Here is a 71,835-nt window from a genome sequence, read left to right on the forward strand (position 1 = left end):
ATGTCATACCATCTCAAGAAGAGTTCAAACGTCGAGCATATTGTAAATGGCATGATTCTCATTCTCATTCTACTAATGATTGCAATGTGTTTCGACGACAGGTTCAATCGGCCATAGATGAAGGACGATTGAAGTTCACCGATGGCTCCAAGATGAAGCTTGATCATGATCCTTTTCCGGTGAATACAATTAATTTCAATAATAAAAAAGTGTTGATTCGGTCGGAGCAAGCCGAATCTACTAAGGGAAAAGGAGTGGTCATTGGCAAACCAAGGCCTAAGATGATAGTGCCAAAGAAGCCGGAGGTTGGCATTTGGAAGGAGAATAAGAGTGGAGCTTCAACTTCTAAAGCCCCTAGGAAGACCAAAGTGACTTTTGACATGCTTTTGAAAAAAGTATGAGAAGGAAGGTGGTTTGAGAGCTCGCAATAAAGGAAAAAGACCAAGATTACCTCCTAGGGAGCGATTTGGTCATTCACCAAGACAGTCGCATTCACCTCCATATCATCATCCACAAGATATGTCATGGGGTTCTTATCCAATGCCGCCGCCGGGTTATCCTTATCCTTATTACATGCCATGGGGGGCAACGCCGCCAATGTTCAATCATATGCCTCCAATGCAATTCAACCAAGGGTGGGAAGGACTAAGGAGGCCAATTCATGAGCGTTTGTCTTCACCAAACAACGGCCGGTTTTATGGTAAAAATCGGGCTGATGAAGAAAGAAGGAAAGGAAAGCACATCAAGGTGGAGGCAAGGACTTCGGAAGTAATTACCATCAAAGTGGGGTCTCATGATGTGCCAATACCTTCTGGAGATGGAGTTGGAGTGTCCTCAAATAGAAAATCTGAAGCCGATACCAGCTCATCGCAGTCGGCTAGTCTGACCGGGCCCTCTGGCCGGTCTGACCGCAGCCATGTGGCTGGTCCAACCGCCGGCCCGACAGCGGTCCGACCGACGCCTCAGGCTGGTCTGACCGTGCGCCAAGTGTCGGTCTGACCGGCGCATCTGGCCGGTCTGATCGATGGTCTACGGCCGGTCTGACCGGGCTCCAGTGCCGGTTTGACAGGAGAATTGCAAAGGGCGATGTGAGGGCTTCATCGTCTTCAAACAAAATTAATAGGGGGCATTATTTACCTCCTGGAACAGAGCCGAATCCTAGATGGATGCCTAAGGATTTGATGGCTACTCGAAAGAGAAGGTTGCAACGTCTTGGAGCTCATGAAATAAGAGAGAAAAAGGCCGAAGAACAAAGAGATAAAAGATTCAATGAGTTTCGACCACCACCGGTATGGAGGCGTAAATCCATAGAGAAGGAAAAGCCGGTTGATGTAGAAGAGAAGGAGGAGCAATTGGTTGATAAAGGTGAATCATCTCCAAAAGAAGACATGGATATCAACATGGTATGTATGTTGTCTATGGAGTTTTGTGCTATGGATGAAGCCGAGGTTGCTCAATTCTCATTAGGTCCTAAAGACGCGGTTTTTGAGAAGCCCGATGAGTCAAACCATCACATGAAGCCTCTCTATCTCAAAGGCCATGTTGATGGGAAACTGGTCTCTAGGATGCTAGTGGATGGAGGTGCCGCCATGAACTTGATGCCGTACTCATTATTCAAGAAGTTGGGGCGTGAGGATGATGAGTTGAAGAAGACCAACATGATTCTCAATGGCTTCAATGGTGAACCAAAGGAGGCGAAGGGTATCTTTTCGGCGGAGCTCACCGTGGGAAACAAGACGCTACCAACCGTTTTCTTCATCGTCGATGTGCAAGGTAACTACAATGTTATTTTGGGTCGTTGTTGGATTCATGCCAATTGTTGTGTGCCTTCTACCTTGCATCAATGTTTAATTCAATGGGACGGCGATGATGTTGAAATTGTTCAAGCGGATACATCGGCCGAGGTTGCAATGGCCGATGCTACTTTTGAGTGGCGTCATGGGAATATCCAATGCTTATCGGGGAGGGATCTTTCTAGCTATGATTTTATTAGTATCTCCGATGGCAAATTTGTACCTATCTCTGTAAAGCCGGCTAGTGTAGCACGGCTAAGCCATATAAGTTTGTATAATGAGTAAAGAGGCTAATTTAGAGTGGTTACAAAAGAGGGTGCAAGAATATTGGTCTACAAAGAACGATATTGGTGAAGCCGTTGAAAATTTTGATGAAGTGGAGAAGCTTGGACAAGGGTTTACATCGGCCGATCCATTGGAGGAAGTAGACATAGGTGATGGAACCAAACCAAGGCCGACTTTTGTAAACAAAAATATGAGAGCCGATTATAAGGTTGAGATAATCGAGCTACTTAAAGAATATGTTGATTGCTTTGCATGGGAATATCATGAGATGCCGGGTCTTAGCCGTGAGCTTGTTGAGCATCAGCTTCCAATTAAACCGGGTTTTTGGCCTTATAAACAAACACCTCGTCGTTTTAATCCTTTGCTATATGACCGAGTCAAATAGGAGATTGATCGGTTGTTGAAGACGGGGTTTATTAGGCCATGTCGTTATGCGGAGTGTGTTTCTAGCATAGTCCCGGTGGAGAAGAAGGGGAGTGGTAAGAATAGAGTTTGCATAGATTTTAGAGATTTAAATAAAGCCACTCCCAAAAATGAGTATCCTATGCCTATAGCCGACGTGATGATTAATGATACCTCGGGTCATAAGGTGATTAGCTTTCTAGATGGTAATGCCGGCTACAATCAAATCTTTATGGCGGAAGAGGATATGTACAAGACGGCTTTTAGGTGCCCAGGATTTGTTGGTTTGTTTGAGTGGGTTGTCATGACTTTTGGGTTGAAGAATACCGGTGCAACATATCAAAGGGCAATGAATTTGATCTTTCATGATTTGTTAGGTATTATCCTAGAGATCTACATTGATGATATTGTTGTCAAATCGGATGGTATGGAAGGACACATAGCCGATTTGAGGTTAGCTTTTGAGAGGATGCGCCGGTATGGTTTGAAGATGAACCCACTTAAATGTGCTTTTGGTGTGTCGGCGAGGAAGTTCTTAGGATTCATGGTGCATGAGAGAGGAGTTGAGATTGATCCTAAGAAGATAGAGAAGATTCGTGATTTCAAAGCGCCGACATGCAAGAAGGAAGTACAAAAGTTGCTAGGTAAGGTGAATTATTTGAGAAGGTTTATTTCTAACCTAGCGGGTAAAATCGATGCTTTTGTTCCTGTACTTCGCTTGAAAAAAAAAGCCGATTTTACTTGGAGGGCAAAACAACAAGAGGCGTTTGAAGAGTTGAAGAGGTATTTGTCTACCCCACCCGTTGTGTGAGCGCCTAAAGCCGGAAAGCCTTTTCGGTTATATATTGCCTCCGAGGACAAAGTCATTGGTGCCGTTTTGACGCAAGAGGAAGATGGCAAGGAATATATCATTACATATTTGAGCTGCCGTCTTTTGGATGCCGAAACGAGGTATGTCTTTATAGAGAGACTTTGTTTATGCTTATACTATGCTTGTACCAAATTGAGGCATTACTTGTTATCTAGTACATGCATAGTTGCTTGTCAAGCCGATGTTATTAAACACATGTTTCAAAGGCCAATTCTAAGTGGGAGAATTGGCAAGTGGGCATATGCTTTGATAGAATATGATTTGGCTTATGAACCATTGAAATCTATGAAAGGCCAAATTGTATGTGATTTTATAGTGGACCATCATGTAGATATTGCTTATGAGGAAAAGGTCTGCTTAGTTGAAGTTATATCTTGGAAGATTTATTTTGATGGTTCTTCTTGCAAGGAAGGTCAAGGCATAGGGGTAGTTTTGTTTTCACCTAATGGCATGTGTTATGAAGCATCGGTTCGTTTGGAGTATTATTGTACAAATAATCAAGCCGAATACAATGCTTTATTATTCGGCTTACAAGTTATGGAGATGGTTGGAGCTAAATACGTGGAGGCTTTTGGTGATTCGGAATTGGTGGTACAACAAGTCGCCGGAGTCTACAAATGCTTGGACGGATCACTAAATAGGTACCTCGATTCATGTTTAGATATTATTGCCAATTTTGAAAATTTTGCTATTAGATATATTTCTAGGCATGATAATTCTAGAGCAAATGACTTGGCACAACAAGCATCTGGCTATAATGTGAAAAAGGGATTATTTCTGGTATTAGAAGAACCGGTGCTTGATTTTAAATCTTTGTGCGAAATTGGCAAAACTGGAGACCAGGGGCAGTCTGACCGGCATTGCATGGCCGGTCTGACCAGTGACCAGGGGCGGTCTGACCGGCCTCATGCCGTTGGTCTAACCGGCAACCCCGAGCGGTCTGACCGGCCCTGTGTGGCCGGTCTGACCGGTTCTGGGCAGAGCGCTGGGGGGCACGTTTCAATCAATTTAGAGGCCGAATTAATTGTGAATTCGGACGTTTGTGCCCAGGAAACAGAAGAAGATTGGAGAATTCCTTTGATTCAATATTTGAAAGATCCTACACTTAAGGTTGATCAGAAAATTCGGTGGCAAGCATTCAAATATACATTGCTTGATGGAGATTTGTATCGCCGAAATATAGATGGTGTCTTGTTGAAGTACTTAGATGAAGATCAATCTAAAGTGGCTATGGGAGAGGTACATGAAGGAATTTGTGGAACTCATCAATCGGCCCACAAGATGAATTGGTTACTTAGGAGAGCGGGGTTCTATTGGCCGAAGATGATTGATGATTGCTTCAAATATTATAGAGGATGCGAGGCTTGTCAACGGTTCGGCAATGTTCAATTGGCGCCCGCCGCCGTGTTGAATCCCATAATCAAACCATGGCCGTTCCGATGATGGGCTTTGGATTTCATTGGTCAAATTTATCCTTCGTCATCATAGGGGCATAGGTTCGTGCTAGTTGCTACGAATTACTTCACCAAGTGGGCCGAAGCCATGCCTTTGAAGAATATGACTCATACGGAGGTAATTGATTTTATTTTGAAGCATATTATCCATAGATTCGGTATTCCACAAACATTAACTACGAACCAAGGTGCTTCTTTTATGTCTAAGGAAGTGAAGAGTTTTACCGAATCTTATGGTATTAAATTGTTGAGTTCTTCTCCTTACTACGCTCAGGCTAATGGACAAGCCGAGTCGAGTAATAAGACATTGTTGAAGTTAGTGAAGAAGAAGATTGAGGAACACCCAAAGAGGTGGCATGAGGTGCTTTCCGAAGAATTGTGGGCGCATAGGATATCTAAACATGGTGCTACTAAAGTCACTCCTTTTGAGTTGGTTTATGGTCAAGAAGCCGTTTTACCGGTGGAGGTAAATCTTGGTTCTCTTCGTTATATCAAGCAAGATGATTTGTCAAGTGAAGATTACAAGACATTGATGGGAGACAACCTTGATGAAGTCATCGACAAGCGCTTGAAGGCATTGGAAGAGATAGAGAAAGAGAAGAAGAGGGTGGCCAAGGCGTACAACAAGAGGGTGAAAGCAAAGTTGTTTCAAGTTGGAGACTTGGTTTGGAAGACAATTTTGCCTTTGGGTACTCGATCCAAGGAGTTCGGTAAGTGGTCTCCTAGTTGGGAGGGTCCTTATCGAGTGTGCGGATTTGTTCGAGGAAACGCATACTTTTTGGAGACACTTCAAGGGGAGCGTTTTCAGTGAGCAATCAACGGCAAATACTTGAAGAAATACTTCCCGAGCGTTTGGCAAGACGCTTAGGAGGTACTATGGCCGGTAATTGGGTTATCGTCCTAAGATCAAAAACATGTTCTATGCTTTTAGATTCACGTTGTTCATCAAAAAGGCAGGGGGGCATGTGTTTACACCCAAATTTGGCACTTAGGATTAAGATAGGAAAGATTGCCAAAATTTGGAAGTCTACCGGTTTCCTCCGAGTGGGCCGGTCTGACCGCCGTGTGTTGGGCGGTTAGACCGCCGGTTGAGGGCCGGTCAGACCGGCGGTGTGTGGCCGGTCTAACCAGCAGGTCCAAGTCCGACTGTGTTTCGTCGGGTCTCGAAGTTTCCTTGCTCAGGAAGGCATGTTTTGGATTTCCTTTGGTTTCTACCCCAACTTGGACATGGAGAAGGGACTGTAGAGGGCAAGACCAACTCCTATATAAGGGACATGGCCGGTTCATTGTAAAAAAAAAATCTACAATCAATCAATCGAATCGTTTTTCATATTGCTTTTAGTTTTCTCTTAGTTTGTCCATCTTTGTCGGTTTGCGCCGTAAACCGTCCGCCGCCGCTGCGAGAGTGCGACATCTCTTTGTAGGTTTGTCTTGAAAACCTTCCGTTTTGCCCACGAGACGGGTAGTTATCTAGAAATCGGCTCCGCTAGTCGGTTTAGTTATCAAAACCCATCTAGGTTTAGCTCTTCACTAGATCGAGGTGGTTGGCGACTCTAGGATCACCGCAAGGCTTAAGGTGCTGCGATCGTGCTTGTCAACTTGTCAAAAAAGTTGCCAACACCTCCACCACCCCATGCGCCACCTCCTGGCCTTGCCGGCTGACCAGAAGGTGGCAATGGCGCTGGCGAGCCCTCCCTATCCCCGTGCAGATGGCAGGTCCCCCACCCAATCATCTTTCTCACCTTTGATAGCTCCTTCGCCACCGCCAACATAGGTACACTGCCGGCTGCCGAACCCCGTCTTCCGTGATGTTGCTACCACCTTGTCGCATGTCTGCTCCACCGCCCACAGTCGGGATGCTAACTCCCATGGCTATTCGTCTAAGCCTGGAGAACTTGCCCTCTCTTCCCTCTCCCCAACCCCACTCCCAAAACCTTGACCCTAACTCCATTGTTATTTGTCGAGGTCACCTAATCTAGAGGAGATGGGGTCAACAGAGTTGGAGGGGAAGCAGTGGATTTGTGAGTATGGTGCATGAAAAGTGGTGTGTAATCATGTAACTGAAAAGATTGTCTAGGTCGTAATGCTTAGTGACTAAAGAGTTGTCGTCGCACGCGGTGATTCACCTTGTGAGGATTTTCTCCACCGGCCACTCGGGTCCCCCCCCCCTCTCCTCCTTTCCCCACATTGTGTTGGATGCATTGGGGAAAATAATCCATCTCTCATCTGGTTCTTGTAAGATTTAAGGTTTATTTTGAATAAAATCTTTAGAGGTAAGGTCTATAAACTTGTATAGGGTTTATCTTCCACAATATTTCTGGACGTAGATTGTTCAGGATCTTTTTCTATCTCTTTTTTTATGTCTATGTTGTTTGCCAGAAATTAACCCAATGTGACCTAGGAGATTGATTTTTCGAGTTGCTACAATCCAATTGATAGTGTCAGCATTAGGGTCGGGTTGCTGATTTGTTTGGTGGTGTTAGTTTTGTTTCGTTGATCTATCAGAAGAGCAAAGATGGTGGCTGACACTCGTTCAAAAACTAGCTTTTGTACGTGTCGGAGTTAGTCAATGTAGTGGTTGCGCTCAATCGTTTGCTTATCTTTTAATGTCTTTCAAGATGTGGTGCCTTACTTTCTACGTTGGTCAAAAATTAAGCTGTCTTTTGTAGAATATAACAATTAACAAGCCCATGTGAGCATATGCAATGATAGTTATCTAGATATACTAGAAAAGATGCCCGTGCATTGCAATGGATAGAGCTCATTTAATTTGTACATATGTGTGGGTGGATAAATAATCACAGCCCATTATTTCGTATGAAAATCCGAATCACTTATTACTAAATAAAAGATTATGTGTGAGCAAATCTTTTATATACATGTTTTTTAGTAACTCAAAAGCAAATGTCGTAAAATAGTACGATAAAAAACCTAAAAGTCAAATTCAAAATTAAATTCTAAATAGGATAAAATTCAGAATTATTGTGAATCCATTCCAATTTAAAATTTGAATTATAGGAAGAAGCATAAGCCAAACAGTGAGGCATTCAAATACAAGCTCGATTTGCGTCCAATTTTATCTCAATTTGGGCAGGAATTAATGGCGGATAGAATCAGCAACTTCGATCATCTTTATTCCGGTTGGCATGTCCTTTTCAAAAGTAAAATTGATCCTTATAGATTACTGTAACGGTATCCCTGGTAGTGCGTATGAGCATGTACAGAGACTGACTTGAAATCATGCTAACATGTCCAAGGAATCGTGTTGTGTAATACGAATAAAATCGGATGATCTGAGCAATGACGTATGTGATATCCACGCGGACTCTGCGAGTTTCATTCGCTTGGTATCCACATCACATGAACTTTTTTCTGCAGTTTGCTCGCGAGTCGTGACTTTTCAATGAATGTTACGTGTGAACAGAATCGGATACGGATGACGTATCATAGCTTTGACAAAAAAGCATCTCCAATTTTTAAATCGCGAGCGAGGACGACGCGGTCCCAATCGAACATGCAGCAAGGGCAAATCAAGTACACGACGGCATCGTGGGCCCAATCGTGCATGCGGAAAATCACGCACGCGAGGTCGTTATGGGCCCAATCACAGTGGCACATAAAGGCGCGTGTGGAAAACTCACTCAGGCACGAGCCCAATTGCTACGTGTGGCAAGGGGCACGTGAAAAGGTACGGGCCCAAATTAATTCGCATGTGTCTCGGATAAGATGGACACTTTGGCGTAAGTAAAGAAAGGAAGGATTCGACCGAACAATAAAATTAAAACCGATTCAAACACGGATGACGTACCAAAATTCTAGCGGAGCGGAAGTATTTTTAATTTTTATAATAGTAGAGTAGAGATAGAGATGTATGCAGCGCGGAGATAGTTTATATGGTACGTAGTAATGGTTGTCAAAGATACTATTCACGCTCTTAAGAAAGATTTTGTAGACGTTGCAATTGCCAATAGCACATGCCAATATTGCTCCTTCTTTACCAAAATAAATCTCGTAGTTCTTTGTGTGCTTCCTTACGTGAACCTTCTTCTGTATATCGTCTGGAACCCCGATACATTTGACCAAATCTAAGTCCAGTTGAACTCTGAACAGATGGATCGCAATATAATCCATCGGGATTTCCCAGTTTGCACGCTACTGCTTCTGCATACACGCCGTGCCACCGAATCGCCGCCTCCACCTTTGCCGACCACCCCTCCTCCTCCGCCACCGCCACCGCCGCCGCCGCTCTTTCTCCACCAATGGCGAGCAGCAGCTCGCCGTGTAAGCTCGTCTCTTGCGGCGACAACCGCCACTTCATGTTCCGGGTTGACGGGGCGGCGATACGCCGGCCCGTCGGGCGCATAGTCAAGGAGACCTGCGAAATCGGCAATGGCTACACATGCGAAGCATCTCTTTTCGTGCCGTCATTACTGGGTGAGAGAAAGGTGATGATGATTCTGGCCGTGACGGTAAACAGCGACCGAGCTCAGTCGTTGGCGAGAGCGCACAAGGTGTTCATTGACATGGCACTCTTGGACGATACCAAGTCGCCTGTTCTTCCGCCGTTCGCCAGATCGGTGATGTCGCCGTCCGCCGCTGCAGGTAGCAGTCCTAAGCTGCCGCCGCCCGTCGCCGGGAGCAACCTAGCTGCTAGCTGCAAACTGGTAGCCTCGAGGGATCACCTCTTGGCCAACTGTGTAAAAGGCGGCATCCTGGCGGCGTTGTGCTGGGTTGTCTTTGTTCCCTCGTCGCCGCGGTCGCCGTACTCGTTGTTAGCCCACTGCCTTGCCACCATGTCAAACGGTCGAGACCTCACCGACGTCTGCTTCGACGTCGACGGCAAGAGTTTCCACGCGCACCGCCTCATAATGGCGCGTCAGTCGGAGGTGTTTAGGGCAGAGCTACTTGGCTCCATGGCCGAGAGCAAGATGGAGTGCATCACCATCTCCGACATGAGCGCCTCCACCTTCAAGCACATGCTCCACTACATCTACTGCAACGACCTGCCCACCTGTGTAAAAGACACAGACGATCAGTCCTCCTGGATCTTCGAATTGCAGCACCTGCTCGTCACCGCCGATCGATACGGAGTGGATACGTTGAAGGATTTGTGCGAGGACACGCTCTGCGCTGACATCACCACGGACACGGTGACATCAACACTGGAGCTGGCGGAGACGAGATCATATCCGAAGCTAAGAACGTCCTGTCTTGTATTCCTATCGAATACACAAAATTTCGCCGAGGTGGCAACGACTAAGGAGTACTATAATCTGATACAGAGCTACCCGAGTGTGCTGTCCGAGATAAGGAACAGGTTTAAGAGACCACGGCCGTCTCTGATGCTAGCTCCGTCAACCGTCACCGAAAATCAAAACAAGAGACCACGGCTGTCTCCTAAGCTAACTCCATCAGCCGACACCAAAGATGAAAACAACCCTTAGTGTTCCTATTTTTTTTATTTTGGGAACAGAACTTGAAGAGTGACACCGTAAAGTAATTTAGTGTTTTTGTTGGTATATTCACAGGATGCATGATGTTCAGCATTTGGATGTAATCTTTTTTCTGTGTGTATACCAATATGTTTAATTAGGTTTTAAGCCTTTTTTCGATTGTTAGGAAGGTATATAAATCCCAAAAGGTTAAACAAAGTTCATTTTCGATGAGAATTTATTAATGAGGCCAGGGATTTGTACCTGGTTTGTGTAATAAGAGATGCCACTTAGAGGTGTATGAGCATGGTGTGCATGTTGTTTTGTGTTCAACATATAATTGAAAAAAAAATGTCAATGACATAATGCTTCTTGACTTAGGCTGTGTTCGAAGCCAGCTTTCCCAACCGGGAACTGTGCGCACGGAATACGGAGCGGTCCATTAGCGTGTGATTAATTAAGTATTAGCTATTTTTTTCAAAAATAGATAAACATGATTTTTTAAACAACTTTCGTATAGAAACTTTTTTTTAAAAAACACACCGTTTAGTAGTTTGAAAATTATGCACGCGAAAAACGAGAGAGGAAAGTTGAGAAGAGGCTCTCCCGAACACAACCTTAAAAGTCTCGGCATCTTTGCATGAAATTCCCCTCGTGAGGTCTCTCCATTGGCCTGCTCGAGTCCCCCTCCTTCTTTGCCTTCGGTGCATTGGCTATATGCATGGGGTAAGAGACTTGTCTCTCATTTCATTCTAGTTTATATGTTTTATGTCTTATCTCGAATAAAGTTATAAGTTGTCTAGATTCAATTTCCATGATATTCATTGCGGTAGGTGGGAATAAATGGCTAGGTGGGACCCACTAGGTGAAGCATTTGATATTTCGCGTGCATTAGACACGTGATGCTAAGTGTTTTCGATTTTTCTCATGTTTCGTAATCGTCGATGGGGACTGTAGAGTAGAGCCCCTAGGACTAGGGATTGAGGGGTGATTTGGATACCTCTCAAATTTTAATAGTGTTTTTTATTTATGAGAAATATGATTTAAGAAATAGTCCGCCGGTTTTCTCCATAGGTTTCACCACACATACATCATTGCTTTTGTTCCAAAAAATAATATATAAATGCTTATACTGCTCCTCAGTCCCAAAATAAGTGTAACACTCACATCTCGAGAAAACTTTAGTGAAGAGTACGAAAGATCAAAATGTCCCACATTAATTCAAAATAGTATTGGTGGGGAAGGTAAGGAGTATTGAAGTGATAAAACTTCTCGATTCGATCAAGATTAGGTAACATGGTAGAAATCAATTTATTTTAAGACAAAGTATGAACTTTGAAAACCAAGTTATTTTGACACTGCCCTCTGTCATTTGTCCCTGGGAGCTCACCTTCTCCCTCCTCACGGCATGCCACGTTTGGTCTTCCTCTGGCTCATGAGCTAAACGAGCTAACGAACTAGTCGAGCCAGCCTTTTGGTTCATTATGATAATGAGCCGAGTCGAGCTAGCTTGTTATCCCAACGAGCGAGCCTGATGTCCACCCCTAGGTATGAAGGGAGTACTTCCACTATTCACACATATACTCCTTTTGTCGCAAAAAGAATCAAACTGGTTTGATTCTCCCTAGGAGGGAGTAAGTATTTGGAGGGTTTAAAATTTGTATATAATATACGGTAGCGCTATTCCACGAATAATAATTCGAGCGCCGTACAACGCCTTCTCCTTGCTGTTTTTCCATTTTTTATCACCCCACCTTTCCTCCGCATCCCACCTTTTCTCGGTTCGGTTTTTTTCGTTTTTTACCACCCCACCTTCCGTGTTTCTTTTTTCTCTTTTCCATCTTATATATGCTTTATCAATGGGCCTGGTAAAATATTAACCATCCAGATTTTTCTCTTATTCATTCCTTCTCTATAGTTTTTCTCTTTTCGCGTTTTAGTAAAATATTTGTTAGTATCTCCGCACGTCTCAAAAGTAACGAATTTACTCCGTGGAGTTTTCATTTACTCCTAGCCTCCCACATCTGCTCATTCTAAAGTAACAAATTTACTCGCATGAATGCCTCCACATCGTATGATGCTATATTTAGATGGTCATAAAAGAATTACTACCAGCTTACAACGCTAGTAATTCTTTTACCAATATTATTTAGATTTCATGGTCTGTGAGTAAAACAATTACTATCTTCCTCTCGATATAGTCCATGATGTCATAGCCGCCGTGTAGTAATATGTTTACTGATGTGTTCAATACACATTATAAGAGTAAAAACTGATATTTTGTGGTCTGCGAGTAAAACAATTACCACCTTCCTCTTGATATAGCCATGATCTTGTCGCCACCGTGTAGTAATATGTTTACTGATGTGTTCAATATACATTATAAGAGTAAAAACTGGTACTAAGAGTATTCACTAGTGGAGAAACCATCGTTCGTCGGTCGGCCGAATTCCACAATAGTCCCGGTTGCAATAAAAACCAGGGCTAAAGATGATCTTTAGTCCCGGTTAAAAAGGGTAACGGGCATATTTGATTTTTAGTCCCGGTTGGTAACACCAACCGGGACTTAATATCATCTTTAGTCCCGATTCAAATGCTGTCAGGGCTTGTCAGGCCCCCCGGGATCTTTAGTCCCGGTTGGTAACACCAACCGGGACTAAAGATGGTAACTTTAGTCCCGGTTGGTGTTATGAACCGGGACTAAAAATCCCGGGGATCTTTAGCCCCGGTTCATAACACCAACCGGGACTAAAGTCCCACCCCTATATATATGTCTTCTTCCTCCTCCAGCTGCCCGAGCAAGCTTCAAAATTTCTTCAAAAAAGAGGGGAGGTCATGCCAAAATTTCTAGTGAATTTATTTTGGTGATTATATACAAATCGGAGGTGCCTAAAAGGTTAGCAACTTCATCCTCCAATGTTTTTTTTGTCATATTACATTTGGAGCTATGTTTTGCACACTTTTTTGTCTCCAAAATTTAGTTGTAAGTTGATGAGAGAGAAAATTTGTGTGGGGAAGAAAGAATATATAGAAATTTTGTTTATTTGCTAAAGAAGGTTTTATAAAATAGTTGAGAAGGAAAATATAGTGAAAGTTAATCTTAAATAATAGAAAACAAACTAAAATGAAAATTAAAAGAAGTACAACACATTAATATTAGTTAAAACTTTAGAAATAGTAAATAAGAATTATTTGGTGTAATATTTTATAATTTTTGTATGAATAATGATATGTCATTATTGTATGACTGTTGAAAGAGTTTGTAATTATTTTATAATTATTGTATGACTGTCATTATTGTACGAATAATTATTTGTGTACGATTTTTTTTCATATCATGTAGATGGATCGGCAATGGATGTACGCTGACCGGTGGTCCAAAGAGTTTATTGACGGCGTGCATTATTTTTTGAGAGTGGCCGAAGCTAACAGGCATAAGAGTTTTATTTGTTGTCCATGCAATAAGTGTAAGAATCAGAAGGAGTATTCTGCATCCATGACTATTCATTTCCACTTGTTTGAGTCGGGGTTCATGCCAAGCTATAACTGTTGGACATCCCATGGAGAGCAAGGGGTTGAAATGGAAGAAGATGAACTGGAAGACGACAATATTCCGGACTTTGCTCAGTACGCTGGATTTGAAGAAAATTAAACGGGCGAGGAGGAAAGGGATGCTGATGGTAACGACGTTGCGGGTGACCATGGTCAGATGTTGCAGGACGCCAAGGAGGACTGCGAAAGTTAAAAGGGGGCCCATAAATTGGACAAGATGTTAGAGGACCACAGAACGTCGTTGTACCCAGGTTGCGAGCAGGGGCACAAAAAGTTGGATACCATTCTGGAGTTCTTGCAATAGAAGGCAAAAAATGGTGTTAGTGACAAGGCATTTGGCGATTTATTGAAACTCGTCAAGAACATTCTTCCGGAGGGAAACAAATTGCCCGAGACAACGTACGAGGCTAAGAAGATAGTCTGCCCTCTATGACTAGAAGTTCAGAAGATTCACGCATGTCCGAATGATTGTATCCTATATCGCGGTGAGGAGTACGAGAACCTAGAAGCATGCCCTATTTGCAAAGCACTACGATACAAGATTAGACGAGACGATCCAGGAGAAGTTGACGGGCAGCTAACAAAGAAGAGAATTCCTGCTAAGGTGATGTGGTATTTCCCTATAATACCACGACTAAGGTGTTTGTTCAGGAACAAGGGAAATGCTAGAATGATGCGATGGCACGCTGAAGAGCGTCAACAGGACGGGATGCTGAGACACCCCGCCGATGGTTCGCAGTGGTGAAACATCGACAGAAAATTTAAAGACTTTGGAAAGGACGCACGAAACATACGGTTTGGTTTAAGTACGGATGGCATGAATCCTTTTGGAGAGATGAGCAGCGGCTATAGCACTTGGCCCGTTACGATGTGTATCTACAACCTCCCCCCTTGGCTATGCATGAAGAGGAAGTACATAATGATGCCGATTATTATTCAAGGCCCCAAGCAACCTGGTAACGACATCGATGTGTTCCTAAGACCACTGGTCAAAGATCTTAAACTGTTGTGGAAAAAGGAAGGTGTCCCCGTGTGGGACGAGGACAAACAGGAGAAGTTTAACCTATGAGCGCTGCTGTTCGTAACCATCAACGATTGGCCTGCACTTAGCAACCTATCCGGGCAGTCCAACAAGGGTTACAAGGCTTGCACTCACTGTATGGATGAAATAGAAAGTATGTATCTTAAGCACTGTAGGAAGGTTGTGTCCATGGGTCATCGTCGATTTCTTGCTGCAAACCACCTAGTACGGAAGAAAGGCAAGCACTTTGAATATAAGGCAGACCACCGTACGAAGCCTAAACATTGCAGCGGGAAAACGGTGTTTGCTATGGTGAAAGATCTTAAAGTAGTGTTTGGAAAGGGGCCTGGCAGCCAGCCTATAGAGAGCGAAGATGGTCACGCGGCGATGTGGAAAAAAACTCCATATTTTGGGAGTTACCCTATTGGGAATTCTTGGACGTTCGCCACGCAATCGACGTGATGCACCTCACTAAGAAACTTTGCATAAACCTTCTTGGTTTCCTAGGTGTATATGGAAAGTCGAAAGATACACTGGAAGCACGTAATGATCTGAGGCATATGGAACAACGCGGCGACCTTCACCCGGAACCAAAGGAGAAAGGCAACCATTACTTGAGTCCAGCCAGCTACACTCTTAGCAAGGCAGAGAAGGAAAGTATGTTTGAATGCTTGGAGAGCATCAAGGTACCGTCTGGATACTCCACGAATATAAAGCGAATAATAAGCACGAAGGAGAAGAAGTTCACAAACCTAAAGTCTCATGACTGTCACGTGTTGATGACACAACTGCTACCAGTTATAATAAGGGGTATCCTCCCAGACAATGTCCGGGCAACAATAACAAAGCTATGTTCTTTCATGAACGCAATTCCGCAGAAGGTCATCGATCCGGATAGATTAGAAGCCCTTCAGAATGATGTGGTGCAATGTCTTGTCAGCTTTGAGTTGATATTTCCACCTTCATTTTTCAATATAATGACGAATCTGCTTTGTCACCTTGTCAAAGAGATCGGTATTCTCGGGCCTGTGTACCTACACAACATGTTTCCTTTCGAGAGGTACATGGGCGTTCTGAAGAAGTATGTTTGTAACCGTGCTCGTCCAGAGGCAAGCATCGCCAAGGGGTATGGAACAGAGGAGGTCATTGAATTCTACATAGAATTTATTGAAGACCTTCGCCCAATCGGTGTACCTGAATCACGCCATGAAGGGAGACTACGGGGAAAGACTACGGGGAAAGGGGACTCTCGGAAGGAAAGCAATAATGACGGTGGACAACAATTTATTCCTAAAGCCCATTTCACGGTTCTGCAACAATCTTCATTGGTGGCTTCTTACATCGAGGAGCACTTGGCTCTAGTCCGCGCCACAAACATCGATAAGTCCGATGCATGGATTACATGGCATCACATTGATACTTTTCCCGCGTGGCTGCGACAACATCTCATGGGTAACGAGGCGATTAACCAGCAACTGGCCTTCCTGGCGAGGGGTCCATCTGGCTTGATTGTGACATTCCAGGGATATGAGATCAATGGGTACACATTCTACACGAGAGCCCAAGACATGAAGAGCACGAACCAGAACAGTGTTATTTGTATCGATGCCATGGGACACGATGGTACAACTGGCACGTATTACGGTGCCATCGAGGAGATATGGGAACTTGACTATGGACCTCTCAAGGTCCCTCTATTCCGGTGCCAATGGGTTAGGTTGACTGGTAGAGGCGTAACGATTGATGACAGTGGGATGACAACGGTTGACCTTAACAAGGTTGGATACTCGGACGAATCTTTTATCCTTGCCAATGATGTAACGCAAGTTTTTTACGTGAAGGACATGTCTAGCAAAGGAAAGAAGGGCAAAGGGCCTAACGAGCCGAAGCGCCACGTGGTTCTCCCAGGCAAAAGAAAAATCGTCGGAGTAGAGGACAAGACTGACGAGGATTACGATCAGTTTGATGGGCAACCCACTTTCACGGTGACGATTGACCCTAGCATCCTCCTATCAAATGAAGACACCCCTTACTCACGTAGCGATCACAAGGAAGGAACAGTAGTGAGGAGAAAGTACGTGCGGACAACCGTCACCGCCGATGTATTGCCGTAATTGTTGTGTACACGATGTAAACTATTTTGTATGTATTGAATATGATAGTTATATATGATTATTAACAAATTTAAATCATGCATATGCTAGGTATATATGATTATTAGAATTTTTAAAAGTTTTAAATCATGCCTGTCATATTTACATATGTTAATTAGAATTTTTAACAATTTAATATCATGCATATGCTAATTATATATGATTATTAGAATTTTTATTAATTTAAAAACATGCATGTGGTATTTACATATGTTAATTAGAATTTTTAACAATTTAATATCATTCATATGCTAATTATATATGATTATTAAAATTTTTAACAATTTTAAATCATTCACGTGCTTATTATATATTATCCACTTAATATACTACAGATAACAATAATTTTTAAAAGGTTTTGTCATTAATTTTTTGACTTTAAATAATTTTAATGTATTATTTACTATTTTAGAAACACATATGCAATGAAATTCAATATTCAGTGCTATTATCTTTAGTCCCGGTTCTTAACCCTAACCGGGGTTAAAAAGAATTTGAAAATAGCGGGAAAATATATTTAGTCCCGGTTGGTGATAACAACCGGGAGTAAAGATATCTTTACTCCCGGTTGTTCTCACCAACCAGGACTAAAGATCTAGGGGTATATATATTCCCGATGCGCCCTCGTCTTCTCCACCAACACTTAGAAGTTTTTCCTCCGATCGATCTCGGCTTCTCCTTCGCCGCCACTGCCTAGGGCATCCCCGCGCTGACGCCGCCGTCGTCTCTCGCCGTCGCCTCGCGGTCCTCGCTGCCGCCGCATCTCTGGGGTGAGAACCGCCGCTGCCTCTCTCTCTCTCTCCAAACCGCCGCCGCCTAGCTCGTTGCCGACGCCGCCGCCGATATAGACGCGCGCGGCCGACCCCTCCTCTGCCTCCCGCCGATGCCGACCTCGACTTCGACGCGGCCGCCACTGCCGACGCCACCGCGTCCACGCGGCCGCCACGGCGACGACGCCTACGCCACTGCCACGCAGCTGCCCCCGCCTCAAGCTCGCCATGCCGCCGCCGCGCCGCCACGCCGCGCACGCCACCGGACTGCGCCACGCCGCCGCGACACCCCGCCGCCGCCGCGACACGCTGCAGCCACGCCGCCGCGCTGCCACGCCGCCGGACCGCGCGCGCCACGCCACCACGATGCCCCGCCGCCGCCGCCGCGACACGCTGCCGCCACGCCGCCGCTCCGCTGCCGCCACGGCCGCCCCGTCATTGCCGAACGTGAACGAACATGAACGAACGTAATTGAAACGTGAGCGAAACGTGAACGAACGCGAACGAACATGAACAAAACGTGAACGAACGGGAACGAACGCGAACGAACGTGATTGAAACGTGAACGAACGTGAACGAATGCGAACGAACGCGAACGAACGTGAACGAACGTGAACGAACGCGAACGAACGAGAACGAACGCGAACGAACGTGATTGAAACGTGAACGAACGCGAACGAACGTAAATGAAACGCGAACGAACGTGAACGAAACGCCGACGACCGTGAATGCACTTGAATTAAAAGTGTGAGAACGAACACGAGCGAAACGTGTATGAACGAGATAATTAAAAGATTCTTGAACTTAGAATATATATATATATATATGATTATATATACTTGAAAACGTGAAATACAATATATGTTCCTTTGCGTTTAGACTAATACATTTTTTTGCATGTTGTAGAGAAGACGTCGTCGTCGTCGTCCCTCAAGCCGAAGTGGTAGCTAGCCCTCGAAAGAATTCGCGCAGGCAAGTGATGTAAAGATGTGATTGTTAGAGATTTAATATAAGATTATTAGATTTCTAATATAAGATTATTAGAGTTAGCATATGTGAGTGTTAGAGATTATTAGATTATTAGACTTAGCATATTTGAGTGTTAGAGATTGTTAGAGATATAGTATAAGATTATTAGAGGTTTAATATGGTTTAATATATGAAACTTAATTAATTAGACTTAGCATATGTGAGTGTTAGAGATTGTTAGAGATTTAATATAAGATTATTAGAGGTTTAATATACGAAATTTAATTAGACTTAGCATATGTGAGTGTTAGAGATTGTTAGAGATTTAATATAAGATTATTAGAGGTTTAATATACGAAACTTAATTAGACTTAGCATATATGATTATCTAGGGTTCTAATATACGACACTTAGACTTAGCATATATGATTATTTGAGTTTTAATATTACGGTTAGCAAATATGACCTATGAACTTAGCAAATATTTCTTCTATGAACAGATGGCTGATCGCGATGAGGAACAGATATTGTACGATACAATCGCAGAGGGAAGCAGCCAGTACTGGAACGAAGAAGAGGGGAACGAGGATCCAAACCAATACTTGAACGAGGAGGGGAACGTGGAGAGGGATGCGGAGGGGAACGAGGAGGGGAACGTGGAGAGGCATGTGGAGGGGAATGAGGAGGAGGCTAGTGGAAGTCATCCCTCCGCTGGACAGAAGAGGGCACGCGGACAACGAGGTGTCGCGAAGAAGATAGAGGGTCGGCACATCATTACTGAGGTGGACGAAGACGGCCGACCTAGTGCCCCGGCGGAAGCAGCCAAGAATTATGTACGCCACAGCGGTTGGGTTGTAAGGGATAACGTGCCTGTCAGCAAGGTGTACTGGCGCAGAACAAGGGCACGCGGGGATAATGACAGCTTTGTCCCGGAATCAGAGAAAGAGATGCTGTGGACCACAATGCTCGAGAAGTTCACGCTCCCTGCGGGTACGGAGAACATAGTGAAACAGTGGACTCTAAAGAAAATGGCAGAACAGTTCCAGAGCTTCAAGGGAGATCTCTACAAGAAATACATCCTGAAGGGACTAACACCGAACTTCAACGTATTCCCAAAGCTAAGGGATCATTGGGACGAGTTCGTTGCTTACAAGGCAGGCCAACAAGGGCAAGCGATGATGGTCAAAAACAAGGAAAACGCCGCCAAGAAGAAGTACCATCACCACTTGGGGTCAGGCGGCTATAGCGTCGCAATGCTGAAGTGGGAGGAGATGGAGGCAAGATTGATTGAGAGGGGTATCGAACCGGCCACCGCTAAATGGCCGGATCGATCGAAGTTCTGGTACTATGCTCACGGTGGAACGCTTAACCCAGTTGATGGCTCCCTTGTCTTCAGCAATCAGATACGCGAGGCTGCCAGTCGACTAACGGATGCAGTGGAAGCCTCTTCTCAGGGCACGTTCCGACCCGACAGAGAGAAGGACGAGCTGTCACTTGCCCTACAGACTCCCGAGCATCCAGGACGAACACGAGGGAAAGGCGTGATTCCCTGGAAGATTGGATTCAAGGAGGACATCCACACGTACAGGAGTCGGATGAGGAGCAAGAGAGATACCGAGGCGAAGATTGCAGATCTTGAGTACAGGGTATCGAGCTACGAGCTCAACATGCAAGAGGAGGTGGCAAGGAAGGTGGATGAACGCATGGCAGCATATCGGTCCTAGGATCCCTAGCCGTACATACCTCCTCCAATGGTCAGCCCATCAGGCAATCGTAGTAGCTGCGCCTCAACGGGGCAGGTAGGATCACAGAGCATGGACGCCATGCAAACCCAGGACGAAACCACCTGCCCCGTTGATGGGATCACGCAGCGGACACCATGTGAGCTGCATATTCCCTTCAAGAACTTATTAATCAAGGTATGCTCGTAGTTTTGTGATTTTTGACTTGTACATTCCGCAAGTTGCTGCTTAGGTTGATTACTAATAGATAACCTCTCATCACGTGAAGGTGGCGTCTGGAATGGCCATCCCAATGGACATTTCAGGGACTTACCACTGCAGGCCGATTCCAGCAGGATACTCGAGGGTCGAAGTTGAGCTGGTGGAAGCCGCATACGAGGACCCTGAGTTGGACTACCCAGGAGGAGACGGTGAGACGTATCTACGAGACACAAGCCACGCCATTATACTATGGCGCAAGCGGTACATCATCCTCCCTGGGCGACAAGCGGCGTCTCGTGCACCATCTCCTCGGCTCCACCGTCTCCTCCTGCACCATCTCCTCCGGTTCCTCCGCCATGTCCTCCTACACCATCTCCTCCGGCTCCTCCGACTCCTCCGCCTCCTCCACCTCCACCTCCACCGTGTCCGCCTGCACCTCCCAAGACAAGGTCTCGCCAAGCTCCACCTCTTGCCCGCACAAGGGCAACGAAGAAGGCGAAAGTTGACGCCACCAAAAACAAGGAGCCGCCGTACGATTGCAGTCAAGAGGAGCTTGATGCTTATGTGGCAGGAGAAGTGAAGAGGCAACTCAAGCCTTGGAGTCCTAAAAAGAAGATACCTATTGACCCGAGCGTGAAGAAGTTCTTCAAGGGAATGTCCACCACAAACAAGGAGGTCTTAAAGCTATCGGACTATGACCGAACACTTAGGAAAGCCTATTACAAGAAGTCCAAACCAGTTCCTCAGCTTGGAGAACAGCCAAACCAAGAGGTCGAGCCGTTGGTGACTGGCGAAGACTTTGGCATAACGGATTTCATTTCGGACACCAGTCTAACTGTGGATCAGTTGGTTGGAAGCGCACCAATCCCGAAGGCGGAAGTGGCATATAAGTTTGAACTCGGTAAACCGCTTGTCAGGCCTGAGCAGCTGCAGTCCCCACTGACACAAATGTACAAATTCCATGAACGGTACATGGAAATGAGCGCCAAGGGTAGAGAGATGTTCGGAGCGAGGATTAGAAACCCCGACTTTCTGCAAGGAGAAGATGTTCTATGGATCCATTTCAAGGATGTCTTCGATCTGTACCATCTGGACGCCCTCGACGTCTCTCTTCTGAGCGCATAGATTTTGTAAGTATCTTTGAGTTCGATTTGTTTCGTTCAATAATTAGCTCCTGGCATATATGAAAGCAATAATAATTTCCTTTCATCGTTGTAGAATGGAGATTCAAAGGGCCCGACGGCGGGGAGTTTACGATACTAGGTTCATCGACCCTCGGAAAATCAACACTGAAATGATCGACAAGTACGAGAAAGACACAGAGGACAATCTCGTCTATCTCCTAACGCAGCAGCATTTCAAGACGTTCATACTACTATCGTACAACACAGAGTGAGTTTTTATTGTCGTTCGAACAAATTTCATTCCCATCCATATAACATGTACATTCTGATATTTATCTCATCTCACGCATATTCCAAATTCCACTGGTAGGGGTGGGCGTTCGGTCAGACCGAAAAATTCGGTCTCGGTCTTCGGTCTTTCGGTCATTTCAGTCTTTGAAAACTCAGGACCGAATTTCATCCCAAAAAACTCAGGACCGGCAAATTCGGTCTCGGTCTTTTCGGTTTCGGTCTCGGTCTCAGTCTGACCAAATTATTTCAGCCCAGCCCACCCCTCGCCACCTCCCTCTCCTCCAGCCCCACGAGCGCCACCGTCGCCATGGCCCTCCCCAGCATGCCGCCGCCGCCGCCGTCGCCGTAGCCGACGAGGAGAGGCACAGCAGCGGGTAGACGAGCAGCAGGAGGCCCCGGAGGAACCCGCCGGCCTCGACGGCGATGACCGGCTGCCGCAGCAGCAGCCACGCCCCACAGCAGCAGGAGACCCCGCAGCAGCCGTAGCTTGAGCGGCGGCGGCGGTGGCGACGGAGGAGGAGGGAGGGACGACGTGGCTGCTTGCCGGCGGCGCGTTCCGGCCGCGGTGGTAGCGGAAGGCGGCGGTGGAGGCGGAGGGTGGGCGGAGGCGGCGGAGGGCGGCGGCAGAGGCGGTGGGCGGGCGGAGGGCGGGCGGAGGCGGCCGGCGCGGTGCTGGAGGCGGCGCCGGCGCGGTGGTTGTGGAGGCAGGAGGTGGAGAGCACGATGGGAGTGCGGCGCTGTGCGTGCTGAGGGAGTGCGGTGCGGCTGTGAGGAGTGGCTGAGTGGGAGTTGGGTGTCCATCCTAGGGTTTGGTTTAGTGGGCCTATTGGGCCTCCTAGCCTATTGGGCTAAAATTCGGTTTTTTCGGTTAGTTCGGTTAACTGAGACCAATGACCAAATTACCCGAATAAATTTCGGTCTTTAACATGCTGAGACCGAATTACTAACCGAATTTCTCGGTCTTGGTCTTTTCGGTCTCGGTCTCGGTCTTTTCGGTTCGGTTCTTCGGTTCGGTCTTCTTCTGCCCACCCCTATCCACTGGGTCCTGTTATTTTTCGACTTGGACGCATGCAGAGTCACTATGTATGACTCAATGAATAAAGAGGAGAAGGTTTTTGACAAGGTCTTCTAACTGATAGACAGGTAATATAATGCCATCTATTCCAAAGTCGCGGGACTCTGTTGCTATTATGTTGATCTCGGGTAATAATTAATTAATCATAGCTTGCAACTGCACATGTAGGGCTTGGGATCGGTTCCGTCAATTGGTCCGCGGGACTTGGAAAGAAAAACTTGGACGGAGGTTTCATTTTCCAGTGAGTACATGCATGATCCAAAATTATATTGAATTGAATCTCTAATTACAGTTAATATAAAGAGTATATTAAATCTCTCATGATTTCTCATGTAGTGTGCAAAGCAGGACCAGGGAACTAACTTATGCGGCTACTACGTATGCGAGTATGCCCACTGCCTATCAAACCAAATATACACCACACGAGAGCTCGATGTACGTATACATAAACCATTCAAAATTTCATTGCGTATCGATTTGTTAAGTTGTTTATTAATTTCATATATTGATATGTCATTATTTTTCGAATGATAGCGTATTCACATGAGGGAAAATCTCCCACACAAGGATTTTATCACGGCTGTTCAAGAACAACAGATGGGGTTCATCAACGAAGAAGTCCTTAATCCCGATGGTGAATTCTACTACGACGGATCGACAATTCATAACATCGGTCCTTCCTCTTCTGACATAACGCCGGCGTCGAAGTCGTAGCTATAGCTAGCGAGCAAATGAATTATACTATACATGCATGTATATATATATATTTATATATGTATGTACATTTTCTTTAGTGTTAATATATATTTTGGTAACATATATGCACATAAAATGTTAAGTGGTTTAAATTATAAATATGTGTGTAATATATGTATTTATACATATACACATATGCACATACATACATATATATATATATATATATATATATATATATATATGTATATATATATATATATATATATATATATGTATGTATGTATGTATGTATGTATGTATGTATGTATGTATATATGTATGTATGTATGTATGTATGTATGTATGTATATGTATTCTATATATGCGCATAATATATATATTACAATGCATATATATGTATTGTAATATATATGTATTGTAATATACATACATACATACATATATATATTACAATGCATATATATGTATTGTAATATATATATATATATATATATATATATATATATATATATATATATATATATATATATATATATATATATATATATATATATATATATATATAATCAACCATGCAGCAAACAAGGCCATGCAAATAAAAAAAATAGTACACCGATCTTTAGTCCCGGTTCGTGTTACCAACCGGGACTAAAGATCAATCTTTAGTGCCGGTTATTTCACCCGGGACTAAAGATCGCTATCTTTAGTCCTGGATTCGTAGTCCCGGTTGGACAACTGGAACTAAAGGGGGTTATGAACCGGGACTACAAACGGTTTCTCCACCAGTGATTGTTGATCTGTATCACAAAATAGTCGTATGAATGAAAAAGTTACGGGCTCAATCACACACAAGCGATAAAATTACTCACAGGTGAATCAAACTAGAAAAAAAATGATTCAGCCAAAAATCCATTATGGAAACATGGAAGGATGTAGCGGTGTGGTAAGAGATGAGCTCGATGTTGCGCAATCGCAGCCATCCATCATCTAGCAAGCACAAAAAAAATGCAAAAACATTCTCGTTCATGTCAATACAGATGACGAGCAAAAGAAAACTAGCAAACAATCTCCATCACCGGTCCCTATCCTCTACGGCCAGCCACATGGAGCACGATGTGCAAATGTAGAACCTGTGCAGCCCATCAATTGAGATCAGGTAATATTGGAGATTACATGTTAATTTGATTTGCAAAAAAAAATTAGGGCTTCATGTGTGAAGTTGAAGGAGAGTATGCAGATGCAAATCAAAGTGTCATTTCCTTACTTGCTTGTTCTATCAATGTCGCCGACGTGGAGCAACCGCTGATTGTTGCTATTGGCCCAGGTGAACACCTCCTTGCTGGTTAAGGTGTTGTCTTGCGTCCGGCAGCGAGGCCCGAAGTAGTGCCTTCGCCTCAACCGCCGCTGGCCATCGCTCACCGGACACCACCATCAACCGCCACGGTGTAGTCGTCCTCCTCCATGGTGTGTCACCGATCTGTGGACTGGGATGATGAATCGATTCAGATCCGAAAAAAAGGAAAAAACGGAGTGGGGGCGAGAGTGGTTGGTTGGGTACGGGAAAAATAGAATATATACCGCCAGCAGAGAAGTTGTTTTCATCGAAGTAAACCATTTACTCCGATAATGGTGGGTGCACGATGCAGGACGTGGGGTGGGATCGGAAGCGGGGGAGTTGTTTTTATTATCGAAGTAAATCATTTACTCGAATAAAGGTGGGTGGTTGAGGTGCGCGATAGGAGTAAATCGTTTACTCCAACAACGGTAGGAGTGGGATGACGGGACGTGGGGTGGGGTGGACCTGGGCCGATGCATGTTTGGTGCTTGGAATGCTCCTAATAGTAGTTCTATATAATATAAATATAAATATAAATATTTGGAGTATTTGGGGGGTTTAAAATTTGCACATAAATATAACATTCTATTTAAATTTCCCTCCCTATCTTACCTCCAACCATCTTTTATTTAATGACATATATTAAAGTTTTTTCCTTCAATGGTAATCTATATCAAATAACCAAGAAAATACTTCATATACGTTGACAGAGGGAGTATTTTGGTATGGAGGGAGAACATATAAGGGTGTGTTCGGGAGAGAAGTTTGGGAAATTTCCCTTCCGCGCATGTAAAATGGAATAGTTCATTAATATAAATTTCAAAGTTGAATATTTTTGTAAAGAGTATAGGTAGCGTCACATATGTCACTAAACTCTCAAAATGTTAATTAAGGTCCTATAACTTATCAAAATATGTCATCTAGGTATTAAATCGCTACAGCCCCTCTAGGATCCTACATAGCGCTAAAGTGACATGCCACACGGACATGGCGTGGTATAATCTTGACTGACGAATAGGATCCACTTAAAAAATTTCCTTTTCCTTTTTTTCTTCTTTCCTTCCCTTTTTCTTTTTCTTCTCCCTCTTCTCTTTTTTTTTGCTTTCTTCTCTTTCCTCTCACTGCAGCTACAGGCCACCGCCACACGGGGTGCTCAGGTCACAAAGAAAGGAGAAGAAAAGAAAAAAAAAAGAGAAGGAGAAGAAGAAAAAAGGAAAAATAAAATTTTTAAGTGGATCATATTTGTCAGTTAAGATAATGCCAGGTCACATCCGTATGGCATGCCACATTAGCGCCACGTAGGATTTTAGAGGGGTTGTGGTGACTTAGGATCTTGATGACACACTTTTACAAGTTATATAACTTGTATCTGTATTTTGAGAGTTTAGGGACCCAGATAACACACCTCTACAATTTTAAGTACCGCCTATGCACTTCTACGAACATCCCGTTTTAAGTACAGTAGTTCGAAGAGAGTAAAAGTTGTGATTGGGAATAAACGAACACAGCCACAGCCAGACAGCCTAAGTTGTCAGTTCGTTGCATTTTCGTTTGGTTATTCATCAAATTTTAAAGAAGACACCGACAAACTCCTTTTTTGGCTGCCACCTCCATAGCAATTGGAAACGGTGCGAAGACAAGCTTCTGGAATTCGGCCTGGTGGGACGGAAGGAGAATGAAAAATGTAGCTCCTCTAGTCTATGCAGCATCCAAGAAAAAGAACAGGACGATCCAACAGGCCTTGCAATCTGACCAATGGCTTCATGATTTGGACCTGCCGTCAAATGCAGGATGGACGATAGACTTAACTGATCAACTTGTCACAATCTGGACCGTCACTTAGACGCTACAACTAGAAGAGCAAGAGGTCGACAAAATAACATGGAAGCTTACCAGCCATGGCGAATACACAGCAACATTAGCCTACAATACGCAACTCCTCAGCACCACTGCCACCAACTTTAATAACCTAATTTGGAAGACCTGGGCGCCGAAAAAATTCAAAACCTTCGCATGGCTAATCATCCAAAACAGAGTATAGACCTCCGATAGACTAGCAACTAGAGGATGGCCAAACGGTTCCATATGTCCCTTATGTCGTCGATCTCAAGAAACTGCCCTTCAACTCTTTGTGTGATGTAGATACACAAATAAAATTTGGGAGGCAATTGCGGAATGGACGGCGTGTGAGGGATCGAAACCATGTCGGTGGCAGCAAACCTCCACGGTGTTAAAATGGTGGGAGGCTACCTCAAACATCCAAGAGGTACCAAGAAGGCTCTTCGCACACTGACGCTGTTGGTCGCATGGGAGATCTGGAATGAGAGAAACCGCAAAACCTTTCAGCAAAAGGAGCTATTGACCACCTCCCTTCTGGCCAAAATCAAGGAAGAGGCCATGTCACATCCTGATTTTCGTCTTAGGATTTATAAATTAGTTAATAAATTATTATTAGAATTTATATTAAATGTTCATTAATTTACAAGAGAAGTTAAATGTGGGAAATAAAATTTCCTAAATATAAAGCATGGATGGATTTAATTTTTATTAAATTATCCATGGTTAATTATACTCTCTGGAATTTTCTTGGATTTTTCGGAGCTCAATTCCTAATTTTAATCATACAAACAACATTTCAGTAATTATCCACATATTAAATTAATCATTAAATGGTCTAGTTTTAATATTTTTAAATACTTTGAGTGTCCAAGTATTTTCAGGATTTTTCTTGAAATTATTTGAGCAATAGAAGTATTTTTAACAATTCAAGGATCATTTCAGTGATTAATTTAATTAGAAAAGTAATTAAAGTCCCCTTTTTCCTTTTCGGGCCGAATTAGGAAAAGTCCTCTCACTTGCTGGGCCCAATCTCTCTCTCAGCCTGCAGTCTTTTCCCTCTCTTTCCCGAAGTCTGCTTGGTGTCCCTCCCTTAATTAGCCCTTGGTAGCAGAAGCCCAGCCGAAAGTCTAGTACGCCTCCCTGCTACAGTGTCGTCTTCAAGCTTGGACAGAGCCCGAGCCAGCCGTCCTGTACCTGTGCAGCCGCCGTTTTCCCCTCCAAATCCGGTCTTTTATCTCGTGTATTTACCAAAATTAGTTGAGGGGGAATATTCCTCTTATCCTCCTCTATCTCTTCCCCCAAAAATCCGACTTTATCCCTTTGAATTCGACGCGAAATTGGATTCGTTTTCGAGTTTATCTCTCCAAACTAACCCTAGGATTTTCCGGTTCAAATCCTCTCGTTTGGAGTCCGATCTCTCTAGTCCAAGCCTATATAAAGCATCCCCTTGATGTCCTCTTCCGTTTGCCCCAAGTCCCAAGTAGAGCCGTCGCCCGTAGAGCCGCCGCCGCCTTGCTCTAGCCGCCGCCGTCGCCGGCGATCCTCCGGTCGCGTCGCGCCGCCGCTAGCATCGTCGCCGCTGCCGTCCGTCGCCGCCGTCGGGTGCGCACGGAGGAGAAGAACCTCGGCCGCCCCTTCGCAGCCGCCGAAGACCACCGGAGCGCCATCGCCGCCGTCAACCCGAACCGTGCCGCCTTGGAACCTCGCCGCCGGCCGTCGTCCGTCGTCGTCCGTCGTGTTTTCTTGTACCGGTGAGTTCGCGTCGTCGTCCTCTACGCGTAGGTGCCCTTAGATAGCCCAACCGAGCCCTCTTTTGCCGGTGGTCGCGTGAAGTCGTGCCATGGCCGGCGATGATGTTAGCGATGACGTCATTAATCCCTTTTTCTTAGTTTTCTCTATTAGATGAAAATCGATTAAAATTCGGAAATTCATAACTAAATCATCATAACTCGGATTCGAGTGGTTCAAGTTGCTAAATTCATCTAAAATCGAGATCTACATGTTAAAAATATCCACATGTACTATTTATGCTTGTTTTTGTACTGTTTTGTTGATTTTGTTCATTTGCTTTAGTTTCCGACGTTCCGGAGGAGAACGTTTTCGTTGAGGAAGGTTTGGAAGCGTTTGTGGAAGCTCAAGGCAAGTCACACAGATTCCAAACAACCCTTTGAGCATGTTGAACCCGTTTAAAGATAATGTTTTATTTCAACTTATGCATTATTTTCGAATGTCATCGGGTGGTGAGCCTTTCCCAATTAATTAATGGCCGAAGATGACTTTATTTTCCTATGGGTTATAATTTGCTTAGCTGGAACCTTATATATTGGTTTGGTTCAGCTAAATGCTATATATATATATATATATATAATTGCTTAGCCATGCTTAGAAACATTAGCTCACTAATGGGATGAATCATACTACATTATTATTTATGGTTATATTTAATGGTAGCTCACGATGGTTAATTGTGTTATGATAATTAATTGACAATTAAAACTTGACAATGGCGGGTTGTGAGCACATGGTTTTGAAGGTCATGCTCATGATAATTAAGGACCGGTTCGCGAGCTACTGTTGTGAAACAATTACCATGCCAACCACAAGCCAGCGTGGGCAACGGCTTTACCTTTTGTATAGCATGATTCATTGCGGGGTGCCAGACTAAGAAGCGGCGAGAAGTCCGTGGGGTCGCTGGGGAGTCCATGCCTCTGGTTTTTGAGGGGGTGATTATGATCCAGGAATGGTGCACTGTGGTGAGTTGTGTTGTGCGAAGGGTATTGTCACAATTTCCCCCTTTGTAGTGCCGTGGTGGTACTTCGGGGCATGGCAACATGTGTGGAATTGTGTCTTGTGGGTACAGTGGTACATCTCTGGCCAGAGTAAAACTATTCGAATGGCCGTGCCCGCGGTCATGGGCGGGTTGAGAAATGTTTTTCGTGATTAGTCTCACACCTCTCACAAATAATTATTGATGCAATAACTGGTAATAATTTGTTTAGTTCCTGGTTTGGAGTTAGATCTGTACAGCCGGGTATGGTTGTTCAGGATGGTTGGGCCTGAGCAGCACGGGTGTGCTGTTCAGTGTTAATTAAAATTTCTAATTAATTACTCTACTGTTTTACTCTTAAATCTTTGCTAAATGCTGCTTTTGCAAATGAGCCTATATTATGCCATCCTTTGGTATCCTTGTGCACTTGCATATTTGCTGTGTGGCTTGTTGAGTATGTCATATGCTCATCTTGCAATAATCATCAAACCTCAGTTGAAGAAAAAGGATCCAGAAAGAGAAGACGTTTGGCTTATACCCCAGTTGAGCTGCCTGTGGGAGTGGAGCTGAAGCCATCGCTAGACCGTTAATTCCACTGCTGTTTTTTTTTCTTCTGTAAGTATGTAACGTTATTATTATGATGGATTTGTATATTAAATTGTCAGTTTGTGTACCTCGGCTGATTCCTAGATGAGGGTTTTATGCATAAATAAGTTCGGAAATTACTAGTGAATTTCCGGACGTGACAGGCCAAAAATTGGGCATTAGCGGGCGTGAAAAATCTTCATAATTGGCTTTCTTTTAGTTAGCTCGGATCAAAGGTCTTGAGCTCGTTTTCGTCTTTGTACAGTTCACTCCCGAAATGCTTGAGGAGATCAGATGTCCAACGAAAAAAAAGATCGGATGAACAAACTACTAATAGTACCCCATGTCTCCACACATTCATATGATGGTCTTCAAAATGTTTTATCTTTTAAACTATTTATCCAATTTATGATATGATCACATCATTATATTTGTTACAATTAAATCTTTACAACAAGATATCACATCATTGCATTCCGATGAAAGAAAAATATATGTTTCAATCCGTTAAATTTAATGTTTCAGACACAGTAGCAATATGTTTCAACGTGTGTTTTTGTTATGTTTCATAAAAAAAATTAAATGTTTCAATAACTAATTTTTTTGTTTCACTATGTGCAACTCAATGTTTCACCAATGACCGAAAAAATATGAGACGCTATTGCCCCTAGTCTCTCTCATGCTATTCTATTAGCTTTCTCCCACACACCACGCATGATGCAAGTATTTAGTGATCTTAAAAATTATTTTTTCTTTTAAACTACTTATTCGTTGAACGATTTGATCGCACCGTTAAATTCGTTATAATTAAATCTTTACAACAAGATATTGCATGATTATATTTTGATGAAAGAAAAACATATATTTCAGACAATAAAAATTTCATATGTGATAGAAATATGTTTCACCATGTGTTCTTATTATGTTTCACAAAAAGTTCTATATGTTTCATAGGCTGACTTTTTTGTTTTGTTTCACTATGTATAACTTAATGTTGCACCAACAGTCAACCGAAATATTTGACTGTCCAATTTTTATTACAACGTCGGACGTCCGATTTGTAGCTCTCTCCGTTTACTCCTTCTCTATTTAATAAAAATTGGCAGGTTGCCTTTTCTTAAAAAAGCAAAATTTAAAGAAGAGAAATAAATTTTGGATTGGCTATGTTAATATGATATGACCTTATGACTCACCAGTAGTCCACGGCCCAACAACAAACAACGGGCCGAACCGGTGTGTCGCCTCGACCGCGACCGCGACGGGCTCAGAGTCAGACGCGTCGCCTTGCGTGGCCCAGTTGCCAACCTCACCGCCACGGCGGTGCCTATCCTCTCCTCAACCCATCTCCTCCCTATCTCTCCTTTTTTTTTTCTCCCCAAATCACCCCTCCGCCGAAACGGGAGCTCGATCTCCGCCGCCACCGCCAATCCCCGAACCCTACCTCTCCCCCCCTCCACCCATGGCGCTCTCCCGCCGCCTCCTCCCGCTCCTCCTCCGCCGCGGGTCCACCCCCTCCCTCTCCCCCGCCCGCGCGCTCTCCACGGCCGCCGTGACGGCCGATGCTCCCGCCGCGGCGGCGGCGGCGGCGGAGGAGGAGGCGATGACCATCAAGGGCGTGCGCATCTCGGGGCGGCCGCTGTACATGGACATGCAGGCGACCACCCCCGTCGACCCGCGGGTGCTCGACGCCATGCTCCCCTTCTACCTCTCCCGCTACGGGAACCCCCACTCCCGCACCCACCTCTACGGCTGGGAGTCCGACGCCGCCGTCGAGGAGGCCCGCGCCCGCGTCGCCTCCCTCGTCGGCGCCGACCCCAGGGAGATCTTCTTCACCTCCGGCGCCACCGAGTGCAACAACATCGCCGTCAAGGGCGTCATGCGCTTCTACCGCGACCGCCGCCGCCACGTCGTCACCACGCAGACCGAGCACAAGTGCGTCCTCGACTCCTGCAGGTACCTCCAGCAGGAAGGCTTCGAGGTCACCTACCTCCCCGTGCGCCCCGACGGCCTCGTCGACGTCGCGCAGCTCGCCGACGCCATCCGCCCCGACACCGGCCTCGTCTCCGTCATGGCCGTCAACAACGAGATCGGCGTCGTGCAGCCACTCGAGGAGATTGGTCGAATCTGCAAGGAGAAGGGCGTGCCCTTCCATACTGATGCTGCCCAGGCGCTCGGGAAGATCCCGATTGATGTCAACCAAATGGGGATTGGGCTCATGTCTTTGTCTGCGCACAAGATTTATGGGCCAAAGGGCGTGGGTGCTCTCTATCTGCGTCGTCGACCCCGCATTCGTGTGGAGCCGCAGATGAGTGGCGGTGGCCAGGAACGCGGAATTCGCAGTGGAACAGTGCCAACGCCTCTTGTTGTTGGATTTGGTGCTGCCTGCGAAATTGCGGCTAAAGAGATGGACTATGATCACAGGAGAGCCTCGGTTCTGCAGCAGCGCCTTCTTGATGGCATCCGTGGACAGGTTGATGATATTGTTATCAATGGAAGCATGGAGCATCGGTACCCTGGTAACCTGAATTTGTCATTTGCATATGTTGAGGGGGAGAGCTTGCTGATGGGCCTGAAGGAGGTGGCTGTGTCGAGTGGCAGTGCCTGCACTAGTGCCAGCTTGGAGCCCTCTTATGTGCTGCGGGCACTTGGTGTAGAAGAGGACATGGCGCACACCTCCATTCGCTTTGGCATTGGCCGCTTTACCACTGAGGAAGAGGTTGACAGAGCAATTGAGCTCACCGTGCATCAGGTGAAGAAGCTTCGTGACATGAGTCCACTGTATGAGATGGCCAAGGCAGGCATTGACCTCAAGAGTATCCAGTGGGCGCAGCACTGAGACAGCTTTCACTTAGAGCTAATCCCTGGCTGCTTTTGAAGTGCACGGAAGGACACATAGATAGGTACATGGCTCTGCTGCTTTGTGATATATCCTGTTTTATTTCATAATTATTTCATAAGGGAGATGTGGAATTGCTATGGCTGCTATTAAGTTGCTTGAGTAACCTTGCACCCATGAATCTTCACATTGTGAATTTGATAGGTTACCTGTGGCACGTTTTGAGCATATAACAATCCACGCAATGTTTTCCCAGTGATTAGTTCTGAGTGTACATTCATTTACTTTGGAGATCTTCTCACTATGCCAAAAGGAAAGGTAAAATTCAGAACAAAGTAACACCACTGTGCAGAGATAAATCATTTTTATCAATGTATCAGCTGTTAAAAAAATGGAAAAATGTCTTGCTTCCAAGGGATCAATACAAGAAAGTCGCCAAGTTTACCTTTGTTAGCAGGATTTCATCTTATTGTTGTTTCACGTCTTTTTGTTTGACAATTGTTCCAGATGAATTGCTGGAATTTCAGAGCATGCTTTTCATCCTTTGACATGCCAAAGTTTCGTGGATTGTATTACCAATAATTGTCACATGGTTAAACTTGGCTACATGACAATAAGTCAATATGACTGTTGGGTGTTTGGGTTGTCATTGATGTTTCTAGTCACCTATCAAATCTCAGGCTATCAGTTCTTACTTGCACAAGCTAATCAATGAGGGTCCGCTACTATATCTCATTTCTTAAAATGAAAAACAAACTGCAGCACAAGACAAAGTTAGCGTCCCAATGTTATGCAGCAATGCGTTTAGAGCAGTGGTTATAAGCTCTGTCTTCCATAAATTTGTTGAGTTTTGTTGGCTTTGCAGTTCGCTCTTCTTTTCTTTTCTTTTTTTAGGTGTGCATAAATCTACAAGACTACAACTATAGAGTTAGTTCTGGCTCTAGGACACATGTTCCACCTAGCTGGACTGTAGGTTCCAGCTCAATATTGAATATTGGTCACAGGATTTCATTTTTCTTAAGTACTACTGAGATTTTTTGTTTGTCAATAGTTTGTCATCACTTGCTGAAAATTTGAGAGCATGCTTTATTTGCTTAGACTGAATTTAAACCTTACCAAAAGATAATATCTCTAATAGTTTGTCATCAATTGCTGAAATTTGAGAGCGTGCTTTATTTGCTTGGACTGCATGTAAACCTTACCAAAAGACAATATCTCGCTGTTGATTGGTGCTGATTGATACTGCATGGTGAACTGATAATAAATTAATAATATGGAGGGGCTCAAGCTCTCGGTTCCCTACTGACTTAATACTTTGCAAATTTTACCATTTCTATGTTGGAGTAAGCAAAGTCACTTTGTCCTCCATCTACTACTCCCTGTTGTGTCTCCTGTTTGAAATTTTTTAACTTCATTCTCTTGCTCTGTGGTTTTGCTTCCGAACATCTATGACTGTATTCTCTACCAAGACTTTCTGTGTTCCATGGCAACATTTAGTTTCTATTTTCTAGTGCTATTGCGTTGCATAATAGTAGTTACATAGAACTTCCTAATCTTGTTTGAAACACTTCTCAAACAGAGCAGACAGGCAAATTTTGTTCATAATATTGCCTTTGGTTTTACAGTGGCAAATTTTGAATTATGTGGTTGCTTGTCTTACTACATCATGTTTTGAATTCTTCTCCCAATCAGTCCTTTTCTTGAAACCTGTCTGTTTGTTAGGCCTTCCTCTTCTGTGTGGCTATTTTTAAATGTCATTCTCCATCAGTGTTGTTCATATTATGTATCTACCTGTCAACTGATTTTTCACTGGGTTTGTTGAAGTCATTCGATTTTTTTTGCAGTTTAATTCATGATCTTTTAAAGGCCCAGATAAATATTTAAGAGCAAAGTGCACGGGCAGTTCATAAACTTGTGCGGGTGTGTCACCTAGGTCCATGAACTCTCAAAATGCATTTTTGGGTCCCTCAACTTGTCTCGGGTGTCATATAGATCCAAACAGGTTCCAACCCTTTGTGTGTGTTGATGTGGCATGCCATGGTGGCGCCTACGTGTCAGTACAACCCATATATCATATAAAAAATATTAAGAACATATTTTTTCTCCTCTCTTTTTTCATTTATTTTCAAAATTAAAAACTTCCTTTTCTCCTCTCTCTCTCTCTCCTCTCTTTTTAAATTTTATTTTTTTTCTATGTGACTGACATGTGTATCTCACTGACACGTAAGCGTCACCGTGGCATGCTACATCATCCCACGAAACAGGTTAGAGCTCGTTTGGACCTATATGACACCCGAGACAAGTTGAGGGACCCAAAAATACATTTTGAGAATTTAGGGACCTAAGTGACACACCTGCACAAGTTTAGGGACCGCCGGTGCAGTTCACTCAATATTTAATTCTTATTTCCTGACACGTTCCTTACATAGGATGCTCCAGAAATCCTATTTTTGTTGTTCAATTCTCTTAAATGCTACAGATCATATTATATATAGTACAAAGATAATTTAGTTAACCAATCAAAATTTACTGTAAACAAATTTACACTAGAAAAAACAGCGAATGGCATATATGATATCTAATTTGGTGTGCGATTGAATTTTTTCAGGCCTGTCTGGTGTTGGTGAAGACATTTCTATGAACCATGTGATAGTTCTGTCAAGACAATCAGCTAGTATTGTACATCTGTTCACTTGCCAAGTTGCCAGCTCTCAGGCTGGCAACTAATGTTTTCTGCTAGGTTAGCACCTTGTTCTCTAGCTAGAATACCCCAACACGAAATAAGAATGCTTGAGTGGTTACTGTGTTGCCTGAAACCCTTTAAGATACTAATTGGAGTTACTGGCATAATGCTGTTACTATATATTTTGGTGCTCACATTATAATTTCAACACACCAGGTTATCTGTTATTTTGGTTTTCTAGCAATGTTGACATTATGTTGCTCTCTTTGGTTGGTTTTGGTTTGCTCTCATGCCGAAACCTAGTCATGTTTTGGTATTGCGAACCTTTTGGCAACTTATATGTGATGTTGGCATGTTTTGGTACAAACCAAACACTAGTTAAGTGTTATTTAAAGTGGCAACTATATTTTGGTAGCATAATTGACTTCAAATCAAAATGGCCCTCAAACTCGTGAGATCCATATATAAGTGCATTAGGCCATTCAGTGTACGATGCTTTTGTGTACCCTGACCCACGATAGAGGCGTACTTTTTTTGGTTTGGGAAAAGTCCATTTTACGCTCTTGAACTCGTAGTCTAAGTACACCCTCAAACTACAAAACCGGATATAATAAACTCTCGAACTATCAATACTGAACACTTAACACCCCCCCTCACCCGGCTGTTATTATCGTGATTTTTGACACGTCGGATGCCACGTCAATCCACAAGATTATATGAGCCTGTTAGTGCTTCTCTCCCACACGAGCGTTGGCGGCGGCAGCAGCTTTGAGGGTTTACAAGCTGAAATTTCCTTCCCTCCTCTAATTCAATAGCTCTAGCTTTAAGTTTACAAGCTGAATCATCTTTCTCCTTTAGTTTTCTTGTCCAATCAGCCACATCTCCATTGCACGCAGCCGTTAGCTCATCGATTTGTGCTCTCGCACTCACAATATATGCTCTCATCCCTGACTTCTCTTTCATTGTGCAAATTATTTAACACCTGCCTTAAATAAGGTGTTGTTTCCAGCTCATACCAACTCCAGAAAGAGCCGTCACCATCCTGCTCAATACATAAGAAACTTTTGCACAATATTACTTCTATTTAAACAACAAATGTATTACACTAATATTTTACCAACTCACCCGAGCTCTCACTTATGTCAGATGCTTCCGAGATGGATTATCCACATTCCAAGAAATTCATCTTGCTGCCTTCCTACGACACTCGCATAGAGTAGCTGGAGAATAATCAAATGGACCCTCTCTGTATTGAATCGGAAGTGGATTGCTTCTGTCTAGATTGGATCTGGCGCCATTTCTAGAGCTGCTCGTGCTCCTCCATCTGCTTGTTCTGTCGGCTGAACACTCCACAAGCTCAAGCTCGTCGTTGCTCCCCCCCCCCCCCCGCATCAAGCTGTTTCTTCCCTGTTGAGCCATCTCTACAGGCGCGTGCGGCGACGACACCTAGAGCTTCCGCCGGCGACCGCGCGCAACCTGTCAGAGATGCTTCTTTCCCACACCGTTGTCCATAGCAAGCCTCCGCAACCCTGGCAACATCGCTGCCCTCGCAACTTCACGTCACCGCCGCCGCCAATGCTCGTGAGGGTGATAAGCATGAACAGGGCATGGAGAGAGAAAAAGGGCTTGGCCCATATATTCTTATGGGTTGACGTGGCATCCAACGTGTCAAAAAAACCACCGTAAAAACACCTGTGGGGGTTGGGGGGGATTAAGTGTCCGGTATCGACAGTTCGAGGGTGTATTATACCCGGTTTTGTGGTTCGATGGTGTATTAGACAAGCATAAGAGGTCGAGGGTGTAAAATAGACCTTTTCCCCTTTTTTCAGTCCCTAATTATTTCTATATCAGCCCCTATAATAATTTCTATTATTAAACTAATTAAAACTTTTATAGTTTACAGCATACAACAATAAAAAGGATATAAAATATCCTTAACTCTTCTACCGAATCTACATATCAACTTCTCTCCTATCTTTTTTCTCCTTCCCTTCCCTATCCTCGATTATTTTCCTCTCGTCGCTCTGGATGCCTTTCTCGCCATGTTTGCACCAATAGATATAATGGCATTGAGGTGATGAGCGTCAAATCGAGATTGAGCTCGATGGTGATGGGCAGTGATGGTGGACTTGGTGGCTTGTTGACAAGCTCAGTGAGCTGGATTAAGGGGGCAACGAGAAGGAGAGCTCCTAGGGGCTTTAGATGTGGAGTGGTCGAGGTCATCGTCGATGTCTTCTCTGTCTACCCTAACGGTGATGTCGACGTTGGAAAGGTAGGTCGCTCTTCTTTCCTCTCTGCTCTTGTTCTCTGGCCATCAGAGTTTGAGGAGACACTAGGGTGTGGGTGTGGGCATGGGGTATGGGGACCACACCACGTCGCAGGGGCACGACCTCCTCATCGCAGCTTTGACCCATTGTTCCACGCGTGTGTGACGTGACCCCACCCTAACAAAGCCTAATGGGAGTCATGCATCTTCATAGGATGGGATAGGTTGGAGAGTGGACATAAGGAGTTCCATGCATGGGAGCATGAATGTCGCTCGTGTGGAGGGGATTCTCCTCGCTGGCTGGTTAGGGTTACACCACATTGACGCATTGTGAATACCCTTACTCCCTCTATCCCATAATATAAGGCGCGGTCAAAGTTGGCACGGTCTTCAAAACTAATCTTTAGCTTATATTTTCTCATATACTATAAATTTTATAGCATCAAAATTATAATCATATGAAAATAAATTTAAATCTCAATCTAATGATATATTTTTTAACAAATAAAATTTATTTCATATTATACTAAGGTTGGTCAAATGTTTTAAATGTTGAATCTTCGAATGTGTGCACGTTTTATATTATAGGATGGAGGGAGTACATGTTTTAGAGTTATCTGCCACCTAGGTAGCGTGTTCCCCTAAAATAACATCACTAGTTCACGGCAGTTTCTACTCCACTGGTTGCATTGCAAATCTCTTGCACGTTCTGCACACAGTTTCCCCTTGACAAAGCCGCAGTACGAATGTATGGGCATGCACCACGTACGCGTCGACGCAAGTGACGACGTTTCTGCGGGCAAACGTGCCAATTGTGATTTTGCGAACCACATGAGAAGCCATCTACAGGCACGGCCTCACTGAACGATCGCTGTGTTTTGCTGATAAGTGATGGGCATCACGTGTACAACTGTGGACCATGCGTATGCATGTGTATCGCGAGGGGAGAGAGAGAGAGTTAGGAAGAAGAGATGATGAAAGGCATCACGCTGGGTTTGCCCAAAAGAGATGCCGTTAAGATGCTGGTTACACGTCAGCATCGTCATTTTCCCTCTGAATTTAAGGCAGAAAAGTAAGTTAGAAGGATGATTCTGTTTTTTAGGATTACATAGTAAAACACAGACACTCACTCCTATGAATTGAAGATGATATTGTACTATGCAAGTTTAATAGTATAGCCAACTTCTGCAGCCAATCTAATAGCTTATTCATACAATAGTTACTTATAATCATATACTACACCGTTAATATATAGTCTCACATCTCATACACACATAACGTATTGGAGCCTGTGTTATAGCTGACTACAAATCTGTAGTCCGCTCTCCTCTCTCTTCTCTAATCTCCTCCACGTGTCGTACAGCTGACTTGTAACTTGTTATTGTACTCGCTCTAACACAACGAGCTGAATTGGTTGTAGTAAACTCAAAATAGGTTAACATGCACATTTGAGCAAAACTGACTTTCAATGTACCTCTTTTTTAGGAGGGCTCGTTTGAATTATAGGATAAAAATTTCATTGAAAATCCTCTAAAAGAGAAGGAAATTAAGCCTTTATGTGAAATGAAGTTAAAGAGAAAAAAACACCACGAGATCGAGTTGACGAGAATTGTTGTATGTTAAAGATAATGGTTTTCTTGCCTTATCAGGCATCGTGCGTGCGAGTTCTCGTTGTCTCATTCTCCATTTTTATTGAATGTCCTTGAGAAAATAAAAATATATGTATTCCTCACCCTAAGGATTTTTATTAAATGATCCAAAAGGATATATTCTTGAGCATCAAAATCAGTACGTTAGATATTTTGCCCCCTAGCTACACCGCTACATCCCACGCACATCACTTTCTTGTTTATCTGGACATGCAGAGTATACCATTCTTCATTTATTCTGCCAAAAACAAAACGCAAGAATAAGTACCACAATATCTCTCAAGGTAGAAAGATTGAAACCAATCTGTGTTTTCGCGAAAAAAAAGACCTGAGATGTGTTATAAAGAAAACATAATTGGAGCATAGTTGTTTTTTTTTTCTAAAATTAATTTAATCATTACATTCTTTGAGTCTGCTATTTTGTTTTTCTAAAAGATACATAACATTCATTTTAGCATCTAAAAGCTCCATGCATAAATCCATTGTCATTTTCATAAAATTACATTTGCTCTAAGAACATTGAAATTACCACGTTTATACAAAAATAGCATATGTGTCACTTTGATCAAATTAGAATCATATTATAACATATCCTAGATTACTCGCTAAATGTATACGCAGTACAATTGTATTTATAAAAAACTGTGAAGCAAGAGTCATATATCAAATATAATCTACTCTTGAAAAAATGTAAACTACTTCCTTTTATATAATAATGGTGTTTTGGTTTTGTTGTAAGTTAAACTTCCCTATGTCTAACCAAGTTTATATAAAAAAATAGAAATATGTACAACACCAAATTAATTTCGTTAAGTCCATCATCGATTATGGATGTTTCTATGATACTTTTATTTCGTATTAAAAATATTCTTTTATAAACTTAATCAAACCGGAAGAAATTTAACTAAACAAAAACACCTAACGTTCTGAACGGATCCGTGCTGTGTTCGTATAGGGCAATATTTCGATTACAATGTATATTGGCATAGATAACCAAACAAGATAAACAAACAGTGCTGTGCTGGGGAAAAAAAACAGGGAAATATAAGTCGGATAGTAATAAACGATAATATACCTTGTATAGTCATCCAACTCTTATTTCTAGAAACGAACTACAATCGATTTCAAACTACGATTCAAATATTAAACCGATCCTAAACAAATAAGCACAGTACTCACAACAAGCAGTTTGCTTTAGTCACTTTATTACTGCTAATCCGTACTCCCTCCGTTTCAAAAAAAAAAGATAAACCATGAGTTTCTGTGTCCAACTTTAAATGTCTGTCTTATATAAATTTTTTTATAATTCGTATTTTCATTGTTGCTAGATGATAAAACATGATTAATATTTTATACGTGACTTGTCTTTTTAATTTTTTTCATAATTTTTTTAAATAAGACGGACGGTCAAACGTTGGGCACGGAAATTAGAGTTTGTCTTTTTTTTTGGGACGGAGGGAGTAGTACGTTAACCCTGCTGTCAGTGTCAGCCTGTCATAGCACAACTCCGTATGGTCTCTCTCTCCTAAACTTTTGGAGAGTAATAAAAGATAAGAGAGAAAAAAAACTTTATTAAACCCACCAACCCAAACAAAAAAAAAAGAAAAAGAAAAAGAAAAGAAAAGAAAAAAACCGAACCACCTCCCCTCTCAACGAAGGCGAGAAACCAGCGAGGCACCACCCTCCTCTTTAAGATCCGATCTCCTCCCCTCCTACTCCTCCTCCTCCTCACGTTCCCCCATCTCCGAATCCCGCCGCCGCCGCCGCCGCCGCCGACCATGCCTCCGGCGATCCCGACGGCCACAATGCCGGCCTCCCCCAAGGAGGCGCAGAGCCGCGCCGGCGCCGGCGTCCGCATGATCTCCTCGGAGGAGCTCCGCGCGCACGCGTCGAGGGACGACCTGTGGATCTCCATCTCCGGGGACGTGTACGACGTCACGGCGTGGGTGCCCCACCACCCGGGCGGCGACATCCCGCTCCTGACGCTGGCGGGGCAGGACGCCACCGACGCGTTCGCCGCCTACCACCCGCCGTCGGCGCGCCCGCTCCTGGGGAGGTTCCTCGTGGGCCGGCTCGAGGACTACACGGTCTCGCCGGCGTCCGCCGACTTCCGCCGCCTCCTCGCGCAGCTCTCCTCCGCGGGGCTGTTCGAGCGGGTGGGGCCCACCCCGAAGGTGCAGGTCGCCGGGATGCTGCTCCTCCTCTGCGCCGCGCTCTACTGCGTCCTCGCCTGCGCGAGCGCGTGGGCGCACCTCCTCGCCGGCGGGCTCATCGGGTTCATCTGGATCCAGTCCGGGTGGATGGGGCACGACTCGGGGCACCACCGGATCACGGGGCACGCCGCGCTCGACCGCCTCCTCCAGGTGCTCTCCGGCAACTGCCTCACCGGCCTCAGCATCGCGTGGTGGAAGTGCAACCACAACACCCACCACATTGCCTGCAACAGCCTCGACCACGACCCGGACCTCCAGCACATGCCGCTCTTCGCCGTCTCCTCCAAGCTGTTCGGCCTCTGGTCCTACTTCTACCAGCGCACCCTGGTGTTCGACGCCGCGTCCAAGTTCTTGATCAGCTACCAGCACTGGACATTCTACCCGGTCATGTGCTTCGCCAGGATAAACCTCCTTATTCAGTCGGCCGTCTTCTTGCTGTCGAGCAGGAAGGTGCCACAGAGGGGGCTGGAGATCGCGGGCGTCGCCGCGTTCTGGGTTTGGTACCCAATGGTGGTGTCCTGCTTGCCCAATTGGTGGGAGAGGGTGGCGTTCGTGGTCGCGAGCTTCGTGATTACCGGGATTCAGCATGTTCAGTTCTGCCTGAACCACTTCTCCTCGGAGGTGTATGTCGGGCCGCCAAAGGGGAATGACTGGTTCGAGAAGCAGACGGCGGGCACGCTCGACATTCAGTGCTCGCCATGGATGGATTGGTTCCACGGTGGCCTGCAGTTCCAAATCGAGCACCATCTGTTTCCTCGCCTCCCGCGGTGCCACCTTAGGAAGGTTTCGCCATTTGTTCGTGACCTTTGCAAGAAGCATGGGCTGCCTTATGCCGCCGCCTCGTTCTGGCAGGCTAATGTGTTGACATGGAAGACATTGAGGGCTGCTGCATTGCAGGCCAGGAAAGCCACTAGTGGTGCTGCGCCAAAGAATTTGGTTTGGGAAGCTGTGAACACTCATGGATGAATTGGAGCCTGAGGCAACTGCTTGTGTGCATGCAATCACCTCAATGCTTCTTAATTGTGTAGGGAGATTGATCTTTTTACCTTTACCCGTTGGAGTTGGATCGGATTTTTCGTGTTGGCAAGTGTCTTGTCTTTGCAGCTGAAGAGTGGGTTTATGCTTCAATTGTCTACCTGTTCTTCATGTATTAGATTGTCCGATTCTTCGCATTATCACGGTAACTATATCTATAGTACTTGCATTATATTATGAACTTGTGGCTTCAGTAAAATCCATTTCATTTTGCTTGCATGCCCAGATTGTGGATGGTTGAAGTTGATGAAATTGTAAGCTTAATAAATGGTTGGTAATGTTTTCTGGTACTCCTGTATTTTTTTTTCTATTGCTAGAGCTGATTGGATTTGCTAATCGGGAACCTCCTATCTATTGGAATGATTATTAATATTAAATCATTCTAGTGCATATTTATGCACTACATGCTCCAACATCTAATTTTCATCGTCAGAAGCGTTGAAATCTTTAATTTGCCAATGCATGTCTCTGAAATTGCTGGCTCAAATATTGGATAGTATGTCACATAGTACTTGTCCCTGTTGCTTCAAGTTCTCAAGGGTCGTTGATTGTTTGAATGAGTCAAGCTATCAGATTTGAAACCTTTCATTTGATTAACCTACACTAACCTTCAAAAGTTACTGGCTCCCAATTAGATTTTGTGATCATTTGGTTCTGTTAATCTTCCATCTGTCTTTATTTGCAGTTACTGTTATGGGGCTTCCCTGAGAAAAAGAAAATCATGATAACAACCTGATCTACATATCTACCATTGCAAAGAAACTTTTATATTCTTTTTCCTGCACCACTTGTTTTGTGCCCTGACCAGCTTTGCGTTGCTGTACAAAATACAGCCATTTCTTTGGTGTTTTTGTCCGATTCTTAAGATGGCTCCCCTGGCTTTCTGGATCTTGGACCATGGCCTGTCCAACGTGATTCGCGCCACTGGTGGTTTATAGCTTGCATCACATGTGAGATGTCCTTTGCATACGCATGCCTTCTGTCTTCTTGCATAACAAAAATAGTTCTCTAGTATGTAAACCTGGTTCCATGCCTGGTTGTCTCTTGCTAAAATAGTTTCTTGCCTGACATGCACATATGTGATGTCCAGAAATTTTTACTTGGATGCACAACACGATGTATCTCCTTCAAAGTTTATTTCAAAACAACCCAGTTAACAACAAGGCGATTAACATGAAACTAAGATATGGAAAATATTCTCTGATTGGATGGCAGTAAACATTGGTGAGTGTTTGAGAAGAGGAGAATATACGCAAAACAAGGTAAGCTATTAGTGGGTGATTAATTAAGTATTAATTATTTTAAACTTGAGAAATAGATTAATATGATTTTTAAAAACAACTTTTCTACATAAAGTTTTTTCGAAAAATACTTAGTTTGGGAAGCGTGCGAAAGACGATGTTCTTTTCTTCTCTTTGTGCAACTCGTACTCCATGATGAAAATGTAAATGGCTTTCCATTATTTAAAAAATATGGGGGAAATTGTTAAACAGCCTTGAAAGCGAAAGCTCATCATGAATGGAAATAGATTGTGTTCCTTTGAGATTTGACTCCACGAGTAATTCTTATTGGATTTTTGCAAATCCTCTATACCTACCATGGTCTACTTCCCCTTCTGCTACCCTCAATGCTGTGGGTTAATACCCACAAGTTCAACCTAGCAATAGAATTTGTTTTTGTTGTCAGCTTATGGTTTGTCTTGTTTCAGTAACATGACAATAGATGCTACTTGCAAAGGTGCATTATTCTATTTTCTGAAATCAAATTGCAATATCTCATACCATACGCTCAGAACCTATATATACCCTTGTATCATTTTAGTCCTGGAATGAAGGAATTTTGCGGGAATTAAAGCCTGATTTGTTGTTATGATCAAAGCATCCTTGTTGATGCTCTTGGGGTTACAAAGATTCTCATTATTCTATAGCTCCTAGAGGCGAAAATATCTCCAGACATGTCTCGAGAGCTTCAAGATCAATCTTGGAATAATCAGGGTCCACTTGCCCTTGCTCCTTTTCCTTGAGGACTTCTGCTCTAGTACTGCAAGATTCTTTTCTTTTTCAATTTCATGTTCTTGGACAGAGAGCATCCAAAGGGGAAATGCTGACCAAAGGTTCCCAAATTCTGGTTCTCTATAACTATGATCTGATCCGCTAATGCACTTCCACGTCCGTGTCATTCAACATATCATATCTTTCAATGAATATTGTACATGTCTTCCAAATATGCTACAAACAATCAGCGAACATGAAAAGAAAAATCTTTGTAAAAAAACAAAAAAAAAATGAACATATGCACTGCCGGCTCACGGGTTCAAGACTGTCGTACGGTGCAGTGTGAGTACGATATGTACTACTCCTAAATAGGATTTGGGGGCCGGTTAATTATCTGGTGATACACGAGGCAGGCAGCGTCAGAAGATGTCAAGTTGCTAGTTACCAAAGGGGAAGCAATGAAGCATGGCACGTTGTGACAGTGCCTCTCTAATCTCCATGGGAATACAAATTTTAGGTTTCAAACCGTGGGCACTGCACTGCACCCATAGCTTCTCCCTGTTCTGAAGAAAACGAAACCGTGGGCTACAGTATTATACTTGCTTCCATATGCAGCAGCACCTGAACTGAGCTGTACTGTGACTCCTGCCTACGGTAGTGCAGGAACTATTATATGAGCAACATAAGCGGTGGTCGTTAACTTATTTGCCGCAGTTAAAAATAGTAAAGTTCAAAAAGTTTATTTGGTTTTTTCATTGAAGTTTAACTTTTTAGCATTTCCTTTTAAATTGCTACAAACACCCATATATAAACATTTTACTCATTATTTTTTGTTTATTTTTGTTTATGTTTATCAGCCATGGCTCGAACAATCTTTACAAGTTGGGAAAACTTCTAGTTCATTTTTGAATTATACAACTACATATTCTTAGAATTTGGATGAAAATTAGATTGTTTAGAGAATTTTTACTTATGGGAGAAGTTGTATCTGTCAAAAGCTCCCCAACAGGTTCTTGATATAGATGGAATACAGATAACATAATTCCTTGTCTACGGGATATCATGAAACAAAATTAAGGCAATGCCATGTTTAGACATCGCCCATTGCTGCATTGCACCATAAAAAAACAAGGGACAATTGCTTATTTATCCTATTTTCAAGCCTAACTATCAAATTGACCCTAATTTTTCAAGTTTGCTCATTTGATTTCGCTTTTCAAAATCGTTAGATTTGTAGTTAGGAAAAAGAAAAAAAAATGCCAGTATGACCTGACCAAAATACCCATGATTATAAATAACCACATTCCAAGCGAGTAATAGAGAGGACGGAAGATATAGACTCTGTCTTTCCTTTCTGGCTTGACCATGAGGCCACTTACAAATCGAGAGTCTTCATGCAACATCTCAGCGGCACGGCTGGCTGATGCATGGAGGGAGGAGGAGCAGTGACAACTGATGCGCGCGAAGGAGTAGCGTGCACCAGCAAGTGAAGGGAGGGACGGCGACGGTGGATTCTACGCAGGGAGGGAGGGAGAGGCGGCGGTGCCGGCACGCAGAGGAAGGAGGGGCGGAGGCGCCGACGCACGAAGGTAGGGATGTCGATGGCTGTTGCTATGTGGAGGGAGGGAAGGAGGGGAGAGATGGCATCGACACGCAGAGGGAGGTGGAGCGGCGGCGGTTGTTGCTACGCAGAGGGAGAGATGGAGGGGTGGCACGGCATGTGGTGGGAGGAAGGAGCGGTGGTGGCTATGGTGCACGGAGGAGCGCAGAAGCGTAAGGCGTGAGAAGTGAGGGACGACGGCAATTGCTGCATGCGAATGGAGGGAGGGAGGGGTGGCGCCGCCGTGTGGAAGGAGAAGGGAACGGCGAGCTCTCTTGGTTGCTCATTCGACTGCTCATTTCTGGTTGTGCCGACTAGACCGAGCTCTCTTCTGTTGGATTTGTTGGTATATGCTTTTGTTGTTTGCGTTTGGATATGAATTTGCTGTTGGATATGTATTTATTGTTGGGTTTGGATCTGAATTTGCTATTGGACAATATGCTGTCAATTTTATGTAAAAAATCTGTCAAATAGAATCAAACTTTTCAACTTGAAGACAAATCTGTTAAACTTGTTTTAAATCTGTCAAAGCTATACCAAATTCATTATAATTATTTCAAAAAGATCCGGATAAAAAAAGCTATGATATAATATGGTTAATTGAGCAAGGGTAAAAGGACAATTTACTCCTTAATTAACACTGTTCTCTAGCATTCATCGAATATGGTTAATTCTGACCTTCAGTTTTGAAAAGCAAGGTCAAATATGTAAACTAAAAAATTAGAGTCAAATTGATAGTTAGATATTAAAACATGATGAGACAAGCAATTGTTAAAAAAAAAATTCAGTCATTCTACTCTGTATTTGAACGGGCACAATGGCAGGTATAGGGGAATCTCCCCTTTATTACAGCATCAACATGGTTACCATGTTTTTTTTTTAAAAAAAACAATTCTACCTAAACTTATTCTCAATAATCACATTTAAAAATGTTAGCATTTCAGAAAAAGCATTGCCAAGCGAGGCCAATTTTCTATGAAGGTATGATTATTCCTGTTATTATGATCGAAGGTAAACAAGGTAAAAAAAAAAAAAGAAAAACAGTAGTTTTATTTCCTCTAAAAAAAACATGGTAAGCTTTTTTGAATTTGAGTAGTAAACTACTGTTTTTAGTCACTGAGGTCGTTGTAGTATAGTGGTGAGTATTCCCGCCTGTCACGCGGGTGACCCGGGTTCGATCCCCGGCAACGGCGCTATTAATTTTTTTTTTCATTTTTTGGTTAAGTTTTGTGCTACGCTAAGGGCTAATCAACTCGATCAGACGGCGTTTAGCGTAAAGTTAAAAAAATGTTTAGGCCACTCGTGGGCCTTGCCCGGTTCGACAGTATGCGCCCAAAAACTGGACGGTTGGACCGCATGGGTCGGCCCATTGTTCGGTTGCAGCCTGCTTGGATACCTGTACCTCGCAAAGCTTGGGCTAAGATTTTCCTTTTCTTTTTTGAACTAAATTCAAATAATTCAGTTTTAGTCTTGTGTTTTTTTTGACATTTTCATAACCGCACTGTATAGTAGATTGTAGACAATATCACCACGCTTGATGCGCGGTAACGTACGTATTTGTGCTTTCGGTTACAAAAGTTTGAGTTAAAATGCCGTGCGTGGCCAGTAAACAGTAATTTCGGTTTACAGATTGATTATAGATATCTCTATATACGATTTCAGGGTCAAGAATCAAGCCTCGCCTTCGCCCTTCCACAGCCTCACGGCCCTGCCCTCTCCCGAAGAAAAGGTGTGGCAAAATAATCGAGTATTCTAGAGAAATCGCCGATCCCTCCATCCGCGGCGTTGAGCTCCTTGCAGCAAGCACCTACGACTAGGCTCTCCCCCGACGAGCTCGACCTCGAGCTCGTTGAATAGCGTGAGGTTAAAGTCCCCCGACATGGCGAAGACGTCGCGCGCGCGCCTCGATCCCCGCCCGGTGCTGCGCGAGGTGGCGCCCCACCGTGGCTTCCCGCGGCGCGGTAGTAGAGATAGGCGACGTCGTGTCTGGTGAGGCCGGCCGAGCCAATGGTGGTGTCAATGGGGCCATGAGATCAAGTTCGGTCAGATCTCAGCGCCGCTGTCCGCTGACCGTTGTCCGCTTGGTGCTCCGACTCCAGCAGCTGGCATTGCTGCCAGCGGTGAGGTTGTCGGCACATCCTCCTCATCTGTTGGGCTGCCGCATCCTCCTACTCCTCATGGCATTGCCGTCCGCTTGGTGCTCCTACTCCGGTGTAGCCAATCAATCATTATTTACCTTGTCACTATTTACTCAGCGCGTCTGCTGCTTGTTACTCCAATCTTCATTTTTTGATTGATTCTTATTTCAAGATGTGTGCAAAGGTTCAACAAGGGTCTCTCAGCCACAGCCCACAGGGAGCAGGATGACAAGACATTCGCGTCATGGGTGAGAATGAATTACACTGAAATGTTCAGAACTTCATATGCATGTTGATTTTTGGTTTCTATCTAGGTGTTTAGTCTTCTTGATTCATTGTGATTTACAATTTCATCATTGTGTATACCTAAGTGGGTTAAATGCAGCGTACCATATCATTCATTAAAGTTCTTTTTACTAAGCGTTTGTTATTGCCATTTTCGGAACTCTCTATGTATTACCTACCAATAATGGTTCACCTACATGTTTCCTCAAGTAAATAGTCGCATTCGATGATTTTGACATTTTTGTTTTCTGCAAGTTCATTGCTTCAGCAAAGCTGCAAAGGTACCTGCATTTCACTAACGGTCCAAGTGACAAAGAAACATGCTGGTTTACCTTTCTTGACAAAAATGAACTCAATTGTACCTACCATTACAAGTATTGTTTCTCTGAGTATTATGCCATTCCTATAGCTCTATAGGTCATTAATTTCCTAACCAAAAGATTGATCGGTCTATCGTAGTGGTGCATAATTATCTATGCTAAGGGCACTTTAATCATTAATTTCCTTGTAACCCAAAATGTTGATCAGTCTACGTCAGTGGTACATAAGTATCTATAATTCACACCCTTTTTATGCTGCCTGACTAACAACAACAACAACACTAGCCCATATTTATGTCCTTTTTTCAGTCTTATAGATTCTCTACATCTGAAAGATATTCTGACTTCAGAATGGAGTAAATTTCATCATTTTGATAGTTCTCAGTCAACAAGCTTATTCCATCAAATTCTAACAAATATTAAATTTGCTGTCTCACCCTATATGTTAAGAAGTCACAACGATTTATTGATACATAGCCATTTATCTTAGTCTCTTCAGTTTCTTATTCAATTTAGCAAAGACCATTAGTACAGGTATCAAACACCAGTAGAACACAGAGGGAGGTACTCCCACAAGTCTACTGAACTATGGATAAATTGAAATATTAAAAATCATTTTTATCTTAACTGAAAATTGGGTTGAATTGTCTGAACATTCAGTTCGAGCACTTCATCAGGGGTCTTTTTGTTGCTGAAAAAACTTGAAAGCGCTGAAGAAAACTTACGAATTGTATTCAATATGTTTTAGAAAACCTTGAAACTCCCCATGCATCTTCACTAATACGCTTGAACTAATGGAAATCCTTTCTTTTGGAGAAAATTCCATGTGTACCCCTGAAACTTCACCCAATCCCTTATATGCCCCTGAGATTTGCTCATTTTTTTCCATACCCTTAAATTTCAGTTTGGATCCCTTCTATACCTCTTCCATTAGTTGACCATTAAATTTCTATCATAAAGTCCATTTTGCCCTTTGCTATCAAGAAAATATAAATTTATAAAGTATATTGATGAAGTGTATAAATTTATTGTACGCGACTATTATATGTATGAGTTTATTTTGTGAGATATTATTTAACAAAAGTAATATTTTAGTTTCACCTCGCGAAGGAAAAAAAATTTATCTATGAAAAAAATTATTTTAGATAAAACAAAAATTATTTTAGATAAAACAAAAAAATAATATATTTTTACCATTAAAAACTGTATATATAGCATATTTTGTTATAGTAGTACGAATTTTTTTTATAAGATAAATCTTTTTATGTGAGATAAAAATTATTTTTGTTAAATAATATCTCACAAAATAAACTCATAAATATAATATTCGCGTACAATAAGCTTATACACTCCATCAATATGCTTCATAAATTTACATTTTCTTGATACCAAAAGAGTAAAATGGACTTTATGATATGAATTTAACGGTCAATTGACGGGAGAAGTATAGAAGGGATCCAAACTGAAATTTAGAGGTATGGAAGGGAATGAGCAGATCTCAGGGGTATAGAAAGGATTGGGGGAACTTTCAAGGGTATACGGGGAATTTTCTCTTTTTTTGTTACAATGAAGCCATGCATTGTTTGCTTGACATGCAACCCATGGTACTATTTTTCTTTTTGTTTTTCATATGTTACGCCGTAATTTAATAGATGTGCTACAAAATACTTGAGACTACGTACTTTAACATAATCTATTTCTATTTGTTTTATTTGTAAATATTAATCTTAGTATCAAGTCATCTTAAACAATGGTAAGCAAATCAGCTGGCTTACACACTCCCACTGCTATAAAAATAAATTTCAGAATATCTCTTTATCTTTTTGAATGTGTCGTGAGAGAATGTGGACATCAATGATCAGCAAGACATCAAGTATACTTTGAGTTTTATTTCATATAGTTTATTGCTATATAGTCATCTATTGCAATATGAGTTGACTTCATTGTTTCTATATTAATGTAAATATCCATTATGGTTGCTGATTAGAATACAAATGAATCAACAAAGTGTAATTTTACCTTGTTAAAGTAATACAGAGTGAATTTCAATTGGCATTGTTCCAAAATTATTAGTGGTACTCATTAGGATGCTTGCCCGGTTATCTTACTGCATGAGTTTTTCTCAAGCATGGAAATCATCAAAAGTAATAAGATTATTAAATGCTTAGATAGTTATCAAACTTTGATAAATACCACATTGATTTACAAACACTTACTTTTCTAGAAAGTTAATTGTTTGCTTTCAGAAAGAAGGTTGTGATGACCATTTTCCTGTAAATCTAAGAGTTAGTACATGCATGTTTGCTACTATTCGCCTTTCCTTGACTAACATTTACACTTTGCATGAATTAGTTACAGCTTCCCTTTTCGAATCCTGTAAGGAGAGGGAATCGCACTAACCAATACATGCAGAGGTGCTAGGTGAACTGTTCTTGAGATGCTTACTCTGATTCTATATCATGGAGTTTGTTTGTGGTGGGGAGGATCTGCACTGCCATCTTCGTGAGAACAACTTTAGATACCATCAAATTTAACAAATTTATAGACGAAAAGAAGAATATATCTCATCAACAAAATAGTTATGAGGCAAAATACGAAATCCCAAATAAGCACAGATACATGTTAACATGTAATTGTTGCTGGACATTGCAAAAGATTATGCTCATAAGATGATATGCAAGAATAGAATATTCGATGAAAATTGAACTAACTTTTAATAAATCCTATAAAATTTGAAGTTTTAAACACACCCTAAATAATAATATAGGTTATATACAGTGGAGCGCCAAATGGCGCGCTACATTTCTAGTTAGACATTATAGCCCAACTCTACGGTCAATCCATCTATCAATAATATTATAAAGATAGCTAAAAAATGCGAATTGAGTGTCAAAATATTTTAATAGTGTTTCATTTTTCATCTTTTTTTTTACGTTTTGAAACCCGTATGCATCAAAGATGAAAATATGAAACACTATCAAAATATCCACTGCAACATTCGATCCAACCACAAAGAAACATCACGAGTACACTAACTAACTGAAACATAAAAAAAAAACACGAGAATATACCTGGTATGGACTGCATTTTCTTCCCCTCCAACGAACACAGGGTTACCAAGGTCCGCCGGCTTGGTGCTCTCCTCCAGTCTTCGCTAGAGATCCACGCCGTGATACTACAACACCCTTTTTGTACCCTGAGGTGAGCAGCTGTCGCTTCCTCAGGCCCTCACCACCCTGTTGCCGCTACTACTGGGAGCTCACTACGTCATCGTCATCGCTTGAGCAAAATGGAAGCATCTGCATGGGGGTCATCGTCTTCCTCCCAGCTTCTAGTCCCAAGCTATGCCGATGTGCACTAGCAAGCCACCGCAGCCGTGAGGAGTCCTCGCCGGCTACGACAACCATGGCCCAGCCGTTACCATGGAGCGCGAGCAGGGCTGGTTGGTCGCCATGGGCTTGTAAGTGTGAGAGCGATAAAGGAGAGATAGAGAGGAGGGAGAGCAATTAAGGAGAGAGAGGAGGTGGTTACGAGGTGTTAAGAAATAGGTGGTTGAGAGACGCCCGATATTTAGTTAGGCACCGGTCGCTTGAGCCTAATCGTTTCCGAACGAAAGCATAAACTAACGGTGAAAACATTTAAAAATTTTACGGTGACAAAGTACATACAAAGATAAGGTACATAATATCGGAAAGTATCAAATTTTACGTTAGAAACTATAATGATTCATCTCCATTATTCATAGGTCATGGCAGATCCGTTCAAAAAAGAGAAGCACAAAACAAGCATGAAACCACTGAAAACCCACGACCTGCATCTTGAGATCCCGTAAAATTTATAGGGATGATTACACTTGCCTGCATCTAATATTCGATAAGAAAATTCCGTCTTTGTACGTGGTTAACAAAATATCACTTTGAGCTGTACCGCACACGTAATCACCAATGAAGTCGTTGTAGTATAGTGGTGAGTATTCCCGCCTGTCACGCGGGTGACCCGGGTTCGATCCCCGGCAACGGCGCCTTTCCTTTTTTTTCATTCAATTCAACTTCATCAGACGGCGTTTAGAAAAATGTTGAAAGTTTTGGCCGCCCAGTGGGCCGGCGGGACAGGAGGCCCGGTTTACAGTGTGCATGATGCGCCAACAACTGGCCGGCCGGATCCCATGGGCCGGCCCATTGTCTCCTGTTGCAGCCTGCTGGATACCGTTGACGTTTATTTGAGGGGAATAAGTTCACTTTGATTCCCTTAACTGACTGAATCTAATCTGTATCCTACGACTCCCCTAACTATTAAAACCATCTAAACCGTCTCCCTCGGTGGTTTTAGAGGGCGGTTTCGTTGACGTGACAGCCCAATCATCAAATAAACTTAAAAAATAAAGTAGGGCCCACTTGTTATGCGGACGACGTCGTGAGAGCTTGCCGTCTCCTCACCTTGTTGCTATCCGCCTCCGCGCAGCGCACAAGCACGCGGGCCACACCGCCCACCTCGACCCGGATTCCCAGCGCGCCTTGCTCCTCCTCGCTGTCGTTTCCGTCCTCGTCGTAGACGAGTCCTTCCACTGCACTACCCTCTGTCTCCTCGACTCCTCTCACTCCCAAGGCTCGGCCCTCTCCCCCTTCGCCCTCCGTCGCCACTACATATTCCTCTCTAAATCCCTCCACTCTGGCCTGGCCTCCTCTTCCCCCACCATCAAGGATGTGCTCCGGTGCGCTACCGACGCCTACGCGCGCTCGCTGAGCCGGCCACCCCCCCTCCCCCCTCCCCTGTCCCGCCCACCTTCTGGACGGCTTGCGCCGGTAGCAAAGGGCCGGCGGAGGCGGTGGCAGCATAGGGGTTGGCAGTGTTGGGGCCGGGTTGATATGGCTATGTTGGCGGCGGGGGGTAGGTGGAGGAGGAGGAGCGCTAGGCAAGAAGATAGAGGCAATTGGAGATGGCGATGGAGTTCGCCATGGAAAGGATGGGCTCCTTGATTGTGTCGGCAGTGGTGACGAACATGTCGAGCCCGAGGAGTGAGGATGTCCCATCGGCGTGGTCGAAGCGGCGGCGGAAAGAAGAGAAAGGAAATAGCCATGTCCAACGTGCCCACCTCACTCCATGACTCCTCCCTCCCTGTTTTCCGCCTCGCCATCTCCAGCTCCAACATGTGGCCCTTCTCTCTCCTACTCTAACCACCATCAAACCCCAAATCCTTTTTCCTCCTCTGGCTTCTTCCACCAAGAGATCACAAGCTTCTTGTTCTTTTTCTTCGGGCACGGGAAGCAGCAGCAGCAGGGGGATGGTGCTGAAGCCGTGTGTAACGGTTAGGGTGGGGGTGGAAGGTGAGGAGCAGCGGAGGTTCACCGTGCTGCTCGGACACCCCAAACACCCGCTGTTAGGGGAGTTGATCGACGAGGCCGAGCATGAGTATGGCTTCGCGAAGCAGGGCACCATCTGCCATCGTCATCTATGGCCACGCCGGCACGGTGAGGGTGGTTGCGGCGACGCGTCCTTGAGGTGAGAGAGATTAGTGGCGACGTGTCCTTGAGGTGAGAGCGCATAGTAGAGAGAAGGGGATGATAGGTGGGTCCTACTTTATTGTTATTTAATTTATTTGTTGACTGGGTTACCACATGGACGCCATGTCAACGAAACTGCTCTCAAAAACCATCGAGTTAGTTGTTTTAGATGGTTTTAATATTTGGGGGTGTCGTTATATCTGGTTTTGTAGTCGAGGGATACAAATTAGATTTCGGGGAGTCAGAGTGGACTTATTCCTTATTTGATGTGTCGGAAAGTCTGGACGAGATTTTCCTCCTTTTGAACTTTAGCTTATCATTGATGATATTATTGAATTTTAAATATACATTTGATCTTTATTTTTTATTAAAAATATAATATTATTTTTTACTTGTTTATTATTAAATGCACTTTAATTATGGACATGACTAGACAACTACTGGTAGCTGGTTTGTCTTATCCAGCTACCACACCATCAAGTATAAATACAATAGTGTGTATTTTTTTAACCTCTTTAATAACTTATATCTTTTAAATCACATATTGTTTTTAAAATCTATTTGCACCATTGTGCTCCAGTCAAAATATGCGACAAAACAAGATCCATATTTAATATATTTAAATATTTTATTAATTTAAAAGTAATTTATTACATGTTAGGAAGTAACTTCCATGTTATAAGGAAGTAACTTTTACATCTTATACATGATTAATTCTAACTTATTTACAATCCATCAAAGGTTTTATCTTCTTATCTCATACTACATGAAAAACAAAAGTGAAAGGGAAAAAACAATCAATGTTTAAAACAAATTTACAAATTTATAGAAAGTTACTTCTGAACCATGCAAAAGTTACTTCCAATTAACATGTTACTTTTAAAACTTGTTAAACTTACTTGTGCTGATTAAATTTAATTTCTAGATAGAGTTATATTTTTATCCCTATAACGAATTTACTTCTAATGTCGTCAGAAAAGTTACTTTCTTTTTGTTTTAAGTTACTTTTGTAGTTCATGTAAATTACTTTTAGACTTTACTAAATTTATTTTTATTTATCTAAGTAGTAATTTAGTGAAATTTAAAAGTAATTTAGATATATTATAAAAATAAATTATAATTTTTCATCAAAATATAATCATGTGAGATTTTGTTATAAAGATTTAATTGTTATGAACACAACGGTGTAATCGGATCATAGATCGTGTTGAAAGTGTATAAGATTGATTGAGCGAGAGGGATCGAGAGAGAGAGAGAGAGAGTTGCACACAAGAATGTAGAGAATGAATGAGCGGATCCTTTATTGATAACAATGGTTACAATATATATGGGGGAGAGAGGCGGCAACAGAAGACGCGATGGTTCTCGCCGTGAGGCGAGAAGAGGTGTGGGGCACGACCAACCGTCGTGTCCCAGAATTGGTTGCTGTTCTATCCATATAGATGGATGAGATCACCCAAATATTTCATAACACTCCCCCTTGATCGAATCCAACTTTGATCATTACTCATTTAGTGTTCCATATATCTGTAAAGATAATCTTAGAAATAATTATAGTCAGTATATTAAATACATCACGTAAAACTCCTCGAAAACCCAGTGGGAAATATAAGGAGAGAACCGTGATATATATTATTGACTATTTTAGATCTATGAGTAAAGCTCATAGTATGATCCAAAATAGTATAATGTCTACAGTTATCATTTAGTAAAAACCCCAGTGGGGAAAAGCCAAATGATAAGACATATAAGCTTATGTTGATATTATCTCATTAAAAAAATTTTGGATGAGAAAACCTAAAGGGTAAAACTCATACAAAGGAAAAAGAGTATAATATGACGAAAATAGGTTATTTTCCAGAGGAAGATACTCCCCCTGAATCCTGCAAATTTTTAAGTCGTCTCATACCAATTCCTTTGACACATTTAAAGAATGTGGAGTATGGTAGAGATTTTGTGAATAAATCAGCAAGATTATCACATGACTTAGTTTGTAAGATGTTTATCTCTCCATGTTGCTGAAACTCATGAGGATAAAATAATTTAGGAGCAATATGCTTAGTGATGTTACTCTTAATATAACCAATTTCCATCTGAACAACACAAGCGGCATTATCTTCATAGATAATAGTAGGTGATTCCAATGAACCAATACCACAAGATGTTAATATGTGGTTAACCATTCTGCGAAGCCATACACATTCACGTGATGCCTCATATAATGCAATTATTTCAGAATGATTTGTGGAAGTGGCTACTAGAGTCTGTTTAGAAGACTTCCATGAAATATCAGTTCCACCTTGTAAAAATACGAATCCTGTTTGTGATCTAGCATTGTGGGGATCAGATAGATAGCCAACATCAGTATACCCAATTAAAGTTGAATCCTGGTTCTTTTTAAAGAAAAGTCCAAGATCTCTTGTGCCATTAAGATATCGAAAGACATTCTTAACTCCAGTCCAATGGCGTTTGGTAGGAGCAGCATTGTATCTTGCTAATAGATTTACCGAGAAAGCAATATCTGGCCTCGTACTATTTGCAAGGTACATAAGTGCGCCAATAGCACTAAGATATGGAAAATCAGGTCCAAGCACATCCTCACCATCTTCCTTTGGTCGAAATGGATCTTTCTCCACGTCTAGAGATCGAACCACCATAGGGGTTTTGGAAGGATATGACTTGTCCATATTAAATTTCTCCAAAATTTTCTGGGTATATGCACTTTGGTGCACAAGGATTCCAGAAGGTAAATGCTCAAGTTGTAGACCTAAGCAAAATTTGGTTTGACCCAAATCCTTCATCTCAAATTCCGTCTTTAAATGAAGGCGTGCTTCATTAATATCTTGTGTATTGCCAATGATGTTGAGATCATCGACATATACCGAGATAATACAAAATCCTGTGGTGGACTTTTTGATAAAGACGCACGGGCAATCATCATTTTTAGTGTATCCCTTTAGCGAAAGGAATTCACTCAATCGGTTGTACCACATCCTGCCCGATTGTTTTAAGCCATAAAGTGACTTCTGCAACTTAACACAATACATGTTACGATTTACCTTCTGATTCGGGATGTCGATTCCGTCAGGAACCTTCATGTAAATATCTGAATCAAGTGACCCATAAAGGTATGCTGTCACTATGTCCATGAATTGCATAAATAGACGATTTTGTACTGCCAATGATATTAAATATCGGAAAGTTATACCACTCATAACTGGAGAGTAAGTTTCGTTGAAATCAATGCCAGGTTTTTGCGTAAAACCTTGTGCTACAAGCCTTGCTTTATATCTCACCACCTCGTTGTTTTCATTCCGTTTCCGGACAAAAACCCATTTGTATCTCACAGGAAAGATACCACGAGGAGTAGGCATTACAGCCGAGAATACATCTCTTTTGTAAAGCGAGGCTAATTCTGCGTCAATTACGTCCTTCCATTTGTTCCAGTCAGAGCGCTTTTGGCACTCTTTTATAGACCTAGGTTCTGGATCAACATGGAGGCAATCAGCAATTTGTTCAGAAAAATTAATGTCGACAATTGTAGCTCTTCTATCAAAAGATTCTCTAGTTTTAGAGTAGTTGATGGCAATTTCATCAACCCTTATAAACTCATTGTGATCTCCCGAAACAATGTGTCTATGGTCTTCCGAATTCCTAGTCTCAGCATTGTGCACCACCGAGCAAGGTTGCAGACTATCACGATCTGCTTGATATATAGTGTCAATTTGGTGTGTACTAACTAAAGGTTGGTTTGCATTTACCATCTTTCTTTGCTTATTAGCAATTGTTTCTCGCTGAGTGGCCATACTTCTTCCTCTCTTTTTAGTGAGTGGAAGTTGAGTGGTTTTATTTGGTACCTCCACTCTTTCTGGCACATTCTGAGCGGGAATGAAAGATTTAGTCACACCTTTATAATTAGTAAATGCATATGGCAGGTTATTTGCAAGTCTTTGCAAATGTATAATTTTCTGAACTTGAAGTTCAGTTTCAGTAGTACGTGGGTCTGAGGCAGGAATACCTTGGGCATCCCAATCAATTTCCTGGCATTCTTTTTGGTACTTGAAGTCTCCCCCTAATGCCGGGAAATGTTCCTCATCAAAGATAGAGTCAGCGAACCGGGCAGTAAATAGATCACCTGTTAAGGGTTCTAAATACTTTATGATCGACAGAGATTTGAATCCCACATAGATCCCCATTTTCCTATGTGGGCCCATAGCGGTACGCTGTGGTGGTGAGATCGGTATGTATACATCACAACCGAACTTACGCAAATGGGAAATACTTGGAGGATTTCCACGTACTAACTGAATTGGGGAAGTTTCATGATATGCAGTTGGTCGTAGTTGGACAAGGTCAGCAGCGTGCAGAACTGCATGACCCCAACATGACGAAGGTAATTTGCAATTCATCAATAATGGTCGAGCAATAAGCTTAATTCTTTTGATCAATGATTCAGCCAAACCATTTTGTGTGTGGACATATGGAACAGAGTGCTGAACCTGAATTCCCAATGCCATACAATAATCATCGAAAGCATGGGATGTAAATTCGGCAGCATTGTCCATACGGATTGATTGAATCCTATGTTCAGGGTAATTTGCCTTTAGCCTTATAATTTGAGACATTAATTTGGCAAAGGCATGGTTTCATGTCGATAGAAGACACACATGAGACCATCTAGTAGATGCGTCAATCAAAACTATAAAGTACCTGAACGGTCCAGATCTTGGCACAATAGGGCCACAAATATCTCCTTGAATGCGTTCAAGGAATTTAAGTGGTTCGGCTCTGATTTTGAGATAAGATGGTCTCAAAATCAGTTTCCCAGTAGCACATGCAGTGCATACGAAATTAGAGGATTTGGGAAATTTATCAGTGATCAAATGATGACCAATAGAGTTGCCAATAATTTTTCTCATCATCCCGATACCGGGGTGCCCAAGTCGATCATGCCAAGTGTGGAATGCATCAACATTTTGAAAAATTACTTTATACGCAACATGTGCAATGGGCTTAATGTATGTATAGTACAATCCCGATGTGAGAGATGGAATTTTCTCGCAAATGCGTTTGCCATATCCGTTTTGTTTGGTTAAGAGAAGAAATTCTTCTCGATTATCCATATGGGTTTCAATGTGAAACCCATTTTGACGGATATCTCTATAACTTAGTAGGGTACGGGTTGAATCAGGATACAATAAAGCATCCTCGATTGTAATTTGTGTACCCATTGGGAGTGTAATAATTGCTCGTCCTGAGCCAACTATCACAGTATCATGCCCAGCGATAGTCAAAACTTTGCCTTCTCTCTTTTTGAGAGTTTGAAAGTATTTGATCTCCCTAAGTATAGAGTTTGTGGTACCACTGTCCACAAGACATAATTTCTCTCCAATCGGAGCGATATTCTTAGACATCTATAATGAAAGAAGAATTACTTGATTAAGAATTCTTTATCCAATATATATACATACATACAATAATTAAAACATCAAATACATAGTATGCCGTTTACATATGTTAATAGTACATACTCTAATGACTAGCAAGTCATACAACCTTACAATATAAGGGAGTTCGTACTTATCTACTTATTACAACCAATATTGTTTGGCAAACTTATAGGATATCAATATACTGTTTCAAGCACACTGAGATAAGAGTAGCTTCATCTCCAAGTGGGACGCACCGAGATCATTGCAAATCTCCAAGTGGGTCCGTTGAGCAGTATTCAATGAACATATCGTCCATCGCAGAGAGTGGAGCGACATCTTCTGGGAGAACATTGAAGTTGCTCTCTGGTTCAACAGGAGCCTGGTGAGAACTTGCAACCTCAGGGCGCTCTTCATGTGTAAGATTGAAGTGGGCTTCAAATCTTGGGTTCTCAGAAGACTTTTTGTCCTTGAGGGATTTTTGGTACAAGAGAACAAGATGTTTCAGGATGCGGCAGTCTTTAGCGACATGAGTGTCAGATCCACACCTGTTGCAATGCTTGTTGCCATTACTACGAGGTTGTGGTGCCTTACTCTTCCCTTTTCCTTTCTTTCGACCCTTGAATTTGCGCCTGTTGTTGTTGCGTTTGCGCTTTCCAGTCAGATTCTTAGGATTATTCGAAGAATTTCCCTTGAATCCTTTCTTATTCTCAGCATTATTCTGTACATTGAAGTGCACCTCAGGCAGTGGAGCAGAGCCCGGTGGGCACTGTTGGGCATTCTTTAAAGAAAGCTCATGGTGTCTTTCTGCCTGAGTCAATGTATGTATAAGCAGAGAATGTTTCTGGAAATTGTTAGCGCGATGCTGTTGAGTCAGTACCCTGTCCTCCGGAAGCGTAGTTGATAGAGTTTTCTCTATCTTCTCTGCCTCCGTTGGCTCTTGTTCGCAAAACTTCAACCTGGAACAAATGTTATGAACAGCATGGTTGTATTCTGCCACAGTTTTAAAGTCCTGTAGGCGTAAATGAACCCACTCATAATTAGCCTCAGGCCAAATGAGTTCCTTTTGTTGATCATAACGCTCTTTTAGAGCTTTCCAAAGGTTGAGAGGGCTCGTCTCTAACATGTATTCATGTTTGAGATCCTTGTGAATGTAGAGTGTCAAAAGAAAAAGGGTTGTATTGAGCTTCCTGGGCTCAACTGCCGGGTCCCCATCATTGGGTTCCTCAATTGTATTTAAAATCCCCCAAGAGGCAAAATTGATTTTGATATCAGAAGCCCATGATTTTGATATCAGAAGCCCAGATGGGATAGTTAGTCCCATTGAGGGCGAGTTCGTCGAACTCTTTTGTTGCCATGTCCCTATAATCATGGTTAACATTATCAATTTACAGAGGTAAATTAATAAAAATATGATATTAAGATTGTAATCTCAATGCGTAATGTAAAACTTCATATTTTGTAATGTTTCGAAAAAAATGCAGGTAATAGACCTGGCAATTTTGAGTTAGAATTCGAAATTAGGTGGCACAATGTGGATAATCTCCAAGTAATTAAACAGTGGAGTAGATCTCTTAATAGTGGGCAAGTTATACTTGTTGCCTAAAACACAGTCTCCAGGCAAATATATTCTGGTGAATATACCGCAGCCAATGTTTAGGACTCCACTACCTTGTGTTCAACCAAATTTCAAATAATCTCATTTTTCAAAACATATTGTCGAAAAATAACACATGTGGGTAATCATCGTGAGATGTAGACCTCTGTGAGATGGGCGAAATGCTCGCTGCCTAGGTTATGACCAGTGCGGTCAATTTGTAGGACTCCATCGGGTAATCATCTCAAAATGTAGACCACTTGATGATGGGCGAGATACTCGCTGCCTAAGTTATGGTCGATATGACCAAAGTATAGGACTCCATCGACATGTGATTAATTTCCAAGTCAAAATGTGAAGTGGAACATGCATTAAATCCTCCATTAATTATGTTGTACATAATTAAGAGAATTTGCTAAATCAAAGTACAAAATTTATAGAATTTTGTAAATTAATAAAGCGAGAAAGTAGAGCATGTCTTGAAATAATATGCAAAAGGCATGTTATTAAGACAACAAATAAATTTAGTGAAACAGGGTATTTGAATAAACACCTATGTTAATTAACACATAACATCAGTGGTCTATAGGACCATTACATAATAATGTGAAGAACTGATGAACTGTTTCCACTAAATTACAGAAAACATAGGGACTAAAATGTAATTGCTGTTGAAAATAAAATTAAAAACTAAATTTAAATGGTAAATTGGGTGGTGGGCCGAAATCTAAAGGATTCGGCCCACCACCGTGTGGCACTAGGCCGGCGGGCAGGGGGGGAGCGGGACGCTGGGCCAGCCCATCTGGCCCGGCACCAAAAAGCGCGGGGGGAGGGGGGGCATTGGGGGGTTAGGGTTAACCCTAACCGCCCCCACGATTTCGCCGCCGCCGCCGTCCTTTCCGCCGTCCACGCCGCTGCCCTGTTCGCCGCCCAACGCCGCCGACGTCGCCGTGGGTAACGCCGCCGACGGCACCCTGGGGTGCCACCGACGTCGCCGCCGCCGCCCTGGAGCACCTACCGACGCCGCCGAGGTACGCCGCCAACGCTGAGTTCGCCGCCGCTGCCTCCATTTCCACCGCCGCCACACGCCGATACCACCTGCATCCACCCTTCGCCGCCCACCGCCGTCGCCATCCACCACCACCTCCACCGCCGCCATCCACCATCTGCCGCCGCCGCGTCCCCCTCATCGGCCGGCGGCATGCCGGCCGGCTTTAGGCCGACGATCCCGACTCCTCATCGGAGTCGGAGACCGGCCGGACCCGAATACCGTTCCCCCACGCCATTTGGTATCGTGCGGCTCCAGGAGCCATGGGGAACGGCGATGAACGTATGGCGGAGGCCGGGACGGCGTGCAGTGGCGGCTCCAGTGTGGCGACGTGTTGGAGACGGTGTAAAGAGAGGCGGCTCCCCCGTGCGCGCCGATGGTTCCGGTACGGCCGAATCCTGGTGGCGCGGGAGTGGGGGAGCGTCGAAAGCTTGGCGTCGGCTGCGACGTTGATGGAGGTGGGGAAGGAGCGGTTGGTGGTGACAGAGTGGTGACGAACGGGGCTGGCAGCGACTCCATCTCTAGTGGGAGATCACACGGCTCGCCGGGCATTGTCACCACCGCCATCCATCCATGGTGGGCACAGTACTGTACCCCTTGCACAAGGATCCGGCGAGGTGCTTCGGCAACCGGAGGCGGAGGAGGAGGTGCGAAAGGGACGGGCGGGGGGACCACAACCGGAGTTGCAGGCACACGACAGCGAGGGTAGTGGCGGCGGCCACCAACCCTAGCCCTGCCTCTGCGGGTTCCCCAGCGCGTCCTCCTCATCGATCGACGAAGAAGATGGCGAAGCCGGCGTGCGCGCTGATGGCGAGGGAGGCCGAGAATGGCATCCATGATCCAATGAAAGGTAGGCATCGTACCTTCTCTAATGATTCTTCTGTTCGCTTTTCTGTTAGATCAAAAGCGATGGAGTTCTTCTTTCACTTCGCGATCTCCTTCGCGAGAGCGAAAGTGCTGATAACGTGTTGAAAGTGTATAAGATTGATTGAGCGAGAGGAATCGAGAGAGAGAGAGAATTGCACACAAGAATGTAGAGAATGAATGAGCGAATCCTTTATTGATAACAATGGTTATAATATATAGGGGGGAGAGAGGCGGCATCAGAAGACGCGATGGTTTCCGTTGCTAGAATCGCCGTGAGGCGAGAAGAGGTGTGGGGCATGACCAACCGTCGTGTCCCAGAATTGGTTGCTGCTCTATCCATATAGATGGATGAGATCACTCAAATATTTCATAACAGATCGGATGAGTAGTTTAAGAGAAAATTTATTTGACGCATAGATGGTTCCTATTTGTTTGATGGACTATTAGTATATATTTTCAGTTGATTAACACAGAGAGCGACGTCATATCTGGAGCATTCTCGGCCGATCGGATGGATCGCTATGCGTCGCTGGATAGGGCAAAATCGAGAGCGCGCGCGATTTACATTTTATGTTTAATTATGCATTATAATTTAATATATTTGTATAAAAATATTGAATATAAAAATATTGAATACAATGAATAAACAAATACACATGAATATAGCCAAAAGTTAACGGTGTTATCTAGGCCGGGCGTACTACTCTTGAGAATATATTTTGAAATGTCATACTTTTCAATGTACTATACTTCACCTCACATCTTATGCATTCTTATTAGTGAAATGTACCATATTACTGCGTGACATGACACAACACAGCCCCCCCCCCCCCCACCCAAACAAATTAAAGGAGCAAAGATCGAATTATTTACGAGCGGCTAGTTCATCAACGGTTAATTAGGAAAAAAAAAGGTTACTACGTACCTATAAATCTGCATAAAAATCTGTCTATGCCCATAGTCAAGGATTTCAGGATTTGATCCTCGTGAAAAACCTACGTGCCTGTCCGGTGTAACGGTGTTCGGTGCCATGGGCAACAACATCAATTAATTGCACCAAACTTTGATTTGTTCAATGGAGAGAGGATCCCTGTTTGAGCGTGACCCAGCGTAGAGCAGACGCGCAGCAGGCTGATCGACAAGAATACGATGGCATTGACGAGTTGACTCAAGGTCAACGACCGTCACCTTTCGGCAAATCACTTACAGTAGCAACCGGCCAGGAATCAATCTACAAAATCGACCAATAAAATGCTAAAAAAGAATTAAAATAAACTTGCTAAAATCAGCTGCAGGAACGGTCTAGGACACATGACATGAGGACATTACTTGGGGGGTTCATGGCTGCAGGCTTTCTGCCCTTCTGGCTAGTGTGACTAACATGTAGTATTCCCTCCGTATAAAGTTTGGTCATCTCTGATGGGCCAGTATTTTCCGGCTCATCAGAGCTGAGAGTCTCCACAAGCCCCTGTATAATATATGTAATGTACGCTATATGACTCAATACGACACAATATATGATATATGTTAAATAATAATAATTATCAAAGTTTCTTTACCTCCAATTTCCAGCAAAAATTCACCCCCCTTACTCTTCCACCCGAAATGTGAACGGTACGCAGGGTTGGAATGAAAAACTGTTGCCCTAGTTTGGGGGTATTTATAGGCCATAAGATATCTCGGACGGGTTAGGGCTAAAACCCGTTAGAGATAAGTAAATCTCATCTTTGATGGCCGGAACCGCGCGGCCCATCGCAAGCATTAGGTCACCTATAACGGGCCAGAACTATCATCCAACAAAGGTATCCCTATGTCGTATGCTAATTCCAGCCTGTCACAGGTGACCTAATGTCTGTGATGGGCCGTAGCCGGTGGCCTTACCTGTTATGGCCTCCCGATGGACCAGTCAAAGCCTCAAAGGTGAGGCCATCCGTGACAAGTATTTCGGCTTGTCATTGGTGGGCCGTCAGAGATGAGTCATTCTAGCATTGTGGTTACTCAGGTTCCGGTCAATAATTTAATTTAGTACTGTAAAATAAAAGAATAACTTCTTCGTTAACTCTTAGATGCATGGAGACTACAAGTACACCAATTTCATTTGGAAATGTTATGAAATAAAATAGTCTCAATACTTTTGAATTAAGGGAGTAAAAAGTTAAAAACAATTGATGTTTTAAAATTGGTAACCAAGGGTAACAGTTGATGTCGATATATTTTTGGGTGAAAACATGTTAGATATAATTATTGTATAAATATTATGTAACTATATTGTAATTACACTATAATTATATTATATATAATTATATTGTACGTAAGTGTTGTGTACTTGAAACAAAATGAGTTGGTTGCTCGCAGTAAGCGCCTTGGCTTGCAAGGCTCATGTTACGAGTTCGATCATATACCCATCCGTTGGGTCGCCTGAATTTTTTACGTGTTCTGCACGAATCTTGAGGTGTATCGGACAGTCTAGGAATTGTCATATTATTTCTACAAAATATGTCGCCAATATTTAGCAACTCCGTAATAATATCTCACTTCAACTGCGCAGGTGAATAGCTTGTTTTTGCAAAGAAATGCGAACATATGTGTCATAGCAGGAAACTTAATTAATTTTTGTTTGGTGCTCGGTCATATTGTACCCCTTGTTTCACGAAATACTTTAAATAATTTATTATTTTGCTATGTCTGTGCTTTCCAACTGCAAAGTAGTGGATCAAATTGCATAGACTCCAAATATTGGACGTGATTTTAGCACAACGTACGGGAAATTTATATGCAAGTTCCGTTGACGTTGATATATACACATCTCCGTGCAAGTAGAGGTTCAGTTTGGCCGTTTGGGAGTGGTCGTCGCTCCTCTGTTATTTTCTTCGTCATTTTCTTCTATCTATTACGCCCACAATACATACGCACTCATCGCTATGAACACTTTCGAAAGATTGGACCGTCAAATTTAATATCCGGTTCACATATCAAGGCAAGATAATTACAGTACACATACCTACAAAATGTGAAGTCAGGCTCGTACTTATTTAGCTCCATATATACTATTATTTGATTATTGGAACATATTTAATTCGAAATCCTAGCTATCGCAGTCTGCAGTCTGCAGTCTGCACATCGATCGGGATATTATTGGGAGTACTTGACAGTTGACTTGACCTCGTCTAGTCGTCCCAGTCCAGTTGAGTGAAATGTACGTGATTTCATTAATCATTTTGCTCCAACTTGTAATATATAGGGTTCGCGAAAAGAAAATTTTTGGATGTCATACCGGATGTTGGAAGGTGTTTTTATACACGAATGAAAAAACTAATTTCATAACTCATCTGGAAACCGCGAGACGAATCTTTCGAGCCTAATTAAGCCGTCATTAGTACAAGTGGAATACTGTAGCACTTATGCCTAATCATGGACTAATTAGGCTTAAAAGATTCGTCTCACGATTTCCATGCAATGTGCAATTAATTTTTGTTTTTATCTATATTTAATACTCTAGAGATTCGATATGACGTTTTTGGGAAAAAAAATTTAGGAACTAAACCAGGCCATACTCCCTTGGTTGTATTTTGTTTCCTTAGTAGGATAATAGTTTAATAAAAACTCACTTTATTATTTGGATATACTATTTATGACAAAAATTGAATTTATTAGGTTTATATATATTTATGATTATACTTTTGTATCACATACCCTCTTCGATCCAAAATATAAGATTGTTTAGCATATAGATCTTTTCATTCTAAAATATAGGGCTCTGTCCCGATTAATAGTTAATAGTTACATTTTGAGACGTTCGGAGTAATAAAGTCAAATAAAGTCAAGTTAAATATTCCATTTTAGTGACTTTAGTTGTCAATTTTTGAGTTTTGAATTTCTTAGATTGTTTCTACAAACATCTCATTAGCTTTGAATTGTTGAAATAATGGAATCATTAAAATCGATGCAGAGAATTGTGTCGGTTATTGCACGTCCTCTCCATCCTACACGCTTAATTTCACTTTTCTCCTTTTCTCCGGATGATACTGTTTAGTGTTAACAAACAGTCAAGGTGAAAACAGCCGGAGTTGGACAGACTGGGTCGTGCGTGAGGCGTGACAGCGGCGATAAAAGGCATTCAATTCCCATCACATATATGGTTGGGTAGCTCGCGGAACCATAACCTCTTGATCCTTGTAGCTAGGATTCATCGTCCATTTCTCTTGCTATCTTGCCTAAACACTCGTATATAACATTCTTCGCAACACCAAGAAAGATCTCAACCTTAACTTCAGATCGATCATCCTCAACAATTTGAGGAGAGAGAGAGAGGGGTGGTGGCTGTCGCGGCTGCCTCCGTTGCCTTCCATCGCCACTCCTGATATATCATCAGTTATCATCACCGGGTATACTCCCATGGCCTCGCCACCTTCGCCAGCAGAATATCGTTCTTATCGATATGTACTTGACGATAATCTATCATCTCCGACACCAGCACCAGGTCCATCACAACCACCTCCATCTCCACCGCCACCGCCACTGCCATCGCCACCACCACCATATCCATTTTCATCTCCATGGTCATCACCGCCATCGCCACAAGCACCACCACCACAAATTCTGACGGCGCCACCACTACCTGCGCAAGCACTGCCACTAGCACAACCCAAGACCAACTCCTCGACGAAGACGATCGCCATGGCAGTAGTAGTTCCTACGCTCGCGGTGTGCGTGGTCGCCGCGGCGCTTCTATGGCTGTGGCGCCAGCGGAAGCGCCGCCGCAAGAACTCACCGCCGCCGGCAAACAATGACAGCGACCAGTACTCCTCCGACGGGCAGCGGCAGCACGGCACCGCCGACCTGGAGAGAGCCGTGACCGGCGGCGGGCCGCGGCGGTACCAGTTCCACGAGCTCGCCGCCGCGACGCGCGACTTCGCCGAGGAGGAGAAGCTCGGGCAAGGAGGGTTCGGCAACGTCTACCTGGGCCGCCTCGCCGTCGGCACTGGCGGCGGCGAGGACCACCAGGAGGTGGCCGTGAAGAAGTTCTCGATGGACTCCATGTCTCAGGGAAGGAGGGAGTTCGAGGCCGAGGTGAGGATCATAAGCCAGCTGAGGCATCGAAACCTGGTGCAGCTGCATGGTTGGTGTGATAGCCGCAAGGGGCTCTTGCTCGTCTACGAGCTTGTGGCAGGAGGAAGCCTAGATAAGCACATCTATAACACCGACAGGATACTCACCTGGCCAGAGAGGTAACAATTCGTCCCATGACCGATTGTTCTTTTTTTAGTTATTATTGATCTAGTTATTTGGATCCTTCCTTCAAAATAAAAAAAATATTCTAGTTATTTAGAGATCCTTTTGGTGAATTGTATGTCCTCTATTGATTTTGCCATATCCTTTGACAAAGAAATAGGAATGATGAGAACCATTGGACTATCATTAAGTTAAGCGATAAAAAAAAATGACCAGAATTTTTTTAAAAAATTTATGCACCTGAAATCAATATATTAAATCTAACTCCCTTCATTCCTAGGAAATTTGTTCCTTTTCGTTGACATTAGATATTATTAATACATAAACTTTGATAGCTCGTCTTTCTGGAAAAAAAACCCCCTCCGTTTACGTTTCATATTATAAGTCATTTTGATTTTTTTCTAATCAAACTTTTTTAAATTGACTAAGTTTATACTCTCCGTGTTTCTAAATATTTGACGATGTTGACTTTTTTAAATATGTTTGACCGTTCGTCTTATTCAAAAATATTAAGTAATTATTAATTCTTTTTCTATCATTTTTATTCATTGTTAAATATACTTTTATGTATACATATAGTTATACATATTTCACAAAAGTTTTTGTATAAAACGAACGGTCAAACATGTGCTACAAAGTCTACGGTATCAAACATTTAGAAATGGAGGGAGTATAAAAAACATAGAAACACTATCAATACAAAACAAACATACTATCAAAATATAATTAATGTTAGATTTATTGAAACTAATTTGATGTTATCATTGTTGCTAAATTTTTGATAAACATAGTCAAACTTTGAAAAGTTTAACTAGGAAAACATTAGAGCGTCTTATAATATGAAAAGTACTTGGCATGCTATATGTATAACTATGCTACTTGCGTTCATCAAAAATTGTTATTTAAAAAGTTTTTATTGTAAAAAAAAAACTGGTAACTAACCATGACATAAAAAAAATTAAGAACCGGTGGAGTACTACTGTGTTAACAAGTGTTCCTTAATTAATTGATACAGATACAAGATCATTATGGGATTAGGAGCTGCGCTACGTTACCTTCATCAAGAGTGGGAGCAATGCATCCTGCACGGCGACATCAAACCAAGCAACATCATGGTTGACTCGTCGTACAACACCAAGCTAGGGGACTTTGGGCTGGCAAGGCTCGTCGACCACGGCAAAGCGTGGCAGGCCACAAGGTCCGTGCTCGGCACGGCCGGCTACATCGACCCGGAGTTCGTGAACACGCGGCGGCCGAGCACCGAGTCCGACGTCTACAGCTTCGGCGTCGTCCTCCTCGAGATCGTCTGCGCCAAGCCGCCGGTGGTCTTGCAGGAGAACGAGCCGAGCTTCGTGCTGCTGAGGTGGGTATGGAACCTGTACAGCCAGAACGCGATCCTCGACGCGGTGGACGAGCGGCTGCGTGTCGTTGGCGTCGTGCGCGACGAGCGGCAGATGGAGCGCGTGCTGGTCGTCGGGCTGTGGTGCGCGCACCCTGACCTGAGTGAGCGCCCGTCCATCGCCCGCGCCATGAACGTCCTGCAGTCCGACGACGCGAGGTTGCCGGATCTCTCGCCGCAGATGTACAAGTCCAAGGCGTCACCGCCTCCAAGAGATGTCGCCGTGGGGGTAGATTACGGCGGTGTCAGTACAGGTAGCACGTTCTCAGGCAGTGGTGTTCCCACATCGGCGACCACAACAACCACGCGTTCCTCCGGATCATTTGTTGGTTGATACAATCTTTGTGGGTATAAATACATTTGCTTATTATCTGTTATCAGAAAAGGGAGAATATTAGTTCTGAGCATCGGGTAGCTATTTCTATCAATGGTATAAATTTTAGTTGTATGAGAAATACATTAGTTATTTCTAAATTATAGCAACTTATTATATTCAAATAATTTCCATGTTTGTAGCAAATTGCTAATTATTTGTTTTGATTTTTGATATCAATTTAATAGGGCTTCCCATTTGGAATGACATAATGGGCATCCATTTTAGACAAATCACCTCTTACAATCACTAGTCTCTCAGTTCCTGCTGGAGGCTTTTGTATGTTAGGCTTTTCAAGGACCCATATACGGCTGTTATATATTCGATGTCAATCCTTCGTCCGAACCTTGCGCCATTTATGACACTTAAAACATTGAACTGCATACATGCCAATGGAGTCTGTGGAGGAACCTCGTTTTCTCTATTGAAATAAGAACGTTACCATTCATTAGTATTGTATAGCAAGCAAAAGAAATGTTCTGATCCTAAAATAAACATTTGGAATGTAAATTTTATAATTCTATCAGGCACAAACAAATGGAAAATGGATGTTAATGACATAGAATGCATACCTCTGTTGGTTGGATAGGACAACAGAACAACTTCCCAAACAAGCTAATAAATAGCAGATAGCGGGTCAGTAGCGGATTGGTGTCTTGGTAGCGGATCGTGGATAGCAGGCGCTATAGCGGGCGCTAAGTTCAAATAGCGGCATTGAATAATCATATGTAAATTTGAGAAAATATAGACATTTATTTGCACACTTGCACTCAAAGAGTTGATGTCTTTCCAACATAACTAAAATTTAAGACACAGACACAACTGTTGATTGGCTTGAATTGCAGTTGATGCAGCCGACGACATTGTGCAACTAGAAAAAAAATTGATAATCTTAAGTCCTACATGTAAATCTTGTAAATTCTTACTGGAGACCAGAAATGAGCACCAACCACTAAGTAGTAAGCACTAACCAGTAACAGGCTAACAGCAAACAACCACCTCGATGGAG

The 71,835-nt window shown here is 43.1% G+C and overlaps 4 protein-coding genes, 2 long non-coding RNA genes and 2 other non-coding genes across 9 annotated transcripts in view; 7 read left to right on the plus strand and 1 right to left on the minus strand.

Annotated features, from left to right (window-relative positions):
- Window positions 1-9,064: 9,064 nt before the first annotated feature.
- Window positions 9,065-10,249, plus strand: LOC112936341 (BTB/POZ and MATH domain-containing protein 3). Its single transcript, XM_026020116.1, has one exon. It carries the CDS (start codon window positions 9,065-9,067, stop codon window positions 10,247-10,249), a length of 1,185 nt encoding a protein of 394 aa, XP_025875901.1.
- A 17,899-nt stretch (window positions 10,250-28,148) lies between these two features.
- On the plus strand, window positions 28,149-30,713 carry LOC136351733 (uncharacterized). The gene is made up of 3 exons (XR_010734863.1): window positions 28,149-28,760; window positions 29,083-29,148; window positions 30,272-30,713. It is a non-coding gene; the product is annotated as an uncharacterized lncRNA (long non-coding RNA).
- Window positions 30,714-31,714: 1,001 nt separating this feature from the next.
- Window positions 31,715-36,107, plus strand: LOC4346775 (cysteine desulfurase, mitochondrial). The gene is made up of 2 exons (XM_015756795.2): window positions 31,715-33,261; window positions 35,806-36,107. Exon 1 carries the CDS (start codon window positions 31,821-31,823, stop codon window positions 33,195-33,197), a length of 1,377 nt encoding a protein of 458 aa, XP_015612281.1. The 5' UTR covers window positions 31,715-31,820; the 3' UTR covers window positions 33,198-33,261; window positions 35,806-36,107.
- Window positions 36,108-41,455: 5,348 nt separating this feature from the next.
- LOC4346776 (delta(8)-fatty-acid desaturase 2) lies at window positions 41,456-43,262 on the plus strand. Its single transcript, XM_015795773.3, has one exon. The coding sequence runs from the start codon at window positions 41,574-41,576 to the stop codon at window positions 42,972-42,974; it is 1,401 nt and encodes a 466-aa protein (XP_015651259.1). The 5' UTR covers window positions 41,456-41,573; the 3' UTR covers window positions 42,975-43,262.
- Window positions 43,263-47,758: 4,496 nt separating this feature from the next.
- TRNAD-GUC (transfer RNA aspartic acid (anticodon GUC)) lies at window positions 47,759-47,830 on the plus strand. Its single transcript has one exon. It is a non-coding gene; the product is annotated as a tRNA-Asp (tRNA).
- Window positions 47,831-53,329: 5,499 nt separating this feature from the next.
- Window positions 53,330-53,401, plus strand: TRNAD-GUC (transfer RNA aspartic acid (anticodon GUC)). The gene has a single exon. It is a non-coding gene; the product is annotated as a tRNA-Asp (tRNA).
- Window positions 53,402-67,957: 14,556 nt separating this feature from the next.
- On the plus strand, window positions 67,958-70,973 carry LOC4346779 (probable kinase CHARK). 2 transcript variants are annotated; one of them, XM_066304030.1, is made up of 3 exons: window positions 67,958-68,207; window positions 68,297-69,050; window positions 70,070-70,973. In XM_066304030.1, exons 2-3 carry the CDS (start codon window positions 68,500-68,502, stop codon window positions 70,785-70,787), a joined length of 1,269 nt encoding a protein of 422 aa, XP_066160127.1. In that variant the 5' UTR covers window positions 67,958-68,207; window positions 68,297-68,499; the 3' UTR covers window positions 70,788-70,973. The 2 variants fall into 2 exon arrangements, with proteins under 2 accessions (XP_066160127.1, XP_015610844.1); XM_015755358.3 differs by having other exon boundaries at window positions 67,958-69,050.
- Window positions 70,974-70,978: 5 nt separating this feature from the next.
- Window positions 70,979-71,835, minus strand: part of LOC4346780 (uncharacterized) — a 1,174-nt gene continuing 317 nt past the window's right edge. The window contains exons 2-3 of the long non-coding RNA XR_003238666.2: window positions 71,399-71,835; window positions 70,979-71,247 (exon numbers count right to left, since the gene is read on the minus strand). The exon at window positions 71,399-71,835 is cut by the window's right edge and continues 47 nt beyond it. This is a non-coding gene — a long non-coding RNA (uncharacterized lncRNA). The remainder of the gene's footprint in view (window positions 71,248-71,398) is intronic.

This window comes from Oryza sativa, chromosome 9 (assembly GCF_034140825.1).
Source record: "Oryza sativa Japonica Group chromosome 9, ASM3414082v1".
NCBI classification, from domain to species: domain Eukaryota; kingdom Viridiplantae; phylum Streptophyta; class Magnoliopsida; order Poales; family Poaceae; genus Oryza; species Oryza sativa.

Coding starts and splice junctions, on each gene's coding strand:
- LOC112936341 (XM_026020116.1), top strand. CDS start 9,065: ATGGCGAGCAGCAGCTCGCCGTGTAAGCTCGTCTCTTGCGGCGACAAC.
- LOC4346775 (XM_015756795.2), top strand. CDS start 31,821: ATGGCGCTCTCCCGCCGCCTCCTCCCGCTCCTCCTCCGCCGCGGGTCC.
- LOC4346776 (XM_015795773.3), top strand. CDS start 41,574: ATGCCTCCGGCGATCCCGACGGCCACAATGCCGGCCTCCCCCAAGGAG.
- LOC4346779 (XM_015755358.3), top strand. CDS start 68,218: ATGGCCTCGCCACCTTCGCCAGCAGAATATCGTTCTTATCGATATGTA. Junction 69,051..70,069: donor ATACTCACCTGGCCAGAGAG/GTAACAATTCGT, acceptor TAATTGATACAG/ATACAAGATCATTATGGGAT.